Source organism: Arachis hypogaea, chromosome 6 (genome assembly GCF_003086295.3).
Source record: "Arachis hypogaea cultivar Tifrunner chromosome 6, arahy.Tifrunner.gnm2.J5K5, whole genome shotgun sequence".
In the NCBI taxonomy this organism is placed as follows: domain Eukaryota; kingdom Viridiplantae; phylum Streptophyta; class Magnoliopsida; order Fabales; family Fabaceae; genus Arachis; species Arachis hypogaea.
Window position 1 is genome coordinate 82950989 of NC_092041.1, and position 72089 is coordinate 83023077.

The window sequence follows — 72089 nt, forward strand, 5'->3', positions numbered from 1 at the left end:
TTTTAGTCCACCTGGCCAAATACAATCCTACATTGACCCTAACCCCATTACAACCTTTAAAAGACCTCTTGATTTGTGTATTGGTGCATTAAATTTCTATTGATTGTTAATGAAGAGCAAGCTATAGAAAGCAAGATTAGTAGAGAATTGAGAGAATTGACCCTAGACACTTGAAAGTTAGAATGATATGCACTACCAGTAAGGGTTTAATGCCTAATTCTATGTTCCCTGCTTTCATGAGCTATTTTCTTCTTGCAAGTCATTTATATTGTATTTTGTGATTTAAATTAGTGAAATCTAGTTCATATCTGTTCTTGAAAGATTTATCTATTTTTAACCAAGTAGGTAGAAACATTTTGCATTTAGTTGCATTTATAGGTTGCATCTCATACATTCTATCATTCCTCTTCATCTCTTTATAGCTTCTCTTGAGCTTAGCATGAGGACATGCTAATGTTTAAGTGTGGAGAAGTTGATAAACCCATATTTCATGGTTTATCTTGTGCTCAATTGAGTGGTTTTTATCAACTCTTTACCCACTAATTTATACTATTTGCATGGTTTTATATTTGCCTTCCTAATTATGTGCTTTGATTGAAAATATGCTTCTTTGGCCTTAAGTTCCCTATGTTTAATCCTCTCTTATTACCATTAGATGTCTTGATATGTGTGTTAAGTGATTTTAGAGATTACAAGGCAGGAATGACTCAGAGGATGGAAAGGAAGCATGCAAAAGTGGAAGGAATACAAGAAGTTGGAGAAACTGCTAAGCTGTCCAGCCTGACCTCTTCGCACTCAAACGGCTATAACTTTAGCTACATAGATCCAAATGAGATGGTTCTAGTTGCGTTGGAAAGCTAACGTCCGGGGCTTCGCAACGATACATAATTTGCCATACCTACCCCGACACCAGACGACGCGAACGCGTGGATCACGCGGCCGTATCGCATCTGCGAACCCCAATCCGCACGGCCGCGTGGACGACGCCTCTGCGTCACTCTTCCGTGACTTGTACGTACCAGAAGCGCTGGGAGTGATTTCTGGGCTGCTTTTGACCCAGTTTTCAGCCCAGAACACACAGATTAGAGGCTATAAAGTGGGGGAATGCATGCATTCATAATTATTCACTGATAATTCACAATTTTAGTTTTAGATGTAGTTTTTAGTGAGAGAGGTTCTCTCCTTTCTCTCTTAGGATTAGGATTTAGGACTTCTCTTAGTTTTAAGAGTGACTCTCGATCCCAGGTTCTTTATTTTTATTTATCCCAATTTAATTTATGAACTCTTCCATGTTACAGATTACTCTTTTAATTAATGTTATTTAAGGTATTTCAGTTTAATATTGCTTTCTTTTATTTACATGATTATTGCTTCCCATCTAAAGGCATTTTTATTCCAGCAGCTTCAATTTTCTTTCCTTTTTGTTTTGGTTAAGAAATCAGTAACTCAGGAGTTATCCAATTCAACAGCATAATTGATAATTGTTATCTCTTCCAATTGGATTGAACTTCAATAATCCCAATCTTTTCTTAGGAATTAACTCGGATTTGAAGATCAAACTAATTAGTCACTTGACCTTCCTCTGCTTTAAGTAAGGGTTAACTAAGTGAAATTAAGATTCAATTTTTATTATCATTAATAAGGATAATTCGGTCTGGACTTCCAATTTCTTATACCTTGTCCAGAGATTTTATTGTTATTATTTTATTTTATTTTATTTGTCATTCAACATATTCCCTCCTAAACCCCAATTTACAACTCATAACCAATAATAAGAACATACCTTCCTGCAATTCCTTGAGAAGACGACCCGAGGTTTAAATACTCGGTTAACAATTTTTAAGGGGTTATTTACTTGTGACAACCAAAACGTTTGTATGAAAGAACTTTTGAAGGTTTAGAAACTATACTTGCAACGAGGATTTATCCGCATATTTCTAGACCACGCAAAAGTTCTCTCATCAGTCGGTAAAGAATTTCTCAATGAAATCTCGTTGCAAGTATAGTTCTAAACCAACAAACAATCCTCAATCAAGATTTAATTTGTTTGTTACAAGTACAAACCCCAATAAAAATAACCGAAGTATTAAAACCTCGGGTCATCTCTCAAGAAATTACAGGGAAGTGTGTTCAATTATTGGTTATGGATTGTATCTTTTGGGGTTTTGGAATAATAGACAAGAAATGTAAATTGCAAGAAGGTAAAGGAAACTCAAATGATGAAAAGGTCTTGGTAAAGGTTGATGGTTAAGGATCTTTATCCTTGTTACTAACCACAATATGATCATTCCAAGGATCAATCCCATTAAATCATCCTCCAACAAGTAAAGGAAAGTTAAATGAGCTTTATCAATCCCAATCCATAAGTCATAGCCATTCCACTAATTAACTTAGTGAAAGTTAGTGTCAATGGACACCAATCATCAATCACTTGGACATTAGCAACTTAAGTTCACCTAAGTTACCATCCCAAGTCAAGAACACAAAAATTTACTCTAAAATCTAACCAAGTATTTTGTCAAACACTTGGAAGGCTGGTGCGCGAAATTGTGAACAATACTTTTTCACAACTCTCATAATCCCCGGTCATGAACCCCAAAAACTTGGTGGTTCAATACCATGGCATTACACAACTTCGCACAACTAACCAGCAAGTGCACTGGGTCGTCCAAGTAATAAACCTTACGCGAGTAAGGGTCGATCCCACAGAGATTGTTAGTATTGAAGCAAGCTATGGTCATCTTGTAAATCTTAGTCAGGCAAACTCAAATGATAATGGTGATGAACGAAAATAACACAAAGGTAAAGATAGAGATACTTATGTAATTCATTGGTAGGAACTTCAGATAAGCGCATGAAGATGCCTTCCCTTCCGTCTCTCTGCTTTCCTACTGTCTTCATCCAATCCTTCTTACTCCTTTCCATGGCAAGCTTAAGCAAGGGTTTCACCGTTGTCAGTGGCTACCTCCCATCCTCTCAGTGAAAGCGATTGCATATGCTCTGTCACAGCATAGCGGAATTCATCTGTCGGTTCTCAATCAGGCCGGAATAGAATCCAGTGATTCTTTTGCGTCTGTCACTAACGCCCCGCCCTCAGGAGTTTGAAGCACGTCACAGTCATTCAATCATTGAATCCTACTCAGAATACCACAGACAAGGTTAGACCTTCCGGATTCTCTTGAATGCTGCCATCAGTTCTCGCCTATACCACGAAGACTCTGATCTCACGGAATGGTTGGCTCGTTTGTCAGACGAGCACTCGGTTGTCAGGCGATCAACCATGCATCGTGCAATCAGGAATCCAAGAGATATTCACTATGGCCTTGATCGCTTGTAGAACAAGAGTGGTTGTCAGTCACTTTGTTCATGGGTGAGAATGATGATGAGTGTCACGGATCATCACATTCATCAAGTTGAAGAACAAGTGATATCTTAGAACAAGAACAAGCGGAGTTGAATGGAAGAACAATAGTAATTGCATTAATACTCGAGGTACAGCAGAGCTCCACACCTTAATCTATGGTGTGTAGAAACTCCACCGTTGAAAATACATAAGCATGAGGTCTAGGCATGGCCGAATGGCCAGCCTCCCAATGATCTAAGAACTAAAATGTCCAAAGATGATCTAGAGATCTAAAGTGATCAAAAGATTTTTAATACAATAGTAAAAGGTCCTATATATAGAAAACTAGTAACCTAAGGTGTACAGAGATGAGTAAATGACATAAAAATCCACTTCCGGGCCCACTTGGTGTGTGCTTGGGCTGAGCAATGAAGCATTTTTCGTGCAGAGACTCTTCTTGGAGTTAAACGCCAGCTTTAGTGCCAGTTTGGGCGTTTAACTCCCATTTGGGTGCCAGTTCCGGCGTTTAACGCTGGAATTCCTGAGGGTGACTTTGAACGCCGGTTTGGGCCATCAAATCTTGGGCAAAGTATGGACTATCATATATTGCTGGAAAGCCCAGGATGTCTACTTTCCAACGCCGTTGAGAGCGCGCCAATTGGGCTTCTGTAGCTCCAGAAAATCCACTTCGAGTGCAGGGAGGTCAGAATCCAACAGCATCTGCAGTCCTTTTTGGTCTCTGAATCAGATTTTTGCTCAGGTCCCTCAATTTCAGCCAGAAAATACCTGAAATCACAGAAAAACACACAAACTCATAGTAAAGTCCAGAAAAGTGAATTTTAACTAAAAACTAATAAAAATATACTAAAAACTAACTAGATCATACTAAAAACATACTAAAAACAATGCCAAAAAGTATACAAATTATCCGCTCATCACAACACCAAACTTAAATTGTTGCTTGTCCTCAAGCAACTAAAAATCAAATAAGATAAAAAGAAGAGAATATGCAATGAATTCCAAAAACATCTATGAAGATCAGTATTAATTAGATGAGCGGGGCTTTTAGCTTCTTGCCTCTGAATAGTTTTGGCATCTCACTCTATCCTTTGAAATTCAGAATGGTTGGCTTCTTTAGGAACTCAGAATCCAGATAGTGTTAATGATTCTCCTAGTAAAGTATGATGATTCTTGAACATAGCTATTTATTGAGTCTTGGCTGTGGCCCAAAGCACTCTGTCTTCCAGTATTACCACCGGATACATACATGCCACAGACACATAATTGGGTGAACCTTTTCAGATTGTGACTCAGCTTTGCTAAAGTCCCCAATTAGAGGTGTCCAGGGTTCTTAAGCACACTCTTATTTGCCTTGGATCACAACTCTTTATTTCTTTCTTCTCTTTTTTTTTTCATAGCTTTTTCTTGCTTCAAGAATCATTTTTATGATTTTTCAGATCCTCAGTAACATGTCTCCTTTTTCATCATTCTTTCAAGAGCCAACATTCATGAACCACAAATTCAAGAAACATATGCACTGTTTAAGCATACATTCAGAGAACAAAAATATTGCCACCACATCAAAATAATTAAACTGTTATAAAATTCAAAATTCATGCAATTCTTTCTTTTATCAATTAAGCACATTTTTATTTAAGAAAGGTGATGGATTCATAGGACATTCATAACTTTAAGGCATAGACACTAAGACACTAATGATCACAAGACACAAACATGGATAAACATAAGCATAAAATTCGAAAAACAGAAGAATAAAGAACAAGGAAATCAAAGAACGGGTCCACCTTAGTGATGGCGGCTCTTTCTTGCTCTTGAAGATCCTATGGAGTGCTTGAGCTCCTCAATGTCTCTTCCTTGTCTTTGTTGCTCCTCCCTCATGATTCTTTGATCTTCTCTAATCTCATGAAGGATGATGGAGTGTTCTTGATGCTCCACCCTTAGTTGTCCCATGTTGGAACTCAATTCTCCTAGGGAGGTGTTCAATTGCTCCCAATAGTTTTGTGGAGGAAAGTGCATCCCTTGAGGAATCTCAGGGATCTCATGATGAGTGGGGTCTCTTGTGTGCTCCATCCTCTTCTTAGTGATGGGCTTATCCTCATCAATGGGGATGTCTCCCTCTATGTCAACTCCCACTGAATAACAGAGGTGACAAATGAGATGAGGAAAGGCTAACCTTGCCAAGGTAGAAGACTTGTCCGCCACCTTATAGAGTTCTTGGGCTATAACCTCATGAACCTCTATTTCTTCTCCAATCATGATGCTATGGATCATGATAGCCCGGTCTATGGTAACTTCGGACCGGTTGCTAGTGGGAATGATTGAGCGTTGTATAAACTCTAACCATCCTCTAGCCACGGGCTTGAGGTCATGCCTTCTTAATTGAACCGGCTTTCCTCTTGAATCTCTCTTCCATTGGGCGCCCTCTTCACATATGACTGTGAGGAGTTGGTCCAACCTTTGATCAAAGTTGACCCTTCTTGTGTAAGGATGTTCATCTCCTTGCATCATAGGCAAGTTGAACGCCACCCTCACACTCTCCGGACTAAAATCCAAGTATTTCCCCCGAACCATAGTAAGATAATTCTTGGGATTCGGGTTCATACTTTGGTCATGGTTCTTGGTGATCCATGCATTGGCATAGAACTCTTGAACCATCAAGATTCCGACTTGTTGAATGGGGTTGGTAAGAACTTCCCAACCTCTTCTTCGGATCTCATGTCGGATCTCCGGATATTCACCCTTTTTGAGTGAAAAAGGGACTTCGGGGATCACCTTCTTCAAGCCCACAACTTCATAGAAATGGTCTTGATGCACCCTTGAGATGAATCTTTCCATCTCCCATGACTCGGAGGTGGAAGCTTTTGCCTTCCCTTTCCTCTTTCTAGAGGTTTCTCCGGCCTTGGATGCCATAAATGGTTATGGAAAAACAAAAAGCAATGCTTTTACCACACCAAACTTAAAATGTTTGCTCGTCCTCGAGCAAAAGAAGAAAGAAGAGAGTAGAAGAAGAAGAAATGAGGAAGAGGGAGATGGTGGTGTGTTCGGCCAAGGAGGGGGAGAAGTGGTGTTTAGGTTGTGTGAAAATGAAGGGTTGAAGAAGGGTATATATAGGAGAGAGGGGGGTAATGGTTCGGCCATTATGGGTGGGTTTGGGAGGGAAAGTGGTTTGAATTTGAAGGGTGAGGTTGGTGGGAATTTATGAAGGATGGATGTGAGTGGTGAAGAGAAAGATGGGATTTGATAGGTGAAGGGTTTTTGGGGAAGAGGTGTTGAGGTGATTGGTGAATGGGGGAAGAAGAGAGAGAGTGGTGGTGGGATCCTGTGGGGTCCACAGACCCTGTGGTGTCAAGGAAAAGTCATCCCTGTACCAAATGGCATCAAAATTCACGTTTTGAGCCAATTCTGGCGTTAAACGCCGGGCTGGTGCCCATTCCTGGCGTTTAACGCCAGGTTCTTGCCCTTTCCTGGCGTTTAACGCCAGTCTGGTGCCCCTTTCTGGCGTTAAACGCCCAGAATGGTGCCAGACTGGGCGTTAAACGCCCAACTGCTAGGCTTACTGGCGTTTAAACGCCAGCAGCATCTTCCTCCAAGGTGTGCTATTTTTCTTCCTGTTTTTCATTCTGTTTTTGCTTTTTCAGTTAATTTTGTGACTTCTCATGATCATCAACCTACAAAAAAGATAAAATAACAAAAGAAAATAATTAAATATAAAACATTGGGTTGCCTCCCAACAAGCGCTTCTTTATTGTCACTAGCTTGACAGAGGACTCTCATGGAGCCTCAGAAATGCTCAGAACCGTGTTGGAACTTCCCAACACCAAACTTAGAGTTTGAATGTGGGGGTTCAACACCAAACTTTAGAGTTTGGTTGTGGCCTCCCAACACCAAACTTAGAGTTTGACTGTGGAGGCTCTGTTTGGCTCTGTTTTGAGAGAAGCTCTTCATGCTTCCTCTCTATGATGACAGAGGGATATCCTTGGGCCTTAAACACCAAGGATTCTTCATTCACTTGAATGATCAACTCTCCTCTATCAACATCAATCACAGCCTTTGCTGTGGCTAGGAAGGGTCTGCCAAGGATGATGGATTCATCCATGCTCTTCCCAGTCTCTAGGACTATGAAATCAGTAGGGATGTAATGGTCTTCAACTTTAACCAGAACATCCTCTACAAGTCCATGGGCTTGTTTTCTTGAGTTGTCTGCCATCTCTAGTGAGATTTTTGCAGCTTGCACCTCAGAGATCCCTAGCTTCTCCATTACAGAGAGAGGCATGAGGTTTACACTTGACCCTAAGTCACACAAGGCCTTCTTGAAGGTCATGGTGCCTATGGTACAAGGTATTGAAAACTTCCCAGGATCCTGTCTCTTTTGAGGCAGTTTCTGCCTAGACAAGTCATCCAGTTCTTTGGTGAGCAAAGGTGGTTCATCCTCCCAAGTCTCATTTCCAAATAACTTGTCATTTAGCTTCATGATTGCTCCAAGGTATTTAGCAACTTGCTCTTCAGTGACATACTCATCCTCTTCAGAGGAAGAATACTCATCAGAGCTCATGAATGGCAGAAGTAAGTCCAATGGAATCTCTATGGTCTCATTTTGAGCCTCAGATTCCCATGGTTCTTCATTGGGGAACTCAGTGGAGGCCAGTGGACGTCCATTGAGGTCTTCCTCAGTGGCGTTCACTGCCTCTCCTTCCTCCCAAAATTCGGCCATGTTGATGGCCTTGCACTCTCCTTTTGGATTTTCTTCTGTGTTGCTTGGAAGAGTACTAGGAGGGAGTTCAGTAATTTTCTTGCTCAGCTGACCCACTTGTCCCTCCAAATTTTTGATGGAGGACCTTGTTTCAGTCATGAAACTTTGAGTGGTTTTGATTAGATTAGAGACCATGGTTGCTAAGTCAGAGGTATTCTGCTTAGAACTCTCTGTCTGTTGCTGAGAAGATGATGGAAAAGGCTTGCTATTGCTAAACCTGTTTCTTCCACCATTATTGTTGTTGAAACCTTGTTGGGGTCTCTGTTGATCCTTCCATGAAAAATTTGGATGATTTCTCCATGAAGGATTATAGGTGTTTCCATAGGGGTCTCCCATGTAATTCACCTCTTCCATTGAAGGGTTCTCAGGATCATAAGCTTCTTCCTCAGATGAAGCCTCCTTAGTACTGCTTGGTGCATTTTGCATTCCAGACAGACTTTGAGAAATCATATTGACTTGTTGAGTCAATATTTTGTTCTGAGCCAATATGGCATTCAGAGTGTCAATCTCAAGAACTCCTTTCTTCTGACTAGTCCCATTGTTCACAGGATTCTTTTCAGAAGTGTACATGAATTGGTTATTTGCAACCAGTTCAATCAGTTCTTGAGCTTCAGTAGGCGTCTTCTTCAGATGAAGAGATCCTCCAGAAGAGCTATCCAAAGACATCTTGGACAGTTCAGAGAGACCATCATAGAAAATACCTATGATGCTCCATTCAGAAAGCATATCAGTGGAACACTTTCTGATTAATTGTTTGTATCTTTCCCAAGCTTCATAGAGGGATTCTCCTTCCTCCTGTCTGAAGGTTTGGACTTCCACTCTAAGCTTACTCAATTTTTGAGGTGGAAAGAACTTTGCCAAGAAGGCATTGACTAGCTTTTCCCAAGAGTCCAGGCTTTCTTTAGGTTGAGAGTCCAACCATGCTCTAGCTCTGTCTCTTACAGCAAAAGGGAATAGCATCAGTCTGTAGACCTCAGGGTCAACCCCATTAGTCTTGACAGTGTCACAGATTTGCAAGAATTCAGCTAAAAACTGATGAGGATCTTCCAATGGAAGTCCATGGAACTTGTAATTCTGTTGCATTAGAGAAACTAATTGAGGCTTAAGCTCAAAGTTGTTTGCTCCAATGGCAGGGATAGAGATGCTTCTCCCATAGAAATCGGGAGTAGGTGCAGTGAAGTCACCAAGCACCTTCCTTGCATTGTTGGCATTGTTGTTTTCGGCTGCTATGTGTTCTTCTTCTTTGAAGAATTCGGTCAGGTCCTCTAAAGAGAGTTGTGCTTTGGCTTCTCTTAGCTTTCTCTTCAAGGTCCTTTCAGGTTCAGGATCAGCCTCAACAAGAATGCCTTTGTCTTTGCTCCTGCTCATAAGAAAGAGAAGGGAACAAGAAAATGTGGAATCCTCTATGTCACAGTATAGAGATTCCTTTAGGTGTCAGAGGAAAAGAAGAGTAGAAGACAGAAGTAGAAAATTCGAACTTATCAGAGAAGATGGAGTTCGAATTTTGCATTAAGGAATAGTATTTGTCCATAAATGGAAGGATGTGAGAAGGAGGGAAGTAATTTTCGAAAATTAAGTGAAAAAATTTTGAAAACATTTTTGAAAAACATTACTTAATTTTCGAAAATGAAAATGGAAAAGAAATCAAGTGATTTTTGAAAAAGATTTTGAAATTAGAAATCAAAAGGATTTGATTGAAAACTATTTTGAAAAAGATGTGGTTAAGAAGATATGATTGATTTAAAGAAATGTGATTGAGAGGATATGATTTGAAAAACATTTTTAAAAAGATTTGATTTGAAAATTAAAAACTTGACTAACAAGAAAAGATATGATTCAAACATTAAACCTTTCTCAACAGAAAAGGCAACATACTTGAAATGTTGAATCAAATCATTAATTGATAGTAAGTATCTTAAAAATGGAAAGAAATTGGTTTTGAAAAAGATTTGATTGGAAAATTGATTTGAAAAAGATTTGATTTGGAAAAGATTTTGAAAACTTAGAAAAAATTTGATTTGAAAACAAAATCTTCCCCTCTAGCCATCCTGGCGTTAAACGCCCAGAATGGTATCCATTCTGGCGTTTAACGCCCAAAATGCTACCCTTTTGGGCGTTAAACGCCCAACCAGGTACCCTGGCTGGCGTTTAAACGCCAGTCTGTCCTTCTTCACTGGGCGTTTTGAACGCCCAGCTTTTTCTGTGCAATTCCTCTGCTGTATGTTCTGAATCTTCAATTTCTCTGTATTATTGACTTGAAAAGACACAAATTAAAAATATTTTTGGATTTTTAATAATAAGGACAAACCAAAATGCAACAAGAATCAAATAACAATGCATGCAAGACACCAAACTTAGCAGTTTGTATACTACTGACACTAACAAAATGAAAATGCATATGAGACACACAAAACAATCAAGTCAATTGAATTCAAAGATCAGAGCAAGTAAATCATCAAGAACATTTTGAAGATCACTTAGACACATGAATGCATGCAATTGACACCAAACTTATGATGAGATACTAGACTCAAACAAGAAATATTTTTTGGATTTTATGATTTTGTAAAATTTTTTTGTGTTTTTCGAAAATTAAGTGGAAAAAGGTATCAAAATTCTTAATGAGAATTCCAGGAATCAGTGCAATGCTAGTCTAAGACTCCGGTCCAGGAATTAGACATGGCTTCACAGCCAGCCAAGCTCTCAAAGAAAGCTTCGGTCCAAAACACTAGACATGGCCAAAGGCCAGCCAAGCCTTAGCAGATCACTGCTCCAAAAGCAAGATTGATAAGAAATCAACAAGCTCTTGTGGTGATAAGTTGAAACCTCGGTCCAATGAAATTAGACATGGCTTCTCAGCCAGCTAGATTTCAACAAATCATCATGAAACTCTAGAATTCATCTTCAAGAATTTCGAAAAAAATAAATACCTAATCTAAGCAACAAGATGAACCGTCAGTTGTCCAAACTAGAACAATCCCTGGCAATAACGCCAAAAACTTGGTGTTGTTGCCGGATCTTGGCACTGATGTTACCAAAAGCTTGCTCAAAACTTGAACAATCCCCGGCAACGGCGCCAAAAACTTGGTGCGCGAAATTGTGAACAATACTTTTTCACAACTCTCATAATCCCCGGTCATGAACCCCAAAAACTTGGTGGTTCAATACCATGGCATTACACAACTTCGCACAACTAACCAGCAAGTGCACTGGGTCGTCCAAGTAATAAACCTTACGCGAGTAAGGGTCGATCCCACAGAGATTGTTAGTATTGAAGCAAGCTATGGTCATCTTGTAAATCTTAGTCAGGCAAACTCAAATGATAATGGTGATGAACGAAAATAACACAAAGGTAAAGATAGAGATACTTATGTAATTCATTGGTAGGAACTTCAGATAAGCGCATGAAGATGCCTTCCCTTCCGTCTCTCTGCTTTCCTACTGTCTTCATCCAATCCTTCTTACTCCTTTCCATGGCAAGCTTAAGCAAGGGTTTCACCGTTGTCAGTGGCTACCTCCCATCCTCTCAGTGAAAGCGATTGCATATGCTCTGTCACAGCATAGCGGAATTCATCTGTCGGTTCTCAATCAGGCCGGAATAGAATCCAGTGATTCTTTTGCGTCTGTCACTAACGCCCCGCCCTCAGGAGTTTGAAGCACGTCACAGTCATTCAATCATTGAATCCTACTCAGAATACCACAGACAAGGTTAGACCTTCCGGATTCTCTTGAATGCTGCCATCAGTTCTCGCCTATACCACGAAGACTCTGATCTCACGGAATGGTTGGCTCGTTTGTCAGACGAGCACTCGGTTGTCAGGCGATCAACCATGCATCGTGCAATCAGGAATCCAAGAGATATTCACTATGGCCTTGATCGCTTGTAGAACAAGAGTGGTTGTCAGTCACTTTGTTCATGGGTGAGAATGATGATGAGTGTCACGGATCATCACATTCATCAAGTTGAAGAACAAGTGATATCTTAGAACAAGAACAAGCGGAGTTGAATGGAAGAACAATAGTAATTGCATTAATACTCGAGGTACAGCAGAGCTCCACACCTTAATCTATGGTGTGTAGAAACTCCACCGTTGAAAATACATAAGCATGAGGTCTAGGCATGGCCGAATGGCCAGCCTTCCAATGATCTAAGAACTAAAATGTCCAAAGATGATCTAGAGATCTAAAGTGATCAAAAGATTTTTAATACAATAGTAAAAGGTCCTATATATAGAAAACTAGTAACCTAAGGTGTACAGAGATGAGTAAATGACATAAAAATCCACTTCCGGGCCCACTTGGTGTGTGCTTGGGCTGAGCAATGAAGCATTTTTCATGCAGAGACTCTTCTTGGAGTTAAACGCCAGCTTTAGTGCCAGTTTGGGCGTTTAACTCCCATTTGGGTGCCAGTTCCGGCGTTTAACGCTGGAATTCCTGAGGGTGACTTTGAACGCCGGTTTGGGCCATCAAATCTTGGGCAAAGTATGGACTATCATATATTGCTGGAAAGCCCAGGATGTCTACTTTCCAACGCCGTTGAGAGCGCGCCAATTGGGCTTCTGTAGCTCCAGAAAATCCACTTCGAGTGCAGGGAGGTCAGAATCCAACAGCATCTGCAGTCCTTTTTGGTCTCTGAATCAGATTTTTGCTCAGGTCCCTCAATTTCAGCCAGAAAATACCTGAAATCACAGAAAAACACACAAACTCATAGTAAAGTCCAGAAAAGTGAATTTTAACTAAAAAATAATAAAAATATACTAAAAACTAACTAGATCATACTAAAAACATACTAAAAACAATGCCAAAAAGTATACAAATTATCCGCTCATCAAAGGCACAAAAGAAAAGCATGGTAAAATGACAAAAAAAAATGTAAATTCTAACAACTACCAAAAGCAAGAAATTAATAATAACAAGTGAATGCAGCGAAATTAACATGAAATACCTCAAATTACATTAAAGGAAATAGAAATTGATAAGAATGTTCATAACATAAAAATAACCAAAATGAGAAATTAACAAGAGAAAATAGGAAAATCAAGACAATAGAATATGAAATTGTAAAGAAAACAAGATGAAAACAAGAAATTAAACCTAGATCTAAGAGAGTTTAACCTAATCCTAACCTAATTCTAGAGAGAAGAGGGAGCTTCTCTCTCTAGAAAACTTACTAAAGGCTCATTATAACTACTCTAAGTGCTCTCTCCTTGACCCATCTTGAATTCTACATGAAATAGTCTTTGGAATCAGTTAGATTTGAGCTTGGGAAGCTCAGAAATCGCCCCCAGCGTTTTCACTTTAATGAGGTCACGTGCGTGTTGCGATGCGTACGCGTCGCTTGGAATTTTTCTTGTCACGCGTGCGCGTCTGTCACGCATGCGCGTCGATGTATGCACTCCAAATCCTTGATTTTTCATGAATTCTCCACTTTGCATGCTTTTCTCTTCACTCCTTTGATCCATTCCTAGCCTTGTCAACCTGAATTCACTAACAAACACATTAAGGCATCTAGTGGAATAAAAGGAGAATTAAAATTAACAAATTAATGTCCTACAAAGCATGTTTTTACACTTAAGCCCAAACTAAGGGAGAATTACAAAACCATACTATTTCATTGAATAAATGTAGGAAAAGTTGATAAAATCCCCTAAAATCAACACAAGATAAACCACCAAATTGGGGTTTATCACTCATCATAACACCACCTCTCAACTTTCATTACTCAAGCACATAGCTCTCATCATCATCATCATCAATATATCTCATCATGTCACTTACTTATTTCACACATCTCTTCCAACACCAAAACTAGCTCCATCAACATGTTTACTCATATTCTGTAGCTTAAAACCTAGCCATCGGATCTTAAACAGAATTTTCAGAGTTTGGAAAGTTAGAGTATTGATTAAACATTCGAAAATCTCCTTGCTGGCCAAACAGGGGTTCTGGGCACGCGGGCATAGTGAGTTTGTAAAAAGGTGGAGTTCCTTGCGTCGCGTGCATCCTGCTCACGTACGCGAGCGTTCAAAATCATGGTCCGCATACGCAGCACCATGCCCGCATATGCGAGACTCCCAAACAGCGCCCAAATCCTGCGTTGCATGCATACTCCATGTACGCAACCAACCTCTTTTCACCAAAATCTGTTAAATTTGCAGAAAACCTGATTTTTGCACCAAACTTCGCACGTGCATAACGTTTTCGCAAAAAATTATTTTTAGACTGTTCTTCGAATGACGTAATCTTTACAGACTCAATTTTTATTTAAAAAAATTAAATTTCACACAAATTGAAGATTCGAAAACTGAATTATGACTCATCGAAGTTGGTAAAAAAACACTTTTTACCAAAAACTCCAAAACCTCGATTCTTTTCAAATTCTCAATTTTAAACCAAAGTTTCCAATTCAAAACACACCAAATTTCATCCAAACAACTCCATACCCTTATCAACTCTTTTGCAACATATCAATTACTCAATCTCAACAATTCTATCCCAACAATTCTCAATCAAAACAATACAATTCATTAATACATCAATAATTAATTAATATTACTTTCTACATGGATCACTTCCTATGCTGCCTTTCATTGAGGATTATATATTATAATATAGTGACCAGGGAAGGTCACACAAACTTATCTTTCAAATATTCAATAAAGAATAAGATTTCATTACATGCCAGTTGATTAAACACTCTGGCTAATAAGAGTAATTAGATTTATTTTTCATCCCAAATAATTGTAGACGAGTAACCTCAAATGATGCAAGTAAACAACTTTAAATAAATATACATCATGATTATATACATTTTTTCTTTTGAGATTTTTTCATTAGTATATGATATAAATAGTTAAGCTGCTCACTCAAAATTTTCATTGGATTTAAAAAAAATAAATTATTGTTTACAAATTACAATACATGCTGTATATGATATTTATGTGGATGGTATCAAATGAAGCTTGTTATTATTATCATGTTCAGTACAATTAGGTATTTTTTAAAAATTATCTATCATTTAATCTTTAGAAGAAAAAAAATTAAAAAATAAGTAACTTTCTTTAAAAAATAAGTAACTTTTTTATAAAAGTGGGTATTTAAATTAATTAAATAATATTATTTAAATCAAAAGATTGACTAAAAGCTGAAAATTTAAAGGACAAGTAGCATTTTTTTATTAAGTTTAATTATTCTGTTAGTCTTTATAGTTTTATTGAATTTTTAATTAGATCCCTATACTTTTTTTCTATGAGTATTTACCCATTTTGGTTCTCAAAGAATTTTAAATTAGACACTTTAGTTCTCATGAACAATTACCAAAACCAACAAACAATAACCTCGACAAAAAAATCATGAATAGAAATAACAAATAAATCAATAACCTCAGCAAACAATTACTAAGCAAGGAAAAATCAATAACCTTAGCAAATAATTACCAAAACTAGCAAACAATAACCTCACCAAAACCAGCAAACAATAACCTCAACAAACCATCATGAATAGAAATAACAAATAAATCAATAATCTCAACAAATAATTACTAAACCAGCAAAAATCAATAACCTCAGCAAACAATTACTAAACCAGCAATCAATAACTTCGGCAAAAAAATCATGAATAGACATAACAAATAAATCAATAACCTCATCAAACAATTACTAAACCAACAAACAATAACCTCAAAAAATCTAGCTAATTAACAAATCAATTACTAACAAATAATAAGTATTATTAAAATCAATTACTAAACTCTAACCAACAAGCAGAGGCCGAGGAGATAACTGCGAAGTGCGAACAGAGGATTATCAACATCCAAGTATTTTCAAAATCTAAGTCACAGTGCTTACCAACGGTGAGGAAGAAGGCGAGCGACGACGACGACAGAGGACGTGGCACCGGTGAACATAGAGAAGGCGAGCTCAGTGATGACAATGACGTGGTGGAGGCTGTGGGGGCTGCGATGGCTTTTCTGGTTCAGTTTTAGAGAAGAGAGGAAAGGAGAGGAGTGTGTCACGATGGGTTACGGGGATGAAAGGGATTGATTTAGGGTTTTGCCGTTTTTCCTCTTTTCTTTTTTCCTAAACTCAAAATGGCGCCGTTTTGGAGTGGTTTTTTCGAACTGGAAACCCTTCAAAAAACTGGCCGATTCTGCCGGTTTACCAATTAACTGTCGGTTTGACCGGTTTTGTGACCAGCTTTTTACTAGGCGGTTTTTAGACCTAACCGGATTGGCTTGGTGACCGATTCTCGATTAATTTGGTTGAACCGGCCAGTTCGATTTAATTTTTAGAACTGCGATGTAAATTGAATCTAGTTGATTTGATTTACTACTTCTGCAGCATAACTACTTGTACAGATTATTAACATTTGTGTTTCAAAGTTAATAATTTAAAACATAAATATCTATAAGAAAATATCCCAATTTAAATTCAAATAAAACATCAAAAAATCAAAACGAATAAGAATATAAATTCAACTCTTACATTTTAGTTCAAATTTTAGAAAATCTATATTTTTATAAACTTATGAATTTAAAATAGAACAATAAACAATTTTTAAAAATTCATTAAAAATATTCTTTGACTCATTAGCATCTAAAAAATCATTACCGGGACTTTTGATGTTAAAAAAATTAATATAAAGTATAGCACTCAAAGGTGGCATAGGAGTTAAAACTTGAATTTTTTCCGAGTCATAAATAACATGTAGTTATATAATATAAAATGACTAACTATATTTATACAATATGTAATTTTAGTAATAATTAAAATATTATATCAATTAAATTATCATTAAATTTGTGAAATTAAGTGTAAAACTTATGCTTTGATGACATTATGCTCTAAAAGATCTAAGTTTGAGTTGGAAGTAACATCATTAAACCAATACATTTTTTCAAATCTAAGTTCTATACTTATTTTCACAAATTAAATGATAATTTAATTGATATAGTATTTTAATTATTTCTCAAATTACATATTGTATAAATATACTTGGTCGTTTTATAATGTATAACTATCGATTATTTCTAATTCTAAAAAAAAAAATTTCAAATTTTAATTCCTTTGCCACCTTTGAGGGCTATACTTTATATTAATTTTTCAACATCAAAAGTCCTGGTAATAATATTTTAGATGCTAATGAGTCAAATGATGATTTTCAATGAATTTTTAGAAATCGTTTATTGTTCCGTTTTAAATTCATAAGTTTTAAAAAAATGTAGGTTTTTAGAATTTGAACTAAAACACAAAAGTTGGATTTCTATTCTTATTTTTTTATTTTTTTTGATATTTTATTTAAATCCTAATGTGTATTTCTTTATTGACATTTGTATTTTAAAGTTAATATGGCTAGATATCAAATCGAATCAGTGTGTATATATCGAATCAAGTTGACTCGATTTATCATTATAGTGATTCGATTTACATTAAAATGTGTAAATTGAGTTTAATCATTTCGATTTACATAGATTTATTTTAGAACATGTATGTAAGCTAATTCACTTTAAGACATTGGTGTAATTTTAATCCTCAAATAATTTGTTTGTGTGAAATACCCTATTTATTATCTAATTCTTTTTGTCGTATTTTTAAATCTTTTTGGAGAGTTTATTTATCGTTAGCATCTTTTAATAATTCTTCGTGAGCAATGTAATCTTTGGGTAATAGTAGTTTACTCTTTAATAAAATTGAGTAGTAAAATTTGAGCCAATGATAGAATTTAAAGTAAATGGTCAAATTAATTCTCGAAAGATTATTTTAATAAACAAAAAAAATAACAAAAGAATTAATGCAATTAATTTTAAATATTTGAAAAATAAATTTAATTAAAAAAACTTTGAGATTAATTTAATTTTGAGTGATATTTTAGGGTCTAATTTTACCATTTACCTCTAGGATTTGGGGTTGAATATTTATGCTGGACCGGGTCGGGTATTGTGCAGCCGTTTAAATCTCTCACGTTCATCAAAATTCTGGTCGTTTCCATTCTCTTCAAAATTCCCACTTCTTCTCTCTGAATTGATTTCCATTACTCTCTTCCTCTGTCGAGAAAAAGCCTGTTCTCTTTCTTCCGTAATTAGGGCACAAAAACGATGCCTTTGTTCCTCTCAGACGAGGAGTTCGCGCGGTGCTCCGGCGACAGCGCCACTGTTGCGGCAAAGGCTGACGCCTACATCCGCAGCCTTCTCCAGGAGCTCGACACGCTCCGCGCCCGGTCACACGCCGCCGATATCAACGCCGAGCAGAACTGCTCCCTCGTCGAGCAGAAGTTCCTAACCCTCGCCTCCGACTTCTCCTCCCTCCAGTACCGTGTCTCTGAACTCGAGTCCGATATCGAACGGCGAAACCGTGACCTCGTAGACGTACGATCGCAGAACCACCAAGTCCAGCTCCAATTGGTACTGAATTGTTCAACATTGCCGCTTTGAAATGTTTCGAAATTTCAATTGCGTTTTTCCCCGTCTTATTGTCCTGGTTTAATTCTTTTTCCTCCCTCTTGTGTTTGGTTTTTGTAGGTTGAGAAGGATAGGGAGATAGAGAGGTTGAGGACGGAGATTAGCGAGGTTCACAAATCAAAGAGGCAGCTGATTGAGCTCAATGATCAGAAGGATTTGGAGCTTAGTGAGAAAAATGCTACCATCAAGAGCTACCTTGATAAGATTGTGAGCTTTTTCTTTTTCAACTTTTTTGAATCTGAATTTTCAGGTGGTGTTGGTTTTGTTTTGTGTGGTTTGGTTTGTTAGTTAGGGTGAAGAGTAATTTTGATGATGCTGTTTATTGTTGAAGGTTCATTTGAGTGAGAATGCTGCTCAGAAGGAGGCCCGAATAAGTGAACTTGAAGCAGAGCTGGGAAGGTCTAAGGCTGCTTGTACTCGCTTTGAACAGGTGTTTTCCCATTATTCTCTTTTATTACTACTTTCCTTTGTTTTACAAAGCTGTTTTATGTTTATTGAAATTGGATTCAATTCCTTAAAGGAGTTGCTGTTCTGTGAAATCAAATTTGTGTCTAAATATATTTATTGTTCTTCTGGGAATTCTCTGGTTGCATCTGTGTGTATGTTGTGTGTACGTGTGTGAGCAGGAGAAGGAGATTCTTGAGAGACAGAATGCTTGGCTTAATGATGAGTTGACAGATAAAGTTAATAGTTACTTTGAGCTTCGAAAGAAACACACAGAATTGGACGCTGACATGTCTTCCAAGCTTGCAGATGTAATAATCTAGTTTATTTTTTTTTAAAAAAAATACTTATTAAATTTGTTTTCTTATGTGTTTGCTTTGATAATATTTGATTTATTGTCATTGCTTTCAGGTTGAGAGGCAATTTAGTGAATGCTCAAAATCTCTGCAGTGGAATAAGGATAGAGTGAGGGAACTAGAAACACAACTTATATCCTTGCAAGAGGTTGCAAATGTTCCATGGGTCAACTTGAATTGCGGTTGCTTTTATGTCCCTTTACTGATTGATCCTTTTTCCTTTTCCTTTCTAGGATTTAATTTCAGCTAAAGATGCTGCAGCAGCAAATGAAGAGCGATTATCAGCTGAACTTTCCACTGTGAGTTGATTCCTGAATTCTTTGGCTTTATTAAAATCTAATAGGCTCAGCCATTGTATACAGATTAATTATGTAGACTCCTCGGCTTTTTATGTTTTTGGACTAGATGAGGAATTGAACAAAAGGAAATGAGAAATCTCGATTCTGAATTAAGACAGTTTCTTGCAATCTTGAATATGATGAAATAAAGGAGGGGTGGAACATAATAAAGTCATGTGATGTGACTATTGGATTAATTTTCCGTACCAACTATCGCAAGTTTTTCCCGCCCCGGGGGGGGGGGGTTGGTGGAGGTTAGGGGATAGATAGTAGATAACAGCATACATTAGTTTCAGAAAAGAGGGAGACAACTAGAGAGAGAATTTGAGAGAACAGGTTGAATTTCTAATCTTTCATTAATTCAAATGAATGTCTTCCCAACAGGGAATACATATGTATAGAGGATTAGAGGTGTACAAATAATCCTCTATTGTCTAAACTTTACTATATTTTAGGATACAACTGACCTCGTATGACATTGGCCTGATGAATGATAAGATACAAGCTACAGCACTAACCTTTTGATATCTAAGCTGCTGAAGATAGTCTTTTTATGCCCTGCTTCACTATCCAGCATTAATATGTCCAGCTTCAAGTGTATGGGCTATTTTTATTTTGGAGTTGTTTTTCTAAATTGCCAAATATTTGAGTTTATGATTTGGCAGTGAAGTCAATTTTATGAAATAGAAGATAGGTGAACTGCAGTTATGATGCTGACTGGAAATGTACAAAAGGAAATTCATGTAGGAAAGTTCTTAGGAAAGCAGCAAAGGTGCCACAATGCTGGCCAGAGCCTTTGCATAATTGAGATAGTAACCTTTTTTAAGTAGCAATGAGCAGAACACCTGAGAGTCAAATTGAAGTGTAAAAATAAGTCCATCCCAGACCTAGATAATGTTTGTGGGCATAGATGTATGTTTTGTGGAAGTAAGATTGACTAGGCAATACATAAACTCTGGTCCCCTCTTCAGAAAATAAAATTATAAAACAAAATTGATTTCTCATTTACTTTGTAAATTATTTTTGTATATTGATTTTTTTATTTAATTTTTAGGTTAACAAGCTCAATGATCTATATAAAGAGAGTTCTGAGGAGTGGTCAAGAAAAGCAGCAGATTTAGAGGGAGTGATCCAAGCAATAGAGGTGAAGTTTGATTGTAATTATGATGTTTCTGAGGATTGGAATTGCTTAGATTTGAAAATTGTGTATTTATTTAATGTTGCTTGTTTCTGTTCAACAGTCTCAACTAAAGCAAGTTGAAGATGATTATAAAGAGAGATTGGAGAAGGAAGTAACTTCTAGAAATCAGGCAGAAAAGGTATTATTCTTTTTTAGTCACTTGATATTAAGAATCTTATTTGCTTTCTTCTCATATGTGTAATCTGTTGTTATTTTTGAAGAAATAATAATTGTTGTAATATGGTTCCGTAAATTGGAAAACATTTTTTATTATTATAGTTATACTTGTATACTTGTATATGGTGAATGCTGGATGACATTTTGTCTTTGTTCTCGTTTCATTTGTGCGTAGTAGATTTCTTGTCAAACTATGTTATGTGCTAAGGTGCTCTGTTCGGTTCATTTTAGGAGGCTGCTGATTTAAAAGGAAAGCTTGAGAGACTTGAAGCTGAAATTGAGGCAAGAAAGAAAACAACTGAGCCAAGTGATCATTCACTCGGCACTTTTGCTGCTGAACCGTATGCTGATCACAACTTTTTGCTCCTTTGAACTCAAGTTTCCATATTTTTCCTAATTTCCTGAATTTTCTTGGCATAAGTTGTTGAAATTGTCAAGCCCCACAGATGCATCATTGTATATTTTAGCAATTATTTACATTTCAGATGATGCATGATATCGTATGTCCCACAAATTTCTGTGCCGATGGATCATTATGAGTAAAAATGAGCTGATTTATGCATAATCCTGCCACTTCATTCTTCAAGATATCAGTACTGCCAGATTGAAGTTACTTTGTGATGCAGTTGACATCTTATGTCCCACAAATTTCTGATGCCAAATGGCGGAAACATGCTATTCTGTCATGTTCTTTGCTAGTTTAGTTAATAATTTACTTATGCTGGGACTTATTTTTTGCTTTGTGGTGTTGGAGTATTATGGTTGATCAAACATCAGATTATATAACTTAATTTTGCAATTCACTATTAGGGGAAGTTTTCTTCTGGTTTAGTGATGAATAGAAATTTAAATGAGCAAACTTATTTCTACTAATTGTCTCAAGAGACTCTGATTTGTTTCGTGGTGGGTTTGTGGCAGTGTAGTTGTAGTAGGGAGACGATTTTTTGTATAAATTAGTCCTGTTGTATAATTTAGTACATTTTTATCTTGTAAGAAATATATTATCAATATATTTTCATGGCCATGATTAAGAGATAATGTGTAGGCCATTGTCTATCTAAGTGTATATTCAATGTGTTGTGTTGTGTGATTCTTCAATGACAATATGCACCGACATAGTTTCTTCAACCTTTTCTTTTGGATCACAGGTGGACGGCATCAATTGAAGATGATAATATGGCAGATGAAAATAATTTGCTTGTCCCAAAAATTCCTGTTGGTGTCTCTGGGACAGCATTAGCTGCTTCACTCCTGAGAGATGGATGGAGTGTGAGTTCTCAAACCATTACTTCTTGTACTGGTGTCATCGTTCCTTTAGATATGTGTATATAAATGATCTTACTGTATTGTTTTATTTGCTAAAGTTGGCCAAAATGTATGCAAAATATCAAGAAGCTGTTGATGCACTGAGACATGAGCAATTGGGTAGAAAGGAGTCAGAGGCAATCTTGCATCGGGTATGGCTGACATTTTTCTATACATTGTATGCTGCAATTGACTTCTCTGAAGATCCTTGTGTTTTTCGAGTATCAGAAAGAAGGATATTTTGTTGTTTTAGTTTGTCACTTTGTTGGGCCTTTTGGCACATATTATCATTGACTGGTAGTTTTGTTGTTATGTCATGCTTACATGATTTGGCTTAGTACAACTATCTGCTGGTGCTGTGGAGTTTGTAAATTATGCTCTCATTCAATTTCAATTTATTTCATTTGTTCGTTCTTGATTGTCAAATATACACCATTTTGAATTGTGTGATCTTTGAATATATGATATCCCTCCTGTACAGTATGTTGAAGCTGACTTTTTGTTTACAGATTCTGTATGAGTTAGAGGAGAAGGCTGAAGCTATTATACTTGAAAGAGGTATATAAATTCATTGATTGTTTAGGAGCTTGCTAAATAATCTGTGAATAGAGGATATTAAAGGGAAAAAAGTTTGCTGAGAGGCACTGAAAGGTGCATGTCTCATTAAAGAAGGACATGAAACAAATTAAATATATATTCATTATTACACATAAATTTACAAGGTAGTGATGACTAATGGTTCATTGAGACGGTTAATTGCTGGGGAAGGATAGTCACCATAGTGGTATCCAATGAGGAAAATGCACGTAAACAACTCTATTGTGTTGTCATTGTGGTGAGGAGGTTAGAACTCTATAGGGTGGGACTCGAAAAAAATTGGAAGTGTAGGAAACATGCAACCTCAGTCTGAAATACCCTTTACTGTTTTCTTCTATTTTCTCTTAAATAACATGAGGAAAGATACGTTGCTCTGGTTCTGCCCAAATCTGGGTTATTCACTGATAATTGGCCTTTTCTATCTATTTGATTCCAGTTCTCACACCATGCATGCATGGTAATTGTTATATTGTTGTTAATAACTGTCTAGACTCAGTCAAAATCTACAAAGATAGGCTAGGCTTTTACACTAAATTTATTATACATCCTCCTTGCAGCGGAACATGAAAAGATGGTTGAAGCATACTCCTCAATGAACCAAAAATTGCAGAACTCCTTGACTGAAAATGCTAACTTGGAGAAAAGTATTCAAGAACTGAAGGTTTATACATAAAATTCTATTTTATCTATTGATTAATCTTTTACCGTTAGATGTAAAATTTAGCTCTGAACTTTTCTTTTTCATCTTTGTTTTTTTCAGGCTGACCTTAGAAGGCATGAACGGGATTATAACCTTGCACAGAAAGAAATTGATGACCTTCAAAAACAGGTAAAGATGATGGTTTTCCTTGTTCCCTAATAGTTGATAATGTGTGTTTTGTTAATTTATCAGTGTATTTATTTTTAAGCTTTGATTGAAGCTTTTGTCAATGCCCGTAGTCATGATGGAGGATAGTCAGTGCGTTAGCTAAAGGAATACCAATAAAATAAAATAAAAATTTCATCTGGTTTATTGGGCAATGAGCAGGCCCTTTTAAGTGGAAGAAGATTTTGTGGTTGTTCTAATTGCAATTAAATCGGTGTTGTAATGTATTTGGTTATCCATTATGTGTTATTAATAAATGATGATTGATTCATTGCAGGTGACATTACTTCTGAAGGAATGCCGAGATATACAACTTCGTTGTGGATCCATTGGGTATGATATTGTTGAAGATGTTGCAAATATAGCTTCAAGGACAAGTATGGAGACGGAAGCTGAAAAAATAATCTCAGAGCACCTTGTAAGGCTTTGTTGGCTTGATTTTCCAATAAGCAGTTCTCTATTTCTCAAACTTGTCTGATACATCATTACATTTGTTCAATTCAAATTTGGATGCAGTTAACCTTCAAGGATATTAATGGTCTAGTTGAGCAGAATGTTCAACTTAGAAGTCTTGTTCGTAGTCTTTCTGGCCAGATTGAGAATCAGGAGGTGGAGTTTAAGGTCAGTTAACTTTCCGTTATCAGCACAGTGCAAACTCTCGATAACATATGGTTCTTTTTTTTGTTACCTCTTTCTACTATAAATTGTAGGAGAGGTTGGAACTAGAGCTGAAAAAACATTCCGATGAAGCTGCTGCAAAGGTTGCTGCTGTTCTGCAGAGAGCTGAAGAGCAAGGGCGCATGATTGAATCACTTCATACATCAGTGAGTTTTCATCATTTATATATATTATGGGGTAGGGTGTTCTTTTTTTCTGCCATAGGTTTTGGCATCTGTTGGGAAGGCTTGCAGAAAACCTAATAGTAGATTAGATGAAATAAAGGATACATAGGGATTTGGGTTTTAGAAAGGAGCCCAAAATCCAAGACTAGAGTCATCTGATATTTTCTGTCAATCAGTTCTTATTGTTGCTACGTGATGTAGGTTGCCATGTACAAGAGGTTGTATGAGGAAGAGCATAGTATTCATTTATCCCAGACCCATTCTTCAGACGCTCATACAGGTTTGTTTGTTTGTTTTTATTTTTATTCTTTTAATTTTGTTTTTTAACTAAAAGAACAATCAAAAGAAGTGCTATCTATGTAGCATATTTATGATAAAAGGAAAAGAAAAATACTATCCATACGCCAAACACTCTTGACACTTGTATAAAAATACAGTTGTTACTAATTAATTGTGTACTTAAATTATTTTTTAATTAACAAGACAAAGAGAACATGTGTTTGGTTGTTAATAAAATACTGGTGTCAAAACGGTGTTTATTATATAGCATGTACATGTAGCAGAATTGAAAGGAAAATATATGTTTGTTGCATTTTTCTCAAGTGTATATAATTTGTGCAACAAATTTTGAGAGATATTAGGGGCTTGAGACAGAAGCCCGGTGTCAGTGGTTCTTTGTTTTGGTGTTTGCCCATATGCTTTCAATTCACTTTCAATTCATATTTCAAACCCATGAGAAATATAGCTAATGCATTCAATGTTATTACTTTAATTGGTTTCTGTTTTTAAGTTTCTTTCCCCTTACTGCTGCTTTTACATGTTCTCCTAGTACTTGTAATGTAATGTTCTATGGTCATGCTTGAAATTGAATTCTATTGTTATTCCACATTTCCAATAAGAAAATATTTTGGCGGGGTACAAATCATGTTAACCCAAGAGTCTTTAACTGTAAGTAATAATATTTATGTGTTTTAGGGGGCTTTTTGGACTGATGCTCGATTAAGAAGTTTTTTAAAAGGCTGTTCAGCCACAAGCTGTAGACAGCTTTTGTGGCATAATGTAAGGATTTAGGTGGATGACTTTGGGGAATAATCTATATGGTAATGGGGATATGGAACAGTTTTGATCACTACTTTTTTTTTCTTGAAATTCCCTTCATTGTATATAATTCATAAAAATATAATTTTCTACTTCCAATACTTTAACCCAAGACCTTTTAGGTAGAATATAAGCACATATTATTATAGCACTTTTTGTCTTCTTTTGTGATGTTTTATTCTGCCATTACTTCTGAGATATCCAATTATCCATCTTGTACTATTGTTGTTTTTTCTATTATGTTCATCCCTTATCCCCAATAAAATTTTTTTCTTTATATTTTCTCCTATGTTTATTCAAGCTTAGTAGTAAGTTCTTTATATGCTTCCTATGTTCATCTTGTACTCTTTCTATTGTTTTGAGAATGGCAGCACAAAGAATGTAAAATAGTTGTCATTGATATTGTATATGTACTGATGTACCCGTTTCTCCGGTATTCCTAGAATAGTACTTTTTTATTTTAAGTGAAAAAAGTAATTAAACACCTCTGAACTTTTAAGCTCACATGTACTTTACACCCAAAACTTTTGAATTTGCAATGCGCCGCTTTGAAGTTGTCAAGTGGTGCAGAAAATGCCTTATGTTAACTTTTCCCCCCTTTTCAAATTTCGTTTATAATAAATAAATAAAACTTCAGTTGTATGTCAGTTGAAAAGTTTTGCACTGCATGTTGATTTTGCTTGTCAGACAGAGAAATGTGTGAAAACACTATTTAAATGTTATTTTACTAGAAAGGGTTTGTATATGCAGTAAAGTATCATTTTTTTGTTGCATAGAATGCCAATATGTGTTAAACATTGTATCCTAAGAAAGCTATAAGCATTTGTACATTAATTTTTGGACGACAACTGCTATAAAGTATTGTTAATTAAATGATCTTTCCATATCTTTCAGTTGTCAAAGATGTCGGTAGAAATGACCTTGCTGCTTTAATTGATAGTTCACAGGTAAAGTAGATGTTTTGATTCTTGGAAACAATGTTTCAATTCCATATTTCTTTTTGGGACCCACTCTCCCACATGTTCATTAAGAACATCATATATGATTCCTCTCGTGGAAAAATCCTTTGAGCTTGAAAGTTGAAATGTGGGCAAGCCCATTTAACTAATATTAGCTTTTGTTAGTTCTGCAAGGAGAGTTTAGTCTTCTGCTTCGTTAGTTATTCTTGTTTACAGTATATAAATCAATGTCTCATTTGGCCATAGATGATTTCTCTTTTATCACCTCAACGACTAAAACTTCATTAAGCTTAAGGTATTTTGTTGAGCTTTTTATATCAAAGGTTTGTAATATATATTGTTTTCATTATCAAAGGAAGTGGCTAAGAGGTCCTTGGAAAAAGCTGCAGAGCGTGTTAGATGCCTTGAGGAAGATTTAGCAAAGGCTAGGTAAGTTGTTTATTTATTCTAAGATATTCTCTCTCATGATGCATCATAATGTATTTTGTATACTGTTGTGAGAAGTAATTACATTAAAATATGACATGATGCAAATTATGTACTGTAGGAAGCTAGTTAACTCGATGCCAATTATAAAAAGTTAGGTTCTCTCTTGCTCAATACATTTACACGGAACCTATTTGGTCTCTAATATTTTGTTACCATAATTTCTACAAAAGTGCATCTAAGTAACAAAATCAGAGATTTAAAGATCGAGAGAAGCTGAATATTTTTTATTATGAGTGCTAATACTGTTTCCTGAGAATATATAGTTGGAAGAGATGGTTTGCGGAGTAAGCTAAATGGGGGTATTTTACCTTATGTTGCTGATATGGCAGCTACTGTAACGTGTCTGACATAATGAAAATTTCTTTTGACATGATCGCTGGTTATATATCACCCTTAACTGATCTTTGTATTTGTTAACCTCAATGCTGGTTAAACATACGTGATACAAATTTTGTTCAATAAAACTCTTTAATAGAGTTTAAGAGAAGAGAAAGTTGAGAGATAAAGAGAGAAGCAGAGAATTGTAGAAATGAGAACCTGTTCATATTAGAGTACTGAACCAGCACTTATATACATAGATGAGGAGTGTTCAGCATGCTAGATGAAAGGGGTAGAAGGGTCCTTACAAACATAAGTTAGTTAGGGACTGTTAGGGAGGAATCTATCATAGTTTGCAATTCCTATAACTTCTCTATTATGTCCCCTGAAATTGGGCTCTCTATAACTTTGAAACTGTTATATGTATCTTTTCTCTCAAACTTGGGAATTTAGCTTTAGAGACAGCCTTGGTCAGCACATCTACTGGCTGGTCAGTTGTGGGAATGTGAGCAACCGGTAACTTTCCTTCCATTTTAACATGTTTTTTTGTTCTATTATGTAAAACCGGGTTATGAGCTAGCATTATGGCACTGAGGTTGTCACAGTACACCACTAGTCTTGTACAGTTTCTGGTATGAACATGATTAGATCTGATATTGAGGTTGTTGTTGCTTTTCATACTTCATAATAATCCTCCCTTTTAACAGAACAGTGGATAATAAAATCCTTCTAATTTAAATAATTTTATTTCTTTATCAGTCATCTTTTACTAAAACCTGCATAAATTCTGTGTAGCTTGATTGGTTTCATGGTTTGGACTTTTGTGTATCTTCAGGAGTGATATTATTGTATTACGATCAGAACGTGATAAAATGGAACTCCAGGCGAAGTTTTCTAAAGAGAGACTCGATAGTTTTATGAAAGAGTTTGAACACCAGGTAATTGATGGAAGTAATGTGTTGATATTTTAGAAGTAATGGACTTTTGTGTATCTTCATGGTTGTCTTGTACTAATTCATGGATTCTGGGTTGATATTTTAGAAAGCTGAAGCAAATAGCATTTTAGCAAGAAATGTGGAATTTTCTCAGCTTATTGTTGATTACCAACGAAAATTACGTGAAAGTTCCGGGTCATTGAATGCTGCTGAGGAGCTTTCAAGAAGAGTTACTATGGAGGTTAAGATTTTATTCAATTACAATGCTGAGAAGATTTCACTTTTTGTAACATTTTTATATAGTACCTATTTATTAACTCACTGCCTGCCCTTATTTGTCAGTTCTCTGTTTTAAAGCTTGAAAACGAAGTATTATCAAATGCTGAAAAGAGAGCATCTGATGAGGTTCGTAGTTTATCCGAAAGGGTGCAGCGCCTGCAGGTACTGATAATTTCTTCTTTGTGTTTTTTTCAATATGACCTAGGAACTACAAGGGGCCTGGTCTAATTAATGGACTCCTGGTGAGTCCCCTAAATGAGTATTGGGTGAGATTGTGGGGTACGGTAAGGATAAGGGGATGAAAGCATTTTTTTAGATTGAACCCTTTTGATCTTCCGTGATTTTCCTAGTTCTAACTGACTAAACAAGCAAGAGATTGCATGCTATATTATGCATATTCAAGATGATGCTTATGTTAGCTTGCTATATTATGTTTATTCAAGATGATGCTTATCTTATGCTTCTGTTGCAGGCTAGCCTGGGTACCATACAAAGTGCTGAGGAAGTTCGAGAGGTGTCTTATTGTTATTATTGTTATTGTTATTGTTTTTCTTATTCTTATTATTTTTTTTTATTTTTATTTTTATTGTACAACCCAATTCCATTTTGCTTTCATGATTTTCTTTTGAAAGTTTTATTGGTTTGAAATCTGTAGGAGGCAAGAGCTGCAGAGAGGGTAAAACAGGAAGAGTATATAAAGAAATTAGAGGTTTGATTTGTTTGTTTCCATATGAAACTTCCTATCACCTAGTGAACCATAATTTTTTCATCTTGAGAAAGTGCTTATTGGGTTAAATTGTACCTTTTCAGAGGGAATGGGCAGAGGCCAAGAGAGACTTACAAGAAGAGCGGGAAAATATGCGGAGACTCATGCAAGACCGTGATCAAACCATAAAGAACACTATGCGGCAGGTTGAGGATTTGAGCAAAGAGTTAGCTAATGCATTGCGTGCTGTTGCATCTGCTGAATCTAGGGCTGCTGTGGCTGAGGTACATGTTTTAGATTACACTTCTATATGCCGGAAAAATTGTCTTAGCAAACTGTTGTGACAATGAAGATAACTTTGTTCCCACAGGCAAAACTCTCTGGCCTTCAAAGAAAAATGGGCTCCGTTGACGATAAGGTTTAGTTTCTTCTATAGCTTTTCTTTTATTTTTCAATGATCATGCTTGTAGTTACGCAAGAGCCATGAATGTAGAGAAACTTGCAAGTTCACCTGCATGTCTATGGTTTTCCATCGAAGGAAATACACTATATTAGTTTTTCTGTTTACTATAATTTATTTTATTACTGATAACTGATTGTAGGTTTCTGAAAAGGTTGGTGTAAGTGGACTTCCCTCTAGCTCAAGTGATGAGGTGAGCGTAGAAAACAAATAACTTAATTTGGCTTCTGCTGCTAAGTTAGTTTGTATTATATGAAGTGATGGAGACATAACCAATGTGCACATAAAAGCTTTGCAGCATAATAAAATCGGACCTGACATTTTATCCTTTTTATTTTTATTATAAAACAAAAATAGCACTTGACTTACTATCTTCTGTCTATGAGACTGAGTGTGTGTGTGTGTGTTTTTTTTTTCTATTTTTGTTGCTGGGGGGGTGCTGGGGTAGTGTTTATGCCATTTAATCTATGCATAAGAGGAAGTAAAAATTATTTTGTCTACTGACTGTAAGATCCCGCGTCATGTGGAGCGCTTCATATTTCCTTTCAATTCAAGTCATTATCAATTGTGTTGTATTTGTTCATAACATTCCCCCCTAAAACAACTGACACAGGTTGATGGTGAACTACAAACAGCAAAAGCGGAGATTGAAAAATTGAAAGAGGAAGCTGATGCTATCAAAGCTCACATGCTACAGGTTTTCATTTTCTTTTTTTGTTTCTTTATCCCTGAAAAGATTAACTTTGTGCTTCACACTAATAACTACTTACATTTTATATTTTACATTAAAGTATAAGAGCATTGCTGAGGTTAATGAAGATGCACTCAAGCGCATAGAAACTGCGCATGAGAACTACAAAGTAGAGGTATGTTGCTATAGTTAGATCTTCAAAGCTGTTTGTCTTTACATCATCCTGAAGTTTTATTGTATTTAAAAATTGTTTATATTCTTCATTATCATATGTAGGCTGAGAATGAAAAGAAGGCTTTAGAAGCTGAAGTTCATTCACTTAGAGAGAAGGTGGCAGAGCTTGAAAATGAAACTAGTCTGAAATGTGAAGAAGTGGCTTCAGCAAGTGCAGGCAAAGACCAGGCTCTTGCATCCGCTTTGGCTGAAATCACAAATTTGAAGGAAGAAATTTTAGCCAAATGGTAAGTTGTGTATACTGTAATGTTTAGTATTCTGCTTGTTTGTTTGTTTTTTTTTTTTTTTTTTTTTATGTATCAGGTGTTTTTTCTGCTTGTAGTTCTCAAATATCAGCAATGGAAGTTCAAATGTCTGGCTTTAAAGAACAGCTGGATGGGGAGCATAAGAAGTGGCGTGCTGCTCAAGACAATTATGAAAGACAGGTTTACTTATGTTTGCTTTGACTGCTGGTTACTGATCTGTTACAGTGTGCAATGACTCTACTGCCCCTTTTCTCTTTCTAGATGAAGTTCACTCCTCTCTATGTATATAAGCACCGTTTCAGTGATATTATGATTCATTATTCAGAATTATCAGATCCTATTTCTCTCTAGTTCTCTCTACTCTCACAGATTCTCCAACTCTATTATGGTATCAAGAGCTTTAAATTACGATGGCATGGATCCTCCTCCGTCACCTCTGCTGGTGACTCCGCCATTGCCGATGGATCCTCCTTTTCTGCGTCCTCAATCGAACATCCTTCCCTTTACACACCTGCCCTTCTTCTCCATCTCCTTCTGTATCTGACCCTTACATACCTCCAAACACACACATTCTAGCACAGACTTGTCACTCGGTCCATGGCTTGAGGCCTCCTACCTACCCCTAACACACGTCCCTTACACAAACGGTCCTCACACCAACCCTAGCCATACATACACTCCTAGCCTGAACTGCAAAGCCTCAACCTTGCCCCACCTTAAGCTTCTCCTCTCAACCTCCAACACAACCACCAGTATCTGGTCCTAAACATGTAGTTTCCCTCGAACCTAGGTTTGTAGGCGATGTCTTTGACTCACCTCAGTGGCTTGTTGCGGTGACAGAAGAATTTCAGGTCCCAAGTCTACTTGGTCCTTAGTGCCTCTTCCCCCAGACCACACTTGCCAATGGCTGCAAGTGGGTGTTCTGGGTAAAATAGAACCCAGAAGTCAGTGTCAACAAGTTCAAGGCATGCCTTGTTGCAAAGGTTTTTCTCCAAAATGTTGGGTCTGATTACTCGGAGACCATTTCACCTGTGGTGAAACCAGTCACCATTCAAATAGTGCTGACCCTGGCTCTCCAATGATTTCTGGCCTTAAATTGTCCGATGAATTTATTTTATTTTAATTTATTTTTGCATACTCATATTCTCGGATAACTTTGTTTCCTTTCTCATCACTTAATCCCTTTGTGACATATATTATCACAGGTTATTCTCCAATCCGAAACAATTCAAGAGTTGAAAAGCACATCTGAAGCATTAGCCATGCTGCAGGGTGAGGCATCTGAATTACGAAAACTAGCTGATGCTCAGAAAATTGAAAATGTAAAGTTTCGAACTTTAATCTTATCTTCTATTTCTCTGCGTACTTCATCATGAATGCAGTTAGTGTGTTTTCCTGTTTCTTATATTGTTTATTATAGAAATTCCACGTCGTGTTATTTTGATTTACCTATTATATTTTTTGCTTTTACTTATGGTGTTGCAATTGTAGTGAAATGTCACTTGATCAAGTTACTGTATCTACTGGTGCTGTGTGTCTCTTCTTTCCAGTTCTATTTTGAATGAAACAGTGATGATTTTTCTCCATTAGAAAGTTGAGTGGTATTTTGGTTTAAGATGGTGGACATCTTTAAAATATACATTTTTCTTGTCATTGCTGCTGGAGTTCAATAGAAAATTACTACATTATATAGGTGGTTTTTTGAATCACATAAATAAGAACATCACATACTGAGGTAAAATGGAGCAGTATAGGGTGAATAACTGGACTCGGGAGTGAGAGTAAGGAAGTTTACAGCAGGTATCTGTCAGTTCACCAGGTTCATAATTGTTATTTCAAACTTGACCTTCAGTTCAGAGTTTCAGGGAAAGCTGAGTGTTCCTATGTCTTTTGGATGAAAATGGCAATCCAGTCCAACTTGTTCCCTTTTTGTATCATCTGAATGAGGTTGGCAATGGCAGTTTGGCAATACCATGAATTGGAACTTCAAATGCACATGTTCTTGACTGACATGTGAAACTTGCGCAGTGTGTCTAGTGATTCTTTCATAGTGCTAGTTCAGTGGGATTTTTAATTTCTTCCTGCACTGGGATTTCCCTATAATCCACGTGGTTTACTGTTGCATTTGTCAGTTTGTTTTATGCTTTGTCTACTCTATATATTCTTTCCCATTTACTGAAATTTTGGTTGGTTTGATTTTCTGGATTGATGTACCAATAATTCACCCTGTTTGCATATTTGTGTTTTGCAGAGTCAACTGAAGGCTAAGTGGGAAGAGGAGAAGACATTGCTTGAGAAGGCAAGAAATGATGCTGAGAAGAAATATGATGAAATAAATGAGCAGGTTTTCTTTTCACCCGTTTAGTTTGAATGATGCCTTATTCAGTTATCCTTCAGTGTTCTTGTTGAATTATTGTGTCCCAACTTGCTCTTATTGTTTAGTATTAAACTGTTGTCTACCAACACATTAAAAAATTGTGGTCCATTGATGTGTATATGAGGAATTCATTATTTACAGGACTGTTAATTTATTTGGTATCTTTGGTGAGTGTTGGTTGCAGTTTGCAACCTGAGATCAGTTACAGTTAGCAAGTCTAGTTAATCACTGTCAATGTGCAGACTCTGCCACTGCCGGTAATTGTGTGAGAGTTTGTCTCTTGTTTTATTTTTTTCTTTTTTTGGTCATACAAATGACCTCTTCCTCCTAACTCTGGATTTTTTCTTTATCATCAACTCTAAATATAAAGAAAAGATGGGTCACATTGTAATGCAATTTAAACAGCATGTCCATAAACTGTATTTGATAGCAGGCAGTAACACTATTTCTTCCTTGTGGCAAGCCCACATAGTGTGAACTGTTTTTGTTCTTTATATTTTATTGCATTGGTGTCTTACAAATTACTTGTGTGATTGATGTCATCAACCTCCTTCAGAATAAAATACTTCATAGCCATCTTGAAGCTTTGCATATTCGGAGGGCAGAGAAGGAACGCAATGCTGCTGGTATATCATCTGGAAGTAGTAGTGCAGATACAATTGGTGATGCTGGTCTTCAAGCTGTGATGACTTATCTCCGGAATTCAAAAGAAATTGTAAATACTTGTCATGTGCAGCAAAATTGTTTCGCTTGTATATTTGTATATTCATTTTAAGTTCTCTACTTTCACAGTCAGAAACAGAAGTGTCAGCTTTGAAACAGGAAAAGCTGCGGCTACAGTTGCAGGTAAAACATTGGATCCATCTTTCTCGTTTGTCATGGCATGGTGTGTCAGCATCATGCTACTGTTAGTAATAGCTTTCATCAAATCATACGGTAGTCTAAAAAACTGAAAGGTGAATGATTTGAATATGTACTTAATATTTTACAGTACGTTGCTCTAATATTAATACTTTGAGTTGTTACCTGATTTCTTTACTCATACTCTTTGTATGGCCGCATCAAGAGAGATTAAAAGCTATTTTTATGATTCAACTTTGTGACCTCCCAGTTGTTGCATCAAGACTGACCTCTATTTGTAAAACAAGACCTTGATTCTATTGCATGAGTAATATAACAATTTGCATATATGTATAACATAAGAATTTGTATTTATTCTCATTCAAACAATCCGAATCTTGAGTAATATATTTCAGTCTTGTTTTTTCATTTGAAGGTTTAAGTTAAAGAAATTCATTTTTGTTTGGAGTTTTTTCTGATTTGCTATGTGTATTTAGTGACGTGTTTTTCTTCGGTTTCTTGGTTTCATGTAGCTTGAGGGTGTTTTATTGTTCATTTGAAGGTTCAAGTTAAAGAAGTTCATTTTTGTCTGGAGTTTTTTTCTGATTTGCTATGTGTATTTAGTGACGTGTTTTTCTTCGGTTTCTTGGTTTCATGTAGCTTGAGGGTGCTTTAAAGGCAGTTGAATCTGCACATGCATCAGTAGAGGCTGAGCGTGCAAAGTCAAAATCATGCTTGTCCACTGAAGAAGAGTTTAAATCATTGCAACTTCAGGTTCAGAATCCTTCTTTCATGATCTACATTGCTTGTGATGTCATATTAAGCTGACCTGTTTCGATAGTAGTGTTCAATGAACTATATAATCAATCAAATAATGTGCTTTTTTCTTTTCCTTCTCACTCCCTTTCTCTCTTTCTTTTTTCCCCTCTTTCCAACAATTATCTGCAGGTTAGGGAGATGAACTTACTTCGTGAGAGCAACATGCAGCTTAGGGAAGAAAATAAGCATAATTTTGAGGAGTGCCAGGTACATGAATACATGAAGTACTTTTGGTCATAAAATCACAATTAATTATAAGGAGATAGTGACAATGAGTAGAAGGTATTCTTAAAACAATATAAGGATTATATTCCCACTGATTGTAAAAAGTAAAATAAAAAAATAAAAATAAAAATAGTGGTTGCTAAAGGATCATTCTTTCTCTGGTGATAAACCCAACTATTAATAGGATGGAATTCTAATCAAGTGTAAAAAAATTGAATTTTATTCATAAATTTCTAATTTCCTTAGATGTGATATAGAAGTTACAATTAATTATAGGGAGAGAGTAGAAGGTATCTTTAGAAGAATTTAAGAATAAAATTCTAATTGGATAAAAAAAAATGATTACTTATGCATGTGCTTTTTATCTTTTAATAACAATAAACCCAACGTTGTATCTGTGTTAGAAATTGCGTGAACTAGCACATAAAGCAAGAGCTGAGGTTGAAAATCTAGAGAACCTTCTGAGAGAAAGAGAAATGGAGTTGGCCCTTTGTAAGAACGAAATTGAAGGACTAAAAAGGGAGAAAGATGATCTCCGTCATAAGGTTTCTGAGGTATTGCATCCTGAACATTGCCAGTAACATTTAATGTTACTGTGTTGTTTTTTATCATTATCTCTTTTTAAAACTTTTCTTCACTTCAGTTGCTTGAAAGGAGTAAAAACATTGATATGGAGGATTATGATCGAAGCAAGAAACTTGTTCGAGATTTGCAGGTAGTTCATATTATCCATTTATATTACTTTACTGTTGTTGTGTAACATTTTCTTTCTGTTTTAACTGTTGATTTTGTTGCACACTAGAGATGTGTTTCATATTATCTTACATTCATCCTGTCGTATCTCTTCAAAACTTTAGATGTTCCTTTGTACCTGTCTGTCTTGGATCAACAGTGTGTAAATTGTGTTACCCTTCTCATGTATTCTGTTTCATGTTGATACCACCATAGTTGAAGTATTGCATAGCTTAGTCATATGCCTGTAAGTTTTATTTGTGGTACATATGTAATTATGTTCTGGAGGAAAGGCTTAGATGCTATCAAAAGCAAGTCTCAATGCTGTCCATTATTCTCTTAACAAAGCTTTATCCTACTAGATGGGGTACGCTTCATGAATCCGATGACTTCATTGCGTCTTGTTCATGCATAAGGATTCGACAAAGTTTTACATTGGCTGTTGAATGCCAAACACAATCCTTCTCTTTTCTTTTTTGGGCTTGGGACTGGCTATGTAAACATAGGCAGAGTTGCTCTCCGTTATTTTAAATAAGAAAAATATGAATATAGTTAGAAGTGGTACTTTTATTAACAGTTGATTAGCTAGGTTATTAAACTTCTTTGCCTCTTAAAAAAATTTCCTATGCACTTAATATTTTTTGGAGATGTTAACTGAAGCATTGAATTTTACCCAGAATGCTTATGAGCAAATTTCACCACATCCATAAGATCAACAATATGGTATTTGTTATGGGATCCGATGTTCAGCAGTAAAATGTCAACAAGTTAAATATTATGAAAGATGAGAATGCGAAATGGATTAGTGGGGACGTTAAGTACGTAGAATTATAAATGTGTATGGTTGAGATAGTTGGGCTAGTGGGAATTGTAGAGTTGGTAGAATCATAGGTGGAAGAGGAGTTGATCAGATGGAGGGTGGCACTTGCTCTCGCTGGTCTTGTTGCTGTTAGATAGCTCTGATTACCATAAAAGTAAAACCGAGAGGATTTGGGTTGAGAAGTCTTCAAAATGACGAATCTAAATTCGAATCACAATAAGCTTAGATTGCATAATATATAGGTGAATTATATTAGGTATAAGTTAGTCATTTATTTTATAATCCCTAATGCAGTGTTTGTTTAGTGGGTGTGTCCACCAAATTGAGACACGGTGACACACTCACACCCGTTTCATGTTTGGTTTTCAAACACATAAAATAAGCAAAGACACGGTGGTACACATTGGTACACAAATACATAAACTTTGTGTACTGCCATTTTATTGAGACACTAAGACACAAAGGCTAAGACATAAGTTTTTCCACTTTTATCCTTAATAGTAGTGACGGTGGTGGTATTTTTTTTTTTTTTTGGGAAGATAAGGTTAATATTGATATTTTCCATTTATGTTCTGTCTTGTGCACAGTTACCAAACAGTAAAAATTTTGTGTCTCCTTATGTATATGTCTTCAATATTTGTGTATTTGTGTCTATGTCTTCACCCATATATAAACCAAACACAGCCTAAGTGCTGTGCTGACACAGCTAGTTAGATTGGACTCTACATGTTAGAATGTGCTCTAACCAATCGTTCTATCTTTAACACTATTTGTTCTCGGCCTAGAGGGAGACTTTTTTGGATAGAGAAAATGCTATCTGTTTGGATTGAGAAAATGCTTTCTGTTTTGAAGTTTTGGAGAAGGAAAAAGTGTAAATAGTTAGACCTGTATAGTATTTGTCTGTTTTATTCTTAAAAAGATACTGAATATAGAAAATGCCGAAATTGAAAATAGAAAATGAAACACAAAAACTAAATAGATCCTTAGGGTTTATTTGGTAATTGTCTGAAGGCAAATATACAGACACACCAGGAGATACAAACCTATTTGGAGAAGAATGTGAATATAAATAGGCCCAAAGTAGCCTGATTTTTTGTCCTCCAAAAAACTGGGATATGGACAGAGCCATACATTTTTTCTCCTCATGACACTTACCAAACACAATGTCACTTAGCATAATTATAGAAAGTGGTAAAAGTTCCTCGACAGAAACAGAAAGATAGCATCTTTCATCTGTGAGGAGTACTAACTTTTACGTGTACAGATTCACTTGTCAGATTTAATATTTTGTTTTACTCTATATTAAGCAATATAGCATCTTGGTATTTATTATGTATTTACTGATTTTATTTTATCTTATCAGGAAAGACTCAAAGAAAAGGATTCTAAACTAGACGAAATGGGGAAAACTCTTTCTGTAAAGCAGGATTCAGTTGCACGTTTGGAGCAAGACCTATCAAATTGCAGAGCGGAACTAGTGGAGAGAGAAAAGAGAATTAATGATATTTCACAATCTGAGGTCTACATCATATTCTCTGCTATAAAAACTCTGAAAGGTTCTCCTGTTTCTTACGAAATTTTGTTATGATTAATTTCTCAGGTTAGCCTAAAGCATGAAGTGGACAGGCAAAAGAAAATGCTGGGTTCATTGAAGGTGTATACAAATTTTGTTTGAAAAAATAGTTGTATATTTATCATAAAAAGAATAATCGATTGGATCCTCTAATATGAGAATCTTTGGAAGGTGAAAGTGAATATTATCCTTGTTCTGGTTATATGGTTTAATTTATTGTTTTGAAGAGTGGATAACCTTTCTTGTAACTTTACAAGATTTCTCATTTACTGGATCCTTATCCTTTATCCTATTAATATATTCTCCATTTCTGTTTTTTTGGTGATATTTTGTTGTCATCAATTGTTTTTTTTTTCATCCTATGTTTCCTTGTCCATAATTACAGAACAAGAACGAGTTATTGTCAAAGGAGGTTCAACAACTTTCAAAGCAATTAGATGAAATCAAACAAGGTTCTTAGCGCCCCCCTCCTTTTCAAGTTCTATGCTTACTTGTGGCTGAAGTATATTTATTATTTGAATTTTCAGGGAAAAGGTTGACTACTGATACAACTGGTGATCATGCAATGAAAGAAGAGAAGGACACCAGAATACAGGTTTGCCTGAAAGTGGTTCAACCCTTTATTTTTGAAGAAATTTGATCCAGCATGTATTTTGTTATTTCTATTTCTAGATTCTTGAAAAAACAGTGGAGAGACAGCGAGATGAATTAAAGAAGGAGAGGGAAGAAAATCGAATGGAGAAAAACAGACGAATTAAGACCGAAAAAGCAATAAAGGATTCTTACAGCAATATTGAGCAGGTGTTTTTCCTAAATTGTATTTTTCGCATCTCTTGATTAAATATGCATTGTGGTTCCTCCCAATAATGGATTGACGTTGACTCTCTTGCTCATTGTATGTTTCCCAAATTTTTTTTGTTAAGAAAAATTACAAAAGCTAATATTGCCCTATTAGAATTTGATTTTAATACTCTCTCTTTACCTTCTTACTTCTTTTGTTAATTGATTTACTTTCAGGAGAAAGCGAAGTTCATTAATGAACTTGAGAGGCACAAAGAGGCTCTAAAACGATTATCTGAGGAAGTTGAAAAGGTTAAGGATGTTGGCAGTCTTCCTGAGGTAATGATGTAAAATAGTGGCTTGTCCAAGCTGGGATTGCCTTGTGATGTTCTGACCTGATGTTGCTTGCTATAACCTGCGAATGTTTTTATTAAAAGATCAAAAAGAAATCTCAGATCTGATATTGATTTTTTTCCCCTTTTGCTTGTTATAAATTTTCTAAGGGAGCAAATGCAGTTCAACTTCTTTCTGGAACCAATGTTGATGACTTAGCTGCTCCATATGTATCTGCTGTTGAAAGCTTTCAGAAGGAAGCTCATTCAGTATTTTCTGAGCTTGGAGACCATCTGAACCTTGGAGATGCAACGACAGTTATGGATACTTCTGCTGCTGCTACAGGTTTATTAACCTCTCTTTCTGCAGTGTACATTAAGATTACTTTAGAAGCGTGAGTTATGGCGAGAGTCTGGCGAAGGCAGTAAAACAATGAATGAAAATTTTCTAGATTTAAAACCAGACTTTCTGCATAATTAATTTTTATACCTCTGTTTATACTAATAATAGTGCGCTAACACTTGGCAGCTTCTGTGGTGCATGCACCAACCTCTAGTGTCGTATCCTTGCCAGCTGTTGGTGTAAGCGGGTTACCACCTAAAGCCACCACAGATACTGATAAAAGACCTACATTTTCCCGGCCAAGTGCAGAACCCCGTAAAACTGGTAGGAAATTGGTCAGGCCCCGTCTGGTAAAACCTGATGAGCCACAAGGTGACACAGAAATGTCTGATGCCGAAGGATCAGGTAAGCCTGGGCCTTCTGAGGGAGAACCTCAAACTGGTTTTGCTCCATCTCAGCCGGTAGCTCGTAAACGTGTTGCTCCTACCTCTACTTCTGAGTTGCGGGAAGAATCAGTTGCAGTTGGCGAGAAGAATTCCGAGACGCCCATGTTGAAGAAGTCGAAGGGATCAGAATCCCCTGGAGATAGCGGTGAAGATCAACCTGCTACAACTCCAGAACTTAATGGAACTAATCAGGCTTCTGAGGAACTTGAAAGGGGTGAGTTGCCACAAGGTCAAAATGCTGGAGTCGTTGAAGCTCAAAATGAAGATGGCGAAATACCTGTAGGAAAGGATGAGGAAGCCAACGATCCGCAGAACTTGGATGGTACTAATCAAGAGGAATTACATGATGACAAGCCCATTGATTTAGAGGAAAATCAGGATCAAGCAGCTGAAGTGAAAATGGGGTCAGATGATATGCAAAGGGATCAGATTGAGCCAGAAAACCAGCCGTCATTGTTTGCAGTTGCTGGTGAGAGAGAAGAGGGAGAATTATTGCCAGAAACTGGAGAACTTGAGGGTGGTAATGAGGAAAACCAAGATTCTCGGGAAGGTCAACCTGAGCCTGTTAGAACGCCTGAGCCTGTTAGAACGCCTGAACCTTCTCCTACTAGGGCTGATGATGAAGCTCTTGAGGCAGGAGAGATCAATTCTCCTGTGCTTTCAGGTGATGATAAAAATGACGAGGGTGAATTGACTGAGGAGGCTGGTGATACTCTAGACAAGGCGTCCGATGTTAACGAATCAACAGCAGTTGAGACATCTACTGCTGTTGAGAGTGATCAGGTGGCTGAACCTACTCCCAGTGCAAGTGAGGTTGCACCGGCTACTATTGCTGTAGAAAGTAGCTCCTCAAGAATTGTTACAAGGCAAGCTACTATCCATGGTAGTGCCCCTCCTGAAACAGACGATGTAAAGCAGACATCCCCTCTGAACAGTTCATCAACCACCATAAATTTGTTAGAGCGAGCCCGAGAGAGGGCTCAATTGAGACAGGCTGGAGTAGTTTCCACTGGTGGGAGAGCACGTGGAAGAGTTCTGCGTGGTCGAGGCGTACGAGGTCGCGGACGCAGGCCGCCTACTAGCGAGTCTTGAATCAACGAAGTAGTGTGTATGGTTAAATTATTTTGACTATGCACTGCTATTCTAAACCATTCAGTCTTAAAAATAGGGCAGTATAGAGAGAATCTTATCTGTAAATGGGGCTCAGGTTCAGGTTCACGTAAATGCAATGGTTTATCATGTCTTAAAGGATGTGTACCCAAAATAGGAAGCATGTGTTCCTATTAATGGTTACATTTGATAAATTAGATTTGATGACACTAGTATTTGTTAATTATTAGAATATAAAATTTTAAGACCAACTTAGTATTTTATAATGTTTAAATGAAAATTTTATATCCACCAATACTTTTTATAATTTGAAAATTGATTATTTTCAAATTTTGATACGTTATTATTAACTTCAGTTATCATTCATTATTGGAAACATCTTTATGAAAATTTGTAGCTTTTGTCCTTTTTCCTTAACAAAGACGTTGTGTAGAAAGATAAATTAATTATACTAGATAGGATAAATTTAAAAGTGTTATGTTTTTTATAGGATAATGTTATAAATTTATAATGTTTAGAGATTGATTAGTTAATATAAATTAATATTGAATTTAAAGAAAGGTTTGCAAAAAAATATTATACAAAGTAATATTGATTATGTTAAGTAATAGTATAGTTTAATATAATTATGTTAAAGTAATAATATTGACTTGTTTATTCTAAATGAACACTATAAATAATGTTTCAAGAAAGAAAAGGCATACACACTGTTAATATTTGTAATTGAAAATTGTTACTATTATTATAACAGTTTCTATGTAGTTATTAGTTGTATTTAATAATTACTTTTTAGTTAATTAGTGTTATCTTTATAAAATTGCTGATATGACATAATTACAAAAAGTGATATTGCATAAAATTATTTCATAATAAGTTAGTATTAATTTTTATATAATATAAATAGATATAAATAGATGATCAATTTGGTATAATAGAAATGTGCATCTTCAGATATTTGAAGATATTATACTCTTCAATTGTTGACGTTCTAATTTTTTTTTAAGCAAGAGTTAGGACGCGACAATTTTAGGGGTATTTTTAAATAAAATACAATCGGATGCTGAGCGCGAAATTAGAACTCGCACAACTTCATGTGCACCGGGTTATCTAAGTAATACCTTAGCTGAGTGAGGGTCGATCCTACGAGGATTATTGGATTGAAAAAGCAACAGTTATCTTGCTAGACTTAGATAAATAGAAAAAAAGTTGTTGAATTCGCATAAAGCAAAATAATAAAGAAAATAAAGAAAGCAATTAAAGGTGTGGTAAAGATATAATATATGGAAGCAGTTAAGGTTTTGGAGATGTTTATCTTTTCGGATTAAAATGTCTTACCAACCACTTTAACAATAAATGATTCATTCTATGGCAAACCATAAGTGACTAAAGTTTACTTTCGTAGCGAATTAATCTCCTCTAATCTTACTGAAATGTCACGTACAAGGTCAATTCTTTCAGACCAGAGGGTGAAGTTCAGAAAACCAGTTTAGTGCTACAAAAACCATAATTACCCAAAGCTGACAGGATTTCATATCACATCCCAATCAGGCGCTGGTAACCCTCAGTTTAGGAGGAGTGTTTCCTAGCTGTTGCTCAAGCGAAATAGCTCTCTCGAGAATCACAAGAGCTCATGTAGAATAAAGGCCATACTCTCATTCCACCCAAATTCATAAGATTAAGAACGGAAATCACATCTTAGAACTGAATCAAACATTAATTAGAGTAGAAGAATAATAATCTTAATCTATAGAAATAAACAGAGCTCCTAACCTTAACCAGGAGGTTTAGTGGCTCAAAATTCACAAAGAAAATAGAGTATGTGGAACTTTAAGGAGGTTGAGAGGGGCTCAAATCATCACCCTTCATGGTGAACTTTCTTCCTGTGCTCTCATGAATCAGTTTAACATGTTCTAGAGACAGGATCCGATTCATAGTATGTGGAATAACTAGACTTCTAGTGAAGACAGCTCGCATGCCAAGTGAGAAGTCTTCATTTGGGATCTTTTTGTTTTGCCAGCCCTTGGGGTATTTTTTTCTTAGTGCCTCCTTCCTCAGTGGTTGATGATGAATGTCCAACACCAAACTTAGGTTTGATATCTGGGGGCTCTGTAAGGCTCTGCGCTGAGAGAAAAGACTGAAACACTAAGTGTTGCACAATAGTACCTCCTTTATCCAAGAGAGAGTGAGGGTTGGGAATCTTAAATAGGATATGATCCTCCCATAGCCTCAAAATCAGCTCTCTTTTCTCCACATCAATCAAGGCCTTCATAGTAGCTAGGAAGGGCCTTCCAAAGATGATGGAGTTGTCTCTGTCCTTTCTAGTGTCAAGTATCACAAAGTTTGCAGGGAGGTAAATGTCTTCAAGCTTTACAAGGACATTCTCAAGCAGTTCATATGCCCGTTTCAAGGACTTATCTTCCATCTCCAGTGAGATCTTGGTAGGGAGCACCTCTTGGATTCCCAGCTTCCTTATCACAAAGAGAGGCATAAGATTGATGCTTGATCTTAGGTCACACAGTGTCTTCTCAAATGTGATGGTCCCTATAGTACAGGGAATCAGGAAGCTTCCGGGACCTGGCATCTTCAGAGGTAGCTTCCTTTGCATAAGGGTGTTGCATTTCTTGGTCAGCACCATAGTTTCATCCTTCTTCAGGGCCGTCTTTTCAGAAATCACACTTTTTAAATAGGCCATATAGGGGGTTTCTTTTCGAACACCTTTGCAAAAGAGATATTGACTTGCAGCTTCTTGAGGACTGCCAAAAATTGAGCAAGTTGCTCATCCTCAGGCACCTTTGGTACGTCTAGAGAGGGTTTGTCTTCAGGCTCCTTAATCTTCATGGGGGCGTGTGTGAGTACACTCCCAATCTCCTCCTGAGCCTTGTTCTCCTTCAGTTCCTCAACAACATTTTTCTCCTTGGGTTCGGCCTCAGCTCCCATAGTGAGGGCTTTGTACTCTTCCTTTGGATTCACCTCAATGTTGCTTGGAAGAGTGTTGGAGGGTTCCTCAGGTAGCCTTTTGCTCAACTGACCGATTTGTATCTCCAAATTTCGAATGAAAGACCTAGTCTCGGCCATGAAACTATGAGTGCTCTTGGAGAGGTTAGAGACTATTATAGCCAGGTCAGAGAGGCTCTGTATAGGCGTCTCCATTTGCTGCTGAGAGAGTTGGAACTGTTTGGTATTGAACTTGTTTTGATTGATTCCACCCTAATTACTATTGAAGCCTTGTTGATGCCTCTGCTAATCTCTCCACCTAAAGTTAGGGTGATTTCTCCATCCCTGATTAAAAGTATTTGAAAAGGGACCATTATCGGAATTTCAGGAGAAATTTACTATGTAGTTCACTTCCTCTATGGTGGTCCAAGCACTGTCACCAATGTCTCCTTCATAGGATGCCTCTTGAGAGTTGACAGTGGAGACCTGCATCCCATTTAGGTGCTGAGAGATCATGTTGATTTTCTGGGACATAAGCTTATTTTGAGCCAAAATGGCGTCTAGAGTGTCCACCTCCATGACTCCTCTCTTCTGAGTAGTCCCAGTGTTCACAGGATTTCTCTTAGAAGTGTACATGTATTGGTTATTTGCAACTATCTCAATGAGCTCCTGCCTTTCCTCAGGTGTCTTTTTCATGTGGAGTGAACCACCGGCAGAATGGTCCAGTGGCATCTTGGACATCTCGAAGAGGCCATCATAAAAGATCCCCAACATGGTCCACTCTGAAATCATGTCAAGAGGGCATATTCTGATCAACTGCTTGTACCTCTTCCAGGCTTCATAGATGGATTCTCCCTCTTTCTATTTGAAGGTCTGGACTTCCACCCTAAGCTTACTCAGCTTCTGAGGTGGAAAGAATTTGGTCAGAAATTCATTGACCACCTTCTCCTATGTATCTAGGCTCTCCTTAGGTTGAGAATCTAGCCATAGCCTTGCTTTATCCCTTACAACAAAAGAAAAGAGCATGAGCATGTAAACCTCAGGGTTCACTAATAAACTCCAATTTTATGGTTTATCTTGTGTTTAATTTAGGGGATTTTATCAACTTATCTCACATTTATTTAATGAAATAGCATGGTTTTGTAACTCTCCCTGAATTTGTGCTTAAGTGTAAAACATGTTTTTTAGGCCCTTAAATTGGTAATTTTAATTCACTTTAATTCCATTCGATGATCTGATATGTTTGTTGAGTGATTTCAGTTTCATAAGGTAAGTATTGGATGGAAGAAGTGAAGAGAAAAGCATGCAAAGTGGATAATTCATGAAAAAATGAGCATTTGGAGAATTGAGGGCCACGCGCACGCGTCACTCACGCGTACGCATGAGTTGAAGATTTGCATGCCACACGCACGCGTGAGGAGGAAATTGGCCATCGATGCGCACGCGTGATGAACAACATGTGACTCACTTAAAGTGAGTTCGCTGGGGGCAATTTCTGAGCTTTTCAGGCCCAAATCCAACTTGTTTCTGAGGCTATTTCATGCAGAAATCAAGCTTGGGGAAAGGGGGAGCAATTAGTTTTAAGTTAGCATCATGTAGGTTAGTTTCTAGAGAGAGAAACTCTCTCTTTTCTCTAGAATTAGGGTTCTTAGGGTTATTTACATCTTAGATCTAGGATTTAAGTCTTGTTTTCATTTTGTTTCCTTTATGATTTCTTGTTCTTATATCTTTGTTCTTCTTAGTTTTCTTGTTAATTTCTCCTTTTAGCCACTTTTATGTTTATGAGCACCGTTGTTGGATTTGGTTTTCATTTACATTTGATGTTTCTTTTATGTTCTTATGGTTAATTGCTTTGTTTATTGTTGATTCCTTGCATTGGATAGTTGTAGATTTACATTTCTTGTAATTTTACCATGCTTTCCTTTTATGCCTTTCAAGTGTTTGACAAAATGCTTGGTTGAATGTTAGAGTAGCTTTTTGAGCATTCTTGGATAAGAAAGAGGAATTAGGCAATCTTGAGTCATGAATACCTAACTCATGTTGGTGATCTAGAGTTGTTAGCTAATATTGTTTCCATTGACACTAATCTTTTGCTAATTCAATTAGTAAATTGATTAGGACTTTTGGATTGAGATTAGCTAGTGTTATTTGACTTTCTCTCATGTGAAGATAATATTATACCTTATTCCACGTTGGAGATGACGAAATAGGATAAATTCTTGTTAATTATTGTTATTAGTGACTAGGATAGAAAGCCTATATTCTTAATTCTTGCGATGAATGTCTCTCTTTATTAATTACTTTCTTTACTTTTCTTGTCATTTATTTTCCCGCCACTTTTATAAATCAAACCCTATTTGTTCCTTCATAGCCAATAATTGACCACTTCATTGCAATTCCTTATGAGATGATCCGAAATTTGAATACTTCGGTTACTTTTCATTGGGATTTGTACTTGTGACAACCAAAATCATTTTAAAATTTTATTTAAGGACCAACTATTGGTTTGGACTATGTTCACAATGAAATTAATTGGTGAAATTCCGAACCGGTATAAATCTTCTTATCAAAATTTTGGCGCCGTTGTCGGGGAGTTGCAATGGTGTTATGTTATTGGCTATTGTATACATGTGAATATGTTTGCCTTTTGCTTCCTTGTTAGTTGTTGCTAGTTGTAGGATTTTTCTTTCTTTGTTTCTTGTTAACTTTTGTTTTTGTTTTCTCTTGTCACCATGAATTCTCATCCCTTTGGCTATGAGTTTGGTTCCAATTATGTTGTAGGAAATGAAAGCTTCAATGAGAAACCACATTATGGGAATGGACATCAAATTAGGCAGGAGCTCCATGCTTATGGTCAAACTTCATGACAACACCTTCCTCCAATCTCTCATGGCTACAATCCACCCCATGGCGTACCCAATTATGAACCAATCCCTCAATATTGTTATCAACCTCACTCACAAGCCTTATACCACCATTCACCCCCATATGACCTTAACCCATATCCACCATATCAACCACCATATGAACCATACCTAGAGCCACCATCATTCCAATACCAACACTCCCATGAACCACAAATTCAATATACACCACCTCAAGATTTTCACCCATATGAACCACCTTCTGACTATAATAACTTTCCCTCAAACAATGAATCCTCTCTTCCCACACCACCTCCAATAGATGAAGGTCTCCATGCCCTCATGCTAAAACAAAGAGATCTTAGATCTTATATCCTAAGGCAACAAGAGGAGACGAAAAAGGAGTTCAAGGAGCTAGAAGCTAAGATTGCTATCGTGATGGAAACCATTAGCAACATGGTCTCATCCCACCCAAGCTTACGCAATCAACACACTCCCATTGTTGAATATGGAGAAGTAATCAATGAGCTTAGTGAGGGAGTGAATTTGGAGCTTCAAGGTGAAGAAGACGAGTTAAAGTAAGAAGTGCAACAAGAGGAGGAGGTAGAGATTATTGAACAAGAGAAAGTAGTGGTTGAAGATTTAGGAAATGTTGAGTGCAAGGAGGAATCTCAAGTTGAAGAGCCTTCTTCCATAAAGTGCAAAGTTGATGTCAAGGAGGATAGTGCATAACCTCTAAGGCACAATGTGATTGAAGAATTGGAAAAAGTGGGGCAAGCACCAAGTTCCCCTATCTATGATGATTCCGCATCAACATATGATCTTTTTGAGCTTGATGATTTCTTTTCCATTGGGCTTGGAATGGATGATGAGGTGGATTTTACTAAACCTCCTATTTATGACTTGAGTGATGGGGAAGAGCTATAAGAAATTGGTGAAGAAGAAGGTGAACTTAAGGAAACTTGGCAAGAGGTAGAGCTTGAAGAACCTTGCCAAGTGGTGGAAGCCTCTAGAAGAGGATGGACGGGAGTGGAACATGCTTTATCAAGACCGTTGGAAATCCTTCTACCTAAGTTGTCATCTAATCCTTCATTTGAGTGGGTAAAACTTCTAACTATTAGCTTTATTATCCCACTTGAATATGGTATTATTGAGATGGATGGCCAACTTAGGGCGCTTTGTGGAATGAAGCAAAAGAGGAGGATGTTTAGTGGTTAGCGTTGTAAAGCTAGGCTCATTATGGTTGGAAGTTCAAAATTTAGGAGAACAGATTGGTGTGATTCTCAATTGAATGGGTTTAGGAGAATAGTTTGGTGCCTTAGTGAGAATTCGGCTTTTCTACCACCCGGAGGGAATCAACATGACCAACTTGAAGACGGGTGTCAAAACAAAGTATGTGATCCCGATTTACAAGAGGAGGATCAACTTTGGGAGCTCATGGTTTGTGAAGAACTCCATCAAAGCTTGGAGATATTAATTTGGAATGATGGAGCTTATTGGAAGTCCAAGCATTGGTGGATGTTAAAGGATGAATTCAAGCACAAGCCACCTTGATGAAGCGCTCTCCATAAGTCCAACTTAAGGACAATAAACAAAAGTGCTAGGTGGGAGGCACCCCACCATGGTAACATCTTTCCGTTTTTCTCTTTTGTAAATATTGGTAAATTTGGTTTAATTTCATGTTTTGTTTGGTTAGTTTAGTTTAATTGGGAGTCAAGTATGTTAAATAAGGTTTTATGGTGTTTTGGTAGCTGTTTGGAGGATTGGAATGCTAAGCTTGGTGCAAGAACTTGAAAATTTTTGAAAAAAAGAGCACCATGCCATGCGTACGCATCACCCACGCGTATGCCTGACCCCAAGCTTTTCAACCATCCATGCGTACGGCTCGCCCATGCGTACGCCTCGCCCACGCATACGCGTGGATCCAAAATTTTCACCTCCCATACAAATTCCAGAGAGTTGTGCAAGTTTTGGGCGGAATTCTGCCTTTAGCACAAATTCACCCACGTGTACGTGTCACTCCACGCGTACGCATCGCTTCTCTGATTTGTGATGAGCGGATAATTTATACGCTTTTTGCCATTGTTTTTAGGTAGTTTTTAGTATGTTTTAGTTATTTTTAGTATATTTTTATTATTTTTTAAGCAAAAATTATATTTTTGGACTTTAATATGAGTTTGTGTATTTTTCTATAATTTCAGGTATTTTCTGGCTGAAATTGAGGGACCTGAGCAAAAATCAGATTCAGAGGCTGAAAAAGGACTGCGGATGCTGTTGGATTCTGACCCTCCTGCACTGGAAGTGAATTTTATTGAGCTACAGAAGCCTAATTGATGCGCTCTCAATTGCGTTGGAAAGTAGACATCTTGGGCTTTCCAGAAATGTATAATAGTCTATACTTTGCCCGGGATTTGATGGCCTAAACTGGCGTATAAACGCCCACCAGAGACCCTTTTCTGGTGTAAAACGCCAGAACTGGCACCAGAACTAGAGTTAAACGCCCAAACTGGCATCCAAGCTGGTGTTTAACTCCAAGAATAGCCTATGCACGTGAAAGATTCAAAGCTTAGCCCAAACACACACCAAGTGGTCCCCGGAAGTGGATTTCTGCACTATATGCACTTAGTTACTTATTTTTTGTAATCCCTATTAACTAATTTAGAATAAATAGCACTTTTGACTATTGTATTTCATCTTTTTTTGATCATCTTTTGATCTTTTGATCACTTGAGGGAGGCTGGCCATTCGGTCATGCCTAGACCTTTCTTTCTTATGTATTTTCTAACGGTGGAGTTTCTACACCTCATAGATTAAGGTGCGGAGCTCTGCTGTTCTTCATGAATTAATGCAAGTATTATTGTTTTTTTTTTCAATTCACACCTACTTCTTCTCCATGATATATTCTCGTACTTAATTCAGTTAAGTCAGAATGAAGGGGTGACCCGTGACAATCACCTACTATCTTCGTTACTCGCTTAGCCAAGATCCGCGTGCCTGACAACCACAACTGGTCTACATGAAGTTTAACGTAGTCATTGGACAACAACCATAGTATAATCTCTGGGTCTCTGATCCACGGATTTGACTCGCCTCTCCTGACAACATAGCATTCGAATCCGTGAGATTAGAACCTTCGTGGTATAGGCTAGAACCAATTGGCAGCATTCCTGAGATCCGGAAAGTCTAAACCTTGTCTGTGGTATTCCGAGTAGGATCGGGGATGGGGTGACTGTGACAAGCTTTAAACTCGCGAATATTGGGCGCAGTGACAGTGTGCAAAAGGATCGAGAGATCCTATTCTGACACAAGTGAGAACTGACAGATGATTAGCTGTGCGAAAACCGTTCCTGGACCATTTTCACTGAGATGACGGATGGTAACCATTGACAATGATGATCCACCAACATACAAATTGCCATGGAAGGGAGCACTGAAGAACTGAAGATTGATGGTTTAGAAGTTATAATAAATTCTCATTGCAAGTATAGTTTCTAAACCAAGCAATCAACCTTTCTTACAAACGTTTGGTTGTCACGAGTAACAAACCCAATAAAATTTATAAATCGAAGTATTCAAACCTCGGGTCGTCTTCTCAAGGAATTACAGGGAAGTGTGTTTTACTATTGGTTAATGAAAACAGAGTGTTTGGGTTTTAAAAAGGTTTTAAACAAGAGAAATGGATTGCAGAAATTAATAAATTAATAATGAAGAAATCTCTTGGCAAGGTATGAAAACTGGAAGTCCTATCCTAGTTATCCTTATCAATAGTGATGAGAATTATACTGTTGCTCCTACTAAGTCAACCTCTAACTATGAAGGTCAGTTAAGTGGACAAATTAATTTAATACCTAAAGTCCTAGTCAACTCCTTAAGGAAAGACTAGAGTTATAGGAATATAAATTAATCAGCAAGAATAATAATTATCACTCACGATGAGTTTGATAACTCAAGAGTTACCAATTAATCAACCAAAGCCAAAAGGAAAAAATCTAAATTAATTATTTAAATAGGAGAAAGACAATCATGAGTCTGAAATGCCTCACATTATATTTAAATAAAGACGTCAATTCTAACATGGACAAATTCATAACTCAAATTAAAAATACAAATAAAAAGAACATTGAACCTGTGATTTGAAGAAGATGAAAATATTTCAAAGTTCTAAAAATCCTAATCCTAGATCCTTAGAGAGAGGAGAGAGCCTCTCTCTCTATAAACTACATCTAAATTGTGAAAAATATCAGTTATTATCCTCCTCTATGAATGGATGGATTCACCCATTTATAATCCTTCAATCTGTGTTCTCTGGGCTTGGACCTGGGCCAAAAGGAGCCCAGAAATCGCTGAGGACGACTTCTGCAAATCCTGCAGATCGCACACGTCACGCGGTCGCGTCATCTGGAGTTTTGCTCTTCCACGCGGTCGCGTTAGTCATGTGTCCGCGTGGGTTGTGTTTCGCAAGCCACGCGTTCGCGTCGTCCATGCGCTCGCGTCGATTCTCTTTTGCGCGAACCCCGCGTTCGCGTCGTCCATGCAGACGTGTCACTGCCGGTTTCTCCAAAACTCCAATTTTGTGCTTTCCTTCCATTTTTGTATGTTTTCTTTTCATCCTTTAAGTCATTCCTGCCCTATAAAACCTAAAAGTACTCAACACACAAATCACGGCATCGAATGGTAATAAAGGATAATTAAATTTGATTAATTTAAAGCATAAGAAACATATTTTCTCACATGTCATATCATAAGGAAGGAATTGCAAAATCATGCAAATTCATATGAATAAGTAGGTGAAGGGTCGAATAAATCACTTATATTGAGCACAATATATATCGTAAAATATGGGTTTATCAACCTCCCCACACTTAAACAATAGCATGTCCTCATGCTAAATCCAAGATAAAGAGTAAGGTAAAGTGGTGGAATCTCATGCAATGCAATCTATTCTAGTGTATCTACCTAAATGAGTCATGCAAATCTAGTTATTATTCACTTGTATATAAAAACTTTCATGTAGTTAAATTAATTCACATTCTCAAGGAATTATATATGCATAGCCAATCTTTAGACAATGTTAAAGCACTTTTACAATTGAGATGGGTAAAAATATTTTCCAAACTTGCAAGACAATTAACAATTGAGGCAGAGATATATGGTGATGAGCTATTGAACCCTCACTAGATTTTGTATTTACTCTCTAGTCACTCAGTGTTTATTGGGTTAATCACTCTAATCTTCTTTTTATCCTTTCTTTCTATAACTTTGTTCTTCATCTAACCAATCAACAATTATAGAATACAGACATACAAAAATCATGATGTCTTTTCCAATGTTGTAATGGGGCCAAGGTAGAGGTAACGGTGTATGTATAAGGCTAAGTGAGCCAATAAGTGAATCCTTGATTAGTCTAAGATCTCACCTAACATATACATACTTTATACAAATCAAAGTTTCTTAACCTATTTGCCCAAATTTTCCCACTTTGTATTGCAAACTCAAGCATTAAATTTAACTTTGCCCCCATGTGCATTGATTTTTCTTATTTTGCGTTTGGGGAATTTTTTGTATCCCCTTATTGAAAATAATTTTTTTTTTCATATGCACATGGTGACTTTTAATTATTTTGATTTTACATGAGCATGCTTCCCAAATTTTTAAATAATTTATTCAATTTAAATTCTTACTTTTTTTTTCTATCATCCATGTTCCCATAAAATTCTCCACACTTAAATTATACACAATTTCTATCTTAAACTAACCAAGGATTCAACTTGGAATTTTTAATTTATTTTTCTGCTTAAGGCTAGTAATATGGTTTACAGAAAAAGAGGGGATTAACAAGCTCGAGGGTGCTAACTAGGGTGATGTAAAAGGTAGGCTAATTTGGGATAAGTGAGGAAAAATTCAAATGATGGCCTCAATCACTTCTTAGTATGTATCTATATTCTATAATCGGACATATAGAGTAAAACAAAGCAAGGAACATGGTGGACGAAATTGTTATCCTCAAAATTGGTCTCTTTGTACTTGTATGAAATTTAAATACTGGCTCTATCAAAAATACCCCAAAGAGATCATGGTATGATGAATTGGGATCTTAATAATCCCTGGTAATGGCACGTGTGATCACAACTCCGTTCAACTAACCAGCAAGTGCGCTGGGTCGTCCAAGTAATACCTTACGTGAGTAAGGGTCGATCCCACGGAGATTGTTGGTATGAAGCAAGCTATGGTCACCTTGTAAATCTCAGTTAGGCAGATTAAATGGTTTATGATAAGTTCGAAAATAAATAATAAACAGAAAATAAAATAGTAAATAGTTACTCATATAATTCCATGGTGGGAATTTCAGATAGGCATATGGAGATGCTGTGCTCCTCTCGAATCTCTACTTTCTTATTACATTCATCCAATCCTTCTTACTCCTTTCCATGGCAAGCTGTATGTAGGGTATCACCGTTGTCAATGGCTACATCCCATCCTCTCAGTGAAAATGATCCTATGCTCTGTCACAGCACGGCTAATCATCTGTCGATTCTCAATCAGGTTGGAATAGAATCCCTTGATTCTTTTGCGTCTGTCACTAACGCCCAGCCTTCAGGAGTTTGAAGCTCGTCACAGTCATTCAATCCCAGAATCCTACTCGGAATACCACAGACAAGGTTAGATTTTCCGGATTCCCGGAATCCTACTCGGAATACCACAGACAAGGTTAGACTTTCCGGATTCCCATGAATGCCGCCATATATCTAGCTTATACCACGAAGATTCTATTGGGGAATCTAAGAGATATGCGCCCGGCCTAAGGTAGAACGGAAGTGGTTGTCAGTCACGCGCGTTCATAGGTGAGAATGATGATGAGTGTCACGGATCATCACATTCATCAAGTTGAAGTGCAACGTATATCTTGGAATAAGAATAAGGAGAATTGAATAGAAAATAGTAGTAATTGCATTGAAACTTGAGGTACAGCAGAGCTCCACACCCTTAATCTATGGTGTGTAAAAACTCCACCGTTGAAAATACATAAGTGAAAGGTTCAGGCATGGCCGAATGGCCAGCCCCCCCCAAAACATGATCAATAGCCTCCTAAGATGAAGAATAAAACAAAACTAAGACCAATGATGTCTAATACAATAGTAAACTATCCTATTTATACTAGACTAGCTACTAGGGTTTACATGAGTAAGTAATTGATGTATAAATCCACTTCCGGGGCCCACTTGGTGTATGTTTGGGCTGAGATTGATCTATCCACGAGCTGAGGCTTTTGTTGGAGTTGAACGCCAAGTTATAATGTGTTTTGGGCGTTCAACTCCGGGTCGTGACGTGTTTCTGGCGTTCTACTCCAGACAGCAACATGGAACTGGCGTTGAGAGCCAGTTTACGTCGTCAATTCCCAAATAAAGTGTGGACTATTATATATTGATGGAAAGCTCTAGATGTCTACTTTCCAACGCCGTTGAAAGCGCGCCATTTGGAGTTCTGTAGCTCCAAAAAATCCATTTCGAGTGCAGGGAGGTCAGATTCCAACACCATCAGCAGTCCTTTGTCAGCCTCCTATCAGAGTTTTGCTCAGGTCCCTCAATTTCAGCCAGAAATTACCTGAAACCACAGAAAAACACACAAACTCATAGTAAAGTCCAGAAATGTGAATTTAACATAAAAACTAATGAAAACATCCCTAAAAGTAGCTTGAACTTACTAAAAACTACCTAAAAATAATGCCAAAAAGCGTATAAATTATCCGCTCATCAGAATACCAGAATAAAAAAGAAGGGCGAAGCACACAGGAATAAAAATTTTGGTCTGAATGTAATGATGGTTGAATTTTTGATGTTATAGAATTTCACAAATGAATTCTCGTTGCAAGTATAGTTTCTAAACCAATCAATAATACTTTCATACAAAAAGTTGTTTGTCACTAAAACAAACCCCTAAAATTTATAAACCGAAGTATTGCACCTTGGGTCGTTCTCCCTAGGAATTGTAATGAAGTGTCTTGTTATTGGTTGTGAGTTATTTTGGGGTTTTTGAGATTTTAGACAAGAAATATAAATGGCAAAGAAAATAAACTAACAACTAACAAAGCTCTTGGCAAGATATGAGAACTAGACATCCTATCCTAGTTATCCTCCTCAATTGTGATAACAAATTGTCCATTACTCCCACTTAGTTAACCTCTAACCATGGAGGAAAGTCAAATGGATGAATCAATTTGATTCCTCAAGTCCTAATCATTTCCTAAAGGAAAGAATAGCTTTAGAGGAATTCAAATCAATTAGCAACTTCTAATTATCAATCAACAAAGGAATTAGATAACTCAAGAGTCACTAATTACTCAAACAAGGCCAAGAGGAGCAAAACCTACACTAAAACCCAACCAAGCATTTCATCAAACACTTGGAAGGCACAAAAGAAAAACATAGTAAATTGACAACAAGAATAAAATCTAACAACAATTATTGAAAGGAATTAACAACAACAATTAAAAGAAACACATTTATTATGAATTACCTTGAATTGAATTGAAAGAGGAGAGAAGGAACAAGAGTAGATCTACAACAAAATATAGAAACAACATAAAGGAAATTACAACAAAAGAATAGAGGAAGATGAATGTAACAACAAGGAATTGAAAGGTAGAAGTAGAAGAAAGAATGAATGAAAACCTAGATCTAACAACTAAACCTAATCCTAATTCTAGAGAGAAGTGAAAGCTTCTCTCTCTAGAAACTAACTCTAACTACTAAACTAAGCTAAACTAAACTAATGGTAACTAACACATGTGTTTCCCTCTTCACTCCTTGGGTTAAATAGAATAAAAAATGAGTTGGATTGGGCCCACAAGGCTTTAGAATTTGCTGGCCACATTTTGCTTTAAGTGAACCAGGTGGCAGCAACGGCACGTGCGCGTACTATGCGCGTACGCATCACCATGCGCAGTTCAACTATAGCAAATCTTATATCATTTCGAAGCCCCGGATGTTAGCTTTCCAACTCAACTAGAACCGCATCATTTGGACCTCTGTAGCTCAAGTTATGGTCGTTTAAGTGCGAAAAGGTCGGCTTGACAGCTTTCCGGTTCTTTCATTTCTTCATGAGTTCTCCAACTTTTCATGCTTTCTTTCTTCATTCCCTTGATCCAATCTTTGCCTCCTAAACCTTAAATCACTTAACAAACATATCAAGGCATCTAATGGAATCAAGGTCAGTTAAATTTATTTATTTTAAGACCTAAAAAGCATGTTTTCACTCTTAAGCACAATTACGGGAGAAGTTATAAAACCATGCTATTTCATTGAATAAATGTGGGTAAAAGGTTATAAAATTCCCTAAATCAAGCACAAGATAAACCCTACTATGCGCGTGGGTGGCTTATTTTGAGAGTGACGCGTATGCGTCATGTGTGCGTGCGCGCAAGTGGTGTTTGTGCCAGAGGCACAACGTTGGCGCGGCGCAGGCACAACTCTCTGGAAAATGTATGGAAGGTGAAACTTCTCAGTCCACGTGTACGCACGCATGGCGCGCGCGCGTGGATGGTCCAATACGCTTGATGCACGCGTACGCGTGTATTGCGCGTACGCGTGGATCGTGCTCTGTTTTTCAAAATTTTTTTTCTATGTTTTTACACCAATCCAAGCGTTCTAATCCTCCAAACAGCTACCAAAACACCCTAAAACCTTATTTAACATGATAAAATACTAATTAAACTCTACAAACTAATCAAAACATGAAATTAAACTACTTTTACCAATATGTACAAAAGAGAAAATGAAAGGATTTTACCATGGTGGGGTGTCTCCCACCTAGGACCTTATTTATTGTCCTTAAGTTGGACATGTTGAGAAGCTTATTTGTCATGGTGGTTTGTGCTTGTACTCATCCTTGAATCTCCAAGGATCTTTGCTTCTCAATTGGTTGACAGAATTTCCAACCTTCTTCATCAAGCTTGGGCAAAGTTCAACCCAAGATATGAGTTCCCATAGTTGATTGCCACATAGTGAACCAGGGTCCCATATCTTGTCTTCACACCCATCCATAAGTTGAGTCTCATGATTTCTCCGTACGGGTGGTGGGCATGATTGTAGTTGGCATATAGAATTCTCTTTATTCCACCAATGCTTCCTTCTAGACCCATACAAGGTGATTTTTGTTCCAACCTCATTCCTATACCTTAAAGTCTTGGCCTTTATGATTTTTATACCGAATTTCCAACCACTACACAACTCATTCTTACTTTTAATTCCACAAAGAGGTCTATGTTGCCCATCATTTTCAATTAAACCATATTAAAGTGAAAAATTAAAGCTTAGAGATAGAGATTTTGCCCACTTGAATTTTGTGTTGGATGGTGACTTGGGAAGTGAGACCTCCCCACACTTAGACAATTCAAGGTCTACTTCCTTGTGCTCTTCTTTGTGTATTTCCACCTCTTTGCGAGCTTCCTCAATTTCAACCTTTTTCCTTTTATCACATGGCTTGGTGTTGCCTTCAAGAACTTTGATTTCTTGCCTAATGGGAGGTGATTCAATTTTGGATAGGAATTCATTGATGAATAAATTCATTTCTTGATCAACCTCTTCATATTCTTCAATTTCGATATACACCATGCCATTTTCTTCTTTCTTGGGGGTTATGCACACTCTTCTATGGTTTCAACTTCATGTCTACTAGGAAGAGATTCAATTGTAGATAAAAATTCCTCCATGATTGAATCTATTTCTTGATTAACCTTCTCGTATTCTTCGATCTTGATATGCTCTGGAGGTTGTTGAGATTCACATGGTAGTTTCGCATCTCTTAAATTTTGGACCACTTCCTCCTTTGTTTCAATAACCGTAGGCTTCTCCAATTGCTCCATTAATACTACCGATTCTTCCTTTTTCACCGGATTATCCGATATCTCCTCGATGCTTTGCTCTTCCTTAGGCTTTCCACATGAGGTCATGAAAGTGGCTTGAGTATTCAAACATTGGTGGGCCAAAGTATGCACCACCTTGGTCAAATTGGTCACAAACTCAAGTGTATCCCGCTTCATGGCTTCTTGTCATTGGAGTAACAAAGTGAGAGGATCGTCTATTGGGGCTTGGGGTGAGTATGAAGGTTCATTATTTTGGAGAGAGGTTTCATGGTAAGGAGGTGGTTCCTCTTGGTAAATTTGTGGAGGTGGTGTGCATTGAGGTGGTTCTTGGTAGTAATCTTGATAGGGTTGTGGTGGTTCTAAAGGTTCTTGCTCATAATGATCATGAGGATATGGTACGGGTGATTAGTGATATGGTGGATATGGATCATAGGAGGGTGCTTGGTGTGGAGGGGCTTGTGAGTATGGTTGAGGTTCATGTTGAGGATAAGGTTCATAGGCATATGGTGGTGTTTGATTATCATAAAAGGAGTTACCATAGCTATTGAATTGACATGCATTAGGATGAGAGTTATACCTATAAGTGTCCGGAGGTTGTTGCAAATAGGAGTGATCAATTCCTTGAGGCTCCTCCCATCTTGGAGTGTTCCATCCACAATGAGCGTCATCACTGAAGTTCACATTTCCTACAACACAATTAGAACCAAACTCATAGCCAAAGTGAGAATTCATAGTGGAAAAACAAAATAAAACTAACAAAAACTAGAAAACAAGTAAAAGACAATCCTATCCACACTATTCACATATGTACAATAACCAATAACATAACACCATTGCAACTCCCCAGCAACGGCGCCATTTTGACGATTGAATTTTTGATGGTATAGAATTTCACAAATGAATTCTCGTTGCAAGTATAGTTTCTAAACCAATCAATAATCCTTTCATACAAAAAGTTGTTTGTCACTAAAACAAACCCCTAAAATTTATAAACCGAAGTATTGAACCTCGGGTCGTTCTCCCTAGGAATTGTAATGAAGTGTCTTGTTATTGGTTGTGAGTTATTTTGGGGTTTTTGAGATTTTAGACAAGAAATATAAATGGCAAAGAAAATAAACTAACAACTAACAAAGCTCTTGGAAAGATATGAGAACTAGACATCCTATCCTAGTTATCCTCCTCAATTGTGATAACAAATTGTCCATTACTCCCACTTAGTTAACCTCTAACCATGGAGGAAAGTCAAATGGATGAATCAATTTGATTCCTCAAGTCCTAATCAACTTCTAAAGGAAAGACTAGCTTTAGAGGAATTCAAATCAATTATCAACTTCTAATTATCAATCAACAAAGGAATTAGATAACTCAAGAGTGACTAATTACTCAACCAAGGCCAAGAGGAGCAAAACCTACACTAAAACCCAACCAAGCATTTCATCAAACACTTGGAAGGCACAAAAGAAAAGCATAGTAAATTGACAACAAGAATGAAATCTAACAACAATTATTGAAAGGAATTAACAACAACAATTAAAAGAAACACATTTATTATGAATTACCTTGAATTGAATTGAAAGAGGAGAGAAGGAACAAGAGTAGATCTACAACAAAATATAGAAACAACATAAAGGAAATTACAACAAAAGAATAGAGGAAGATGAATGTAACAACAAGGAATTGAAAGGTAGAAGTAGAAGAAAGAATGAATGAAAATCTAGATCTAACAGCTAAACCTAATCCTAATTCTACAGAGAAGTGAGAGCTTCTCTCTCTAGAAACTAACTCTAACTACTAAACTAAACTAAACTAAACTAATGGTAACTATCACATGTGTTTCCCTCTTCACTCCTTGGGTTAAATAGCATCAGAAATGAGTTGGATTGGGCCCACAAGGCTTTAGAATTCGCTGGCCATATTTTGCTTTAAGTGAACCAGGTGGCAGCAACGGCGCGTGCGCGTACTATGCGTGTACGCGTCACCAAATGTTAGCTTTCCAACCCAACTGGAACCGCATCATTTGGACCTCTGTAGCTCAAGTTATGGTCGTTTAAGTGCGAAGAGGTCGGCTTGACAACTTTCCGGTTCTTTCATTTCTTCATGAGTTCTCCAACTTTTCATGCTTTCTTTCTTCATTCCCTTGATCCAATCTTTGCCTCCTAAACCTTAAATCACTTAACAAACATATCAAGGCATCTAATGGAATCAAGGTGAATTAAATTTATTTATTTTATGACCTAAAAAGCATGTTTTCACTCTTAAGCACAATTAAGGGAGAAGTTATAAAACCATGCTATTTCATTGAATAAATGTGGGTAAAAGGTTATAAAATTCCCTAAATCAAACACAAGATAAACCCTACAAATGGGGTTTATCATGTAACCATACAATTAAGCTCAAAACTCTCAGGCTGTGTGTTCTCAAGCTCATAAATCATATATCAGTCATGCATGTCATGCAAGTATAAATTAAGAGTTTCCATTATTCTCAATGTAAAATTTATTTGGGTGGCTTTAAAGTTTTAGTGTTTCTCCTTGATGAAATGTTGTTAACTAACTAACATGTAATGCTATATATACAAGGGGTGTGGATTATTTTGATTATGTTAAAATCTCTAGCTTACTTCCTTTTTATTTTCAATCAAATCAATTATCATATGCTAAAAAGGGTAAACTATACTAATTAATCCACTTAATATATAACTAGTAAACTAAGATGCAAATTAAGCTAAAATATCCAAGATATATATACAGCTCAAAGTGCAGAATGCAAAAGTACAACATAAAGCAAAAGAGAGAAATGTGCAAAAATACAGAAAATGGAAAAAATAAGAAGAGAGTCTGTAGTGGTTCACCAAAAGATATGCCAGAGATGGCAACCTCCCCACACTTAAATAATAGCATCGTCCTCGATGCTCAGTCAAACTGGGTGTGAAGAAGTGACATCTCCAAAAGGATGGGCTGCTGGTGTCTCGATGGTAGGCTGAGGGTCTACAGTCTCAGTGAGGGTAGGAGGAGCGGTCTGCTGAAGCGGGGGCTCTTTCTGTAGAGGAACCTCCAGATCTACAGTCTGTAGCTGGTGGTGCTCTCCATGGTGTGGAATAGTATGCTCGGGACCTCCCTGCTCAGCCTGGGTAGGTGCCTCCTCCTCATGATCGCTCACCTCCTCCTCAGATGTGTTGGAGGGTGTGTCGGGCTTGGAGGGGATGTCGCCACCAGATCTGATCATCAGCTTGAGGTGCTCATAGCGTCGCTTGTGACGACGCTCAGACCTCTCAAAACGTCGCCTGTTGCGACGTTCAGACCTCTCAAACTGCTACTGGTGATGGCGCTCCATCTGATCTAGGCAGTCAAAGAGTCGGTGCACCAGACGGTAGACGGGCTCAGGAGCAGGTGGGGGTGCAGTGCGTGGTGCTGGGCCAGTGGAGGCAGAAGGAGCAGCTGAAGAAGTGGCTGCCTCAGGGGTGTCAGTGAAAAATATAGGTCGGTAGCCGAAAGCCAGAAACTTTCGACTGTGAGGAATGATCTTCCGGCAGTCCGCAGCGGGTGGCCTCTGATCAGCAACCTCCCAAGGTACCTCAGCTCGGCGACCCAACTGAGTAATCAGGTAAGGAAAGGAGAGGATGTTTCTAACATGGACCCTGGTCATGTAATGCTGGATGAAGCGGGGTAGATATAGGTTCTTACCCGTCATCACACACCAGATGAGGGTAATCATAGCAGTTGGCACCTCCGTCTCATGAGTACTCAGCATCACATAGTTACTCAGAATCTGTTGCCATAGTCGAGCCTCATCATTAAGATAAATAAGCCGGATTCCCTTGGGTACCAATGTGCTTGTTCCCATGACCCAGGGAACAGTAGGATCAAGAGTGATGTCCTTCTTTACTGCATCCTAATCAAACCTCATGAATCTCATATCCTCTTCAGCTTTCTGGTAACCATCTGGCTGATCTGATTTAGGTGGAAGCTGGAGGATGTCTTCAATTGCTTCCTCAGTAACTAGAACTTGCTTGCCATGGTGCTATACTACATCCAGGGACGATAGAAACTAATTACAGTAGAATTCTCTGACCTAGGATGAGTTGACCTCAGTCAAATTTCTCTCCAGGAAGAACCAGCCTCTCTGTTTGATTTGATCTGAAGTGTACTGCTTGAGTTCTTATGGAATTTTGAGTGTTCTTTCCAGGTGTAGGTTCCTGGTGGTGGCAAAAGTCAGGTACTTCAGCTCACAGTATTTATTTGCAGACTTAATCGGGTTAGCTGCAGGTACCAACTGATCAGCCTTTTCCTGCGGGATAAAGTTCTTCTCCCGCCAGGAATCATCATGTAAGATGACAAGGATGGAACCAGAGGATTCGCCTCTTTTCCTTTTGCCAGTAGTTACTTTGCCCTTTCCCCTGCTTTGAAAATTAGACATCCTGAAAAATAGAATTTTCAAGATATAATTGAGGAATAAAAGCAGGAAAACAAGTAGGCAAATAACAAAATAAGCACGAAATGGCAAAGGAGCAGTAGAAAAATGAAATGAGTTAAGTAAATGTATATTTTGGATTGTTTTGGAGTTGAAAAGCTGAGATGAGAAAGCACAGTCCAAAATATAGTAGAAGTGGAAAGCTTGTTAATTAGGAAAAACAATAATCATGCCATGAGTGAAATAAATTGAAAGAAGTAGCGAATAGGCAAGGGGGAAGTTAGAAAGTTAAAAGTTGGTAAATTTGAACAAAAAAAAGAAGTCAGAAAGCGAAAATCAGTGAGTTAGTAGAAAGGAAGTCAGAGTAAGTGGCATGATGATTGGTTTCTAAGTAACAAGAATATCACAATTTTAAACAACAGTTAACTCATATTCAATCAGGGGAATCAAGTTGTTGATGATGCATATAGATATAGAAATAGCAAAAAGTAAAATCAAAGCATCAATAATCCAATTTATTAACCAGGAAAAGTAATAAGAATGCTGGCCCGTGCATTCAAGAATCGGGTTGGTATTCGTGGAGTAGTGCAAAATTGAGAATTGCCAAAACCAATACTTGAATGTAAAAAGGAAACAATTTGCAGAAAATTGGGCAGCATTCCGACTAAAATCGGATGTTCCCGGAAAACAAACAGCAAGAAAGACAGTTCATATGAGATTTAACAATTGCTGCAAATAGTCACAAACAATAGGAAGAGTGAAGAACAGTCTAATAGCAGCATGAAACATTAAGGAACATCATATGAACAGTATTAACATCACAGCCAGATTAAAATTGCAGAACAAATAAAACAAGTAACAAGTACGGTGCAATTATCAGGCCTAAATCCACTAACCACATCCTAGCTACATAACCACCTAGAATCTACTACAAACATGCATCTCTAACTATCCTAAATTGAACAAATTCTGAAAAATTTGCAACTAACTAGGAATGAAAAGAAATCAGTGTACGGCGGAACCTGGTATGCGAAGGACAAGGGATAGGACAGAGGGAAGGCAGTGGGGACGTGGTGGCATCGGGGGAAGCACGGCGGCGCGGCGGTGGTACTGGGCTGCACGGCGGTGGGGTTCCGGTCGTGGTGGGGGGCTGTGGCGGAGGAAGGCAAGAGTGTTGGGGTTTGATGAGAGGGGGTGAGGTTCGGGGTGGTGGCCGGTAGATGAGGCAGCGACGGTGCAAGGCTAGCCGCGGTGAGGTATGGTGGTCTGGCAGTAGCGGAGGGGAGGGGAAAGAAGGGAAGAGAGAAGAGAGAAAGCGGGTTTTGTGGCGGGTTTGGGTGGTCGAGGGTGTACTGGCGGCGGCGCAGTGCTCGGGGTGGCTGGGGGTGGTTGAGAGGGGGGAGAGGTGCAGAGGTTAGGGAGAGGGGGGTTGTTGTTTGGGGACGCGACGGGTTAGGGTTCGCATGATCTGGGGTTAGTGATCGCAAATCCACGTGAACGTGTGGAGGATGCGATCGCGTGAGTAGGGTGAGAAAGAGTTGACGCGTATGTGTGGGCAACGCAATCGCGTGGGTTGGGGGAGAGATGCATGATGCGGACGCGTGAAGCACGCGAACGCGTCGATGGTAGTTGTGCTAGACGCATGCTTCCAGCGTTGTTTCAGCGCAACTCTTTGTTTGGTTTAGGGGGCCAAAACATCCACGCGACGCGATCGCGTCGCTCACGCTTTCGCGTGGGATGGATGTTATGCAAGTGACGCGTTCGCGTAAGGGACGCGCACGCGTGGGTTGTTTTTTGCTAAACACACATTAGCCGCACGATTCCAGCCCAGCTTTCTGGGTGTTGGATCTTTACGCCGATATCCAGATCACGCGTTCACGTGAGTGACGCGGACGCGTGGGAGGCATTGTCCACAACTGACACGATCGCGTGGGGCATGCAGTCACGTGGAACAATTTGTGTCAAAGGCATGCCTCCAGCCTTGCTTTAGCATGACTCTCTGTTCACTTTCCTTTTTCTCCTAATGCACATGTGATGCGGACGCGTCAGCGATGCTGTCGCGTCGCGTGCTCATTTTCTCTCTCTTTTTTTTCTGTGCACTATGCAGAATACAAAATGCAATGAATGTCATACAGAAATTCAGGTTCAAAAAAATTCAAAAATAGAGTAGAATGGAGAAGGAACGATCATACCATGGTGGGTTGTCTCCCACCTTGCACTTTTAGTTAAAGTCCTTAAGTTTGACATTTGATGAGCTTCCTGCTATGGTGGCTTGTGCTTGAATTCGTCTAGAAATCTCCACCAGTGTTTAGAATGCCAGCATCCTCCATGGTCCCAAACAAGGTACTTAAAACCGTTGAGCAGTTTCAAAAAGGTTTCCAGGCTCCCGGAGTGTTGAATGTCAGAATAGATTTCAGGATCCCAAACTCTACTTTTACACCCGTTTTTGTCTAGATCTGCATTTTTCCAGTCGGGTGGTGAGTAATCTGAATTCTCTCTGCAGTGACCAAATAGCTTCCGAGATCCTTTCAATTGAGCTTGACACCAATTCTTGCACCTCAACTTAAAGTGTGAAACCTCATTGAATCTTGCATACCAGCGCTGAGTGCGAGTTATTTCCCTTTTGCTCTTAAAGTCGCAGAGAGCTCTAAGCTGGCCATCTTTCTCAAGCAAACCATATTCAATTGGAAAATTAAAGATAAAGGTCAAGGATTTTACCCACTCGAAGTTTGTGTTGGGTGGTAATGGCCTTGGGGTTAGTGTTTTCAGTGGTTCTGCAAGCTCTACTCTCTTGTGGTCTTCTGTGAATTCCTCCACTTCTTTGCAAACTTCTTCCATTTCAATCATGTCTTGATCAAAGTCCTTGATATCTTCCTCATCACTAGAGTTATAATTGGGAGGTTGAGAAAAGTCGACCTCTGCGTCATCTTCGTATTCACTTAGGGAAGATTCTTCTATCTCACAGAATTTACTTGCGGATGCAAGTTCATTACTAGGAGAACTTGACTTGTGATCATCATCATCAAGGAAACATGCGTCTTGGGTTATTCCGTCCAATTCCTCATAAGATGCCTGCTTTGGGGATTGTGCACTATCCTCCTTAGCATCAATTGTGACGTCTTCGACGGAATTTTCCACAACTCTGGATTCTGGTGGAGGTTCAACATCTACTAAATCTTTAACAAACTCTTCTTCCTCTACAATGACAGCATCTTCTACTTGTTCCACTACGAAGTTATGCTCTATGCTGTCCACTGGAGTTTCTAGTGTCTTCTTCGTGATGCGTTCTTCATTAGATTCTCCACATGAAGCCATGAAGAAGATGAAAATATTCCTAAGTTCTAAAAATCCTAATCCTAGATCCTTAGAGAGAGGAGAGAGCCTCTCTCTCTAAAAACTACATCTAAATTGTGAAAAATATCAGTTATCATCCTCCTCTATGAGTGGATGGATTCACCCATTTATAATCCTTCAAAGCTCAGAAATTGCTGAGGACGACTTCTGCAAATCCTGCAGATTGCGCACGTCACGCATCCGCATGGGTCACGCAGTCGCGTCATCTGGAGTTTTGCTCTTCCACGCAGTCGCGTCAGTCATGCGTCCGCATGGGTTGTGTTTCGCAATTCACGCGTTCGCGTCGTCGATGCGCTCGTGTCAATTCTCTTTTGCGCGAACCACGCGTTCGCGTCGTCCATGCGGACGCGTCACTGCCGGTTTCTCCAAAACTCCAATTTTGTGCTTTCTTTCCATTTTTGTATGTTTCCTTTTCATCCTTTAAGTCATTCCTGCCCTATAAAAGCTGAAGGTACTCAACACACAAATCACGACATCGAATGGTAATAAAGGATAATTAAATTTGATTAATTTAAAGCATAAGAAACATATTTTCTCATATGTCATATCATAAGGAAGGAATTGAAAAATCATGCAAATTCATATGAATAAGTAGGTGAAGGGTTGAATAAATCACTTATATTGAGCACAATATATGTCGTAAAATATGGGTTTATCAAGCACGCATGATTGGATGAAGAGAATAGGAAAGGAGTGGTTCAGAAGCAACAAAACATCTCCAAATGCTTATCTAGAATTCCCACTAATGGATTACATAAGTACCTTTATTTTAATTTACGTTTTATTTATCTTTTAATTACCAAAAATCATAACCATTTGAAATCGCCTGACTAAGATTTACAGGATGACCATAGCTTGCTTCAAGCCAATAATCTTTGTGGGATCGACCCTTACTCGCGTATGGTTTTATTTTAAGTTTTGTGTCAACTGCAATTTTTTTTAATTAAATTTTCTTAAAATTTTCGAAAATTCATGCATTATGTTCTTCATGATCTTTAAGTTGTTCTTGATGATTTTCCTTGTTTGATCTTCAATTTTTCTTGTTTTGTGTCTTTTCTTGTTTTTCTTGTGCATTCTCGAATTGTTAGTGTCCCTAGTACAAAAGTTCTTAAGTTTGGTGTCTTGCATGTCCTTCTTTTCTTAAAGATTTTCAAAAATATATTCTTGATATTCATCATAATCTACAAATTGTTCTTGGTGTTCATCTTGACATTCAAAGTGTTCTTGCATGCATTATTTGTTTTGATATTAAATTTTTATGTTTTGATTCATTTTGTTGTTTTTCTCTCACCTCATTAAAAATTCAAAAATAAAAAATATCTTTTCCTTTTTCTTCTCACAATTCTCAAAATTTTGAGTTGACTTGGTCAAAAATTTTTAAAATTTAGTTGTTTCTTGTTAGTCAAGTCAAAATTTCAAAAAGAAAAAAATTATCTTTTCAATAAATAATACAGAGAAATGAAGGATCATAACATAAAGCAGAAGAATCACACAGAAAAAGAGCTCACTGGCGTTAAAATGCCAATAAAGAGGCACTTTGGGCGTTAAACGCCAGAATGGCTATCATTCTGGGCTTTTAACGCCAGTAAAGGTATCATTCTGGGCGTTTAGAAAAACGCCCAGTAAAGAAGGATTCCTGGCGTTTAATGCCAGCTAGGGTATCTGGCTGGGCGTTAAACGCCCAAAGAGGTAGCCAAGTGGGCATTAAACGCTAGAATGGATAGCATTCTGGGCGTTTAATGCCAGGATGACACAAGGGAGGTAATTTGGTTTCCAATTCAAATTTTTTCAATTTTTCATGTTTTAATTCATAACTTTTTGCATCAAACATATTTTAAACATTCATCTTTCAATTTTTTTATGTTTTTGAAAATTTTCAAACTAATTTTTCAAAAATCTTTTTCTTAAACTTATCTCATATTTTCGAAAATCCTTGCTAACAAATTAATGTTTTGATTCAAAAATTTCAAGTTTGTTACTTTTTTGTTAAGAAAGGTTCAATCTTTAAATTCTAGAATCATATCTTTTAGTTTCTTGTTAGTCAAGTCATCAACTCTAATTTTAAAAATAAAATCTTTTTAACTCTTTTTTTCGAAATAAATTTTAATAATATCTTTTTAAAATTTTAATTTCAAAATCTTTTTCTAACTTCTTATCTTTTCAAAATTATTTTCAAATCTTTTTCAACTAATTACTATTTCTTATCTTTTTCAAAACCACCTAACCACTTTTCCACTTCCAATTTTTGAAAATCACTAACAACTTTTTCAAAAATCTTTTTAATTAACTAATTGTTTTAGTTTTAATTTTTGAATACTCTCTCTCATCTCTTTCTATTTATTTGCTAACACTTCTCTTCTACTTATAATTCGAACCCTTTCTCTCCCTCTATATTTGAATTCTTCTTATTTTCTCTCTAGCTCATTCCTCTATTCTTCTTTTCTTCTGACACCTCAAGGAATCTCTATACTGTGACATAGAGGATTCCACTACTCCCTTATACTTTTCTTTTTCATATGAGTAGGAACAAGGATAAGGACATTCTTGTTGAAGCCAATCCTGAACCTGAAAGGACTCTGAAGAGGAAGCTAAGAGAAGCTAAAGCACAAAACTTCGGAGAGGACCTTACAAAAAATCTAAAAAAAGAAACAGACATGGCAGTCAAACCCAACAATAATGCTAGAGATGCAAGGAAGATGCTTGGTGACTATACTGCACCAACTTCCAACTTCTATGGAAGAAGCATCTCAATTCCTGCCATTGGAGCAAACAACTTTGAGCTTAAGCCTCAATTAGTTTCTCTAATGCAGTAAAATTGCAAGTTTCATGGACTTCCATCAGAAGATCCTCATCAGTTCTTTACTGAATTCTTGCAAATCTGTGATACTGTTAAGATCAACAGGGTTGATCCCGAGGTCTACAGACTTATCCTTTTCCCTTTTGCTGTAAGAGACAGAGCTAGGATATGGTTGAACTCACAACCTAGAAAAAGCCTGAACTCTTGGGACAAGTTCGTCAATGCTTTCTTGACCAAATTCTTTCCACCTTAGAAGATGAGCAAGCTTAGAGTGGAAGTCTAAACCTTCAAATTGAAGGAAGGTGAATCCCTTTATGAAGCTTGGGAAAGATATAAGCAATTAACCAAAAAGTGACCTTCTGACATGCTTCCAGAATGGAGCATCATATGTATATTCTATGATGGTCTATCTGAATTATCCAAGATGTCATTGGACCATTCTGCTGGTGGATCTCTTCATCTGAAAACACCTGTAGAAGCCCAAGAACTCATTGAGATGGTTGCAAATAACCACTTCATGTACATTTCTGAAAGAAATCCTGTGAATAATGGGATGACTCAAAAGAAAGGAGTTCTTGATATTGATACCCTGAATGCCATATTGGCTCAGAACAAAATATTGACTCAGCAAGTCAATATGATTTCTCAGAATCTGACTGGATTGCAAGTTGCATCTGGCAGTACTAAAGAAGCCTCCTCTGAAGGAGAAATTTTATGACCCTGAGAATCCTACAATGGAAGAGGTGAATTACATGGGAGAACTCTATAGAAACACCTATAATCCTTCTTGGAGGAATCATCCAAATTTCTCATGGAAGGATTAACAGAAGCCTCAACAAGGCTTCAATAACAATAATGGTGGGAGAAATAGATTTGGCAATAGCAAGCCTTTTCCATCATTTTCTCAGTAACAGACAGAGAATTCTGAGCAGAGCCCCTCTAGCTTAGCAAAAATAGTCTCTGATCTATCTAAGGTCACTCTCAACTTCGTGACTGAGACAAGGTCTTCCATCAGAAATTTGGAGGCACAAGTGGGTCAGCTGAGTAAAAGAGTTACTGAAACTCCTCCTAGTACTCTCCCAAGCAATACAGAAGAGAATCCAAAGAGAGAGTATAAGGACATCAAGATAACCAAAATGGCCGAACCTACAAAGGAGGAAAAGGCAGTGATCTCTAGTGAGGAAGACCTCATTGGACATCCACTGACCATTGAGAAGTTCCGTAATGGGGAACCAAAGGAGTCTGAGGTTCATACAGAGACCATAGAGACTCCATTGAACTTACTATTACCATTCATGAGCTCTGATGCGTATTCTTCCTCTGAAGAGGATGAAGATATTATTGAAGAGCAAGTTGCTTGGTATCTAGGAGCAATCATAAAGCTGAATACCAAGTTATTTGGTAATGAGACTTGGGAGGATGAACCTCCATTGCTTATCAAGGAACTGAATGCCTTGGTTCAGCTGAAAATACCTCAGAAGAAACCGGATCCTGGAGGTTCTTAATACCTTGTAGTATAGGCACCATGACCTTTGAGAAGGCTCTGTGTGACTTGGGGTCAGGTATAAACCTCATGCCACTCTCTGTAATGGAGAAACTAGGAATCTTTGAGGTAGAAGCTGCAAGAATCTCACTAGAGATGGCAGACAAATCAATGAAAAAGGCTTATGGACTTGTAGAGGATATCTTTGTAAAGGTTGAAGGCCTATACATCCCTGCTGACTTCATAATCCTAGACACTGAGAAGGAGGAGGATGAATCCATTATCGTTGGAAGACTCTTCCTAGCCACAGTAAGGGCTGTGATTGATGTGGACAGAGGAGAGTTAGTCTTACAATTGAATGAGGACTACCTTGTGTTTAAGGCTCAAAGATCTTCTTCTGTAAACATGGAGAAGAAACATGAAAAGCTTCATCCTATTCTCTCCATACAGAGTCAAGCAGAGCCCCCACATTCAAACTATAAGTTTGGTGTTGGGAGGCCACAATCATACTCTAAGCACCCGTGAAGCTCTGTAAGAGCTTCCTGTCAAGCTATTGACATTAAAGAAGCATTTATTGGGAGGCAACCCAATCTTATTTATCTATATTAATTACTTTCTCATTTTATTTTCTAGTGTTAGTCTATGTTTTCTTTAGGTTGATGATCATGTAGAGTCACAAAAATAGCTGCAGAATTAAAGCGGAATCAAAAATAGCATAAAAAATAGCAGACCCTGGAGGACGAGCTTATTGGCATTTAAATGCCAGTAAGGATAGCAAAATGGGCATTTAACGCCCAAAATGGCAGCATTCTGGGCGTTAAACGCCAGAATTGGTAGCCAGACTGGCGTTTAACACCAGAAAAGGGTGTCTGGTGTCTGGCTGGCGTTAAACGCCGGTAAGGGTAGTAGAATGGGCGTTTAACACCCAGTCTGGCAGCATTCTGGGCGTTAAATGCTAGAATTGGCAGCCAGACTGGCGTTTAACGCCAGAAAGGAGCATCAGCCTGACGTTTAACGCCAGAAATGGCATACAAAGGGCGTTTAAACGCCAGAAAGGTGCAGGGATGAGAAATCCTTGACACCTCAGGATCTGTGGACCCCACAGGATCCCTACCTATCCCAACCCACTCTTCCCCGAAAACCGCTCATAAAGCCCCACTTACCTCACCATTCAAATTCAAACCATTTCCTCCCCCCAAACCCACCCATTCTCACACGGATTCCCTTTCCCCTTACCCTATAAATACCCCTCCTCCCCACTCTCAATTTCACACATCAAAAATACTTTTCCCCCCTTAGCCGAACCACTAATACAATTCCATCTTCTCCATTTCTTCTTCTTCTACTGCCTTCTTTCTTCTTTTGCTTGAGGACGAGCAAACCTTTTAAGTTTGGTGTGGGAAAAAGCTCTGCTTTTATTTATCTATAACCATTAATGGCACCTAAGGCCAGAGAAACCTCTAGAAAGAGGAAAGGGAAGGCAGTTGCTTCCACCTCCGAGTCATGGAAGATGGAAAGATTTATCTCAAAGGTCCATCAAGACCACTTCTATGAAGTTGTGGCCAAAAAAAAGGTGATCCCCGAGGTCCCCTTCATGCTAAAAAAGAGTGAACATCTGGAGATCCGATGTGAAGTGCAAAGAAGAGGTTGGGAAGTTCTCACCAACCCCATCCAACAAGTCGGAATCTTAATGGTTCAAGAGTTCTATGCTAATGCATGGATCACTAAAAACCATGATCAAAGTATGAACCCAAACCCAAAGAATTGGCTCACAATGGTTAGGATTGAGAGATCCTATTCCGACATAAGTGGGAATCGACAGATGATTAGCCGTGCGGAAACCGTACCTGGACCATTTTCACTGAGAGGACAGATGGTAGCCATTGACAACGGTGATCCAC

General features: G+C 37.5%; 1 protein-coding gene and 2 non-coding genes across 3 annotated transcripts; 2 read left to right on the plus strand and 1 right to left on the minus strand.

Annotated features, from left to right (window-relative positions):
• Positions 1 to 18053: 18053 nt before the first annotated feature.
• On the plus strand, positions 18054 to 41780 carry LOC112696787 (nuclear-pore anchor). The gene is made up of 48 exons (XM_025749653.3): positions 18054 to 18513; positions 18631 to 18777; positions 18902 to 19000; positions 19197 to 19325; positions 19426 to 19518; positions 19604 to 19669; positions 20763 to 20852; positions 20950 to 21027; positions 21297 to 21406; positions 22214 to 22334; positions 22430 to 22522; positions 22880 to 22928; positions 23525 to 23628; positions 23728 to 23796; positions 24110 to 24250; positions 24349 to 24453; positions 24543 to 24656; positions 24876 to 24954; positions 26667 to 26719; positions 27087 to 27160; positions 28374 to 28476; positions 28580 to 28714; positions 28816 to 28914; positions 29225 to 29266; positions 29408 to 29461; positions 29563 to 29742; positions 29829 to 29876; positions 30061 to 30111; positions 30532 to 30615; positions 30710 to 30784; positions 30886 to 31070; positions 31166 to 31268; positions 32294 to 32410; positions 33340 to 33432; positions 34022 to 34180; positions 34258 to 34311; positions 34966 to 35079; positions 35254 to 35331; positions 35754 to 35903; positions 35993 to 36064; positions 38265 to 38420; positions 38502 to 38555; positions 38860 to 38926; positions 39002 to 39069; positions 39147 to 39275; positions 39492 to 39593; positions 39758 to 39932; positions 40116 to 41780. Exons 1-48 carry the CDS (start codon positions 18208 to 18210, stop codon positions 41465 to 41467), a joined length of 6219 nt encoding a protein of 2072 aa, XP_025605438.1. The 5' UTR covers positions 18054 to 18207; the 3' UTR covers positions 41468 to 41780.
• A 3424-nt stretch (positions 41781 to 45204) lies between these two features.
• LOC112700540 (small nucleolar RNA R71) lies at positions 45205 to 45313 on the plus strand. The gene has a single exon (XR_003153447.1). It is a non-coding gene; the product is annotated as a small nucleolar RNA R71 (small nucleolar RNA).
• Positions 45314 to 68967: 23654 nt separating this feature from the next.
• On the minus strand, positions 68968 to 69075 carry LOC112700189 (small nucleolar RNA R71). Its single transcript, XR_003153104.1, has one exon. It is a non-coding gene; the product is annotated as a small nucleolar RNA R71 (small nucleolar RNA).
• Positions 69076 to 72089: the final 3014 nt, after the last annotated feature.

Excerpts from the sequence above, each read along its gene's own strand:
- LOC112696787 (XM_025749653.3), top strand. The coding sequence starts at position 18,208 with ATGCCTTTGTTCCTCTCAGACGAGGAGTTCGCGCGGTGCTCCGGCGAC. Across the intron at positions 23,629-23,727 it reads AAAGTATTCAAGAACTGAAG|GCTGACCTTAGAAGGCATGA; the intron begins GTTTATACATAA and ends TGTTTTTTTCAG. Across the intron at positions 29,743-29,828 it reads CTAGGGCTGCTGTGGCTGAG|GCAAAACTCTCTGGCCTTCA; the intron begins GTACATGTTTTA and ends TTGTTCCCACAG.